Source organism: Camelus dromedarius, chromosome 5, assembly GCF_036321535.1.
Source record: "Camelus dromedarius isolate mCamDro1 chromosome 5, mCamDro1.pat, whole genome shotgun sequence".
NCBI lineage: Eukaryota > Metazoa > Chordata > Mammalia > Artiodactyla > Camelidae > Camelus > Camelus dromedarius.
In genome coordinates, this window is record NC_087440.1 from 56,729,915 (window position 1) to 56,802,003 (window position 72,089).

The window sequence follows — 72,089 nt, forward strand, 5'->3', positions numbered from 1 at the left end:
GGTGAATTTTTATGACTACCTCTTTGCTGTATGAATATATCTCAGTTTTCTAATACCTCAATTTCCTGAGAATCTGTATGTACATTTTTGTAAATAAAATAATTTACCATATACTAGAGGAAGGACCTGGCTTTTAAAGAAATTGTATAAAAGACATTTGTTACTGGATTTGTTACACAGTGAATCAGTTTGAAATTTCTTAAAAACAGCCTTTTCTGTTCCCCTTGACTGAGGGTTTTTGGTTTTTTGTTTCTTTGTTTTGTGTGTGTGTGTTTTTTTAAGTCAGCATATTCTTATTTAGTGAGATCTGTGTTCCAGGAAGTGTGTACCCTCATTTGTTCATTTACAACTGCAAAGATTTGTATGTCTCCTATGTTTTCCTTTCGTGCCAAAGAAACTCACCCTTTTAAAAAGTCAGCAGGTTGCACAAACTGAAAAAATGTTTGTCCCTTAAGTAAGCATTCTTAAGAATTTTTATTTCCTGGGATTTAAATATTTTCCAAAGAAAAATACCCTCAATTTTAAAGTTAAAGCTAGTAGTAAAAATGCATGTGTTTTTAGGAATGCACTAGTTCCATAGGAAACAATACTGACAATTTTAAGGAACTATGCTGCATTAAAATCCACAATTGCATGGAACTTTTTTAAAGCTGATATAAGATATAAAGTAACTGCTCAACTTTATGTATATTTGTGAGCTGCTCAGGGTTCAGTGGCCTGATTTATAGGGGATTGATCACTATCTGTAGGGCCAGATGTCCTGTGAATGTACATGTTCATTTTAAGGGAGCTGAAGCTGCTGCCTTAAAGCTAAACCTGCTGCCTTTAAACATTGCTACCTCCCTCCCTCCAATCGTGGCTGTAAACAGTGACTCTGAATAGTCAGGTAGCATTATACTTGATTTTATTGTGAATGCTAAAAAAATAAAATTTGTAAGTCCACCAAACATTGACTTAACTAGGTAAATGTAAGTTGTCTTTCGCCAAGTCTACTTGATAGCTTATATAATTTGAAATGAAGTACATCAATACGGATCTGAGCCTTGTGTTCCAGTTATTGTGAGATAATCATTTTCCTATTTGGAAATGATAATGAACATTCAGAGTATTTATTTCCGTTCTGATGATACTGAGCAAGTTTCTTAACCTCTGAGCCATTAGTGATAACTACTTGATAAGCTTAGTGTGAAGAATAAATAAGATAATTTATGTAAATTCACTTTAACAGTGCCTAGTAGCCTAGTACCTAGTGAAAAATAAATGACAGCTATGAGTAATATATATACCATTGTAGTACATAGTAATTTTGTTTTTTGTTATTGAGTTCTGTAACACCATTTAAAGTCATCTAAGTATTAGATCTTATGTGAGTAGCCTAAACTGCAGCAAGTGAAGAGAAAAATGTTTTGCCTTTTTATTGTGGAGAATATTAAAATAGGTGGACCAAAGAGTATAATGATCTCTCCATGTACTTATCAAGCAGTCCCAACACCCATGGTCATTCTGATCCCATCCATTCCCCACTGCCCCTTCTCATAGTTTTTTTCCAAAATAAATCCTAGAGATTATATTTTACCTATAAATATTTCAGTACTTATCTCAAATGATGAGGTCTCATTTTTAAAAACAAATCATGTTACCATTACACCTAAACATACACACAAATCCTTAATCATCATATAACTAATATTAATGCTCCAGTTTGTAGGAAATTGTTTTTAGTCGCAGTACTGAGATGCACGAGAAGTAAATATAATGAATACAGAGGAGGTTACTCTTAAAGATGAAAGATTTCTGTTACAAGGACAGTAGGCACCTAAGTAGACAAGTTTGGAGGTACAGACAAGCGATTAAAGGAAAGAAAGTAAGTGGAAAGGTAGAGGTAATGTTGAATGTAGGGGCTATGCTTTGCATATCCAGAATCTAGTGTTTTCCTATGGACATAGACACAAATGTTTACTGAGTAAAAAAATGGAGTAGATAAATATGTGCAGTTGCCAACAGCAACCAAGGAATGACTTAAGATAAAGGGTTGAGTTTTTGAAATACAATCAACAAAGCATGGGAGGAAACATAAGTGGGTGAGCAGGAAAGTGAAAATAGGTGGTAATATAGGCACAGAATTTAGAGATTATTAGGCAGGTGAAAAAAGGTTTTCTTCTTTTAGAAGAAAACAAGATAGGAAAGGATAAGGACAACCCTATATTCTAACACGCCAGTGTGATCAAGAGGGGATCAACAGAGAAATAATTTAGGATAAACTCATCACAGCCATTTATCTGAATTTATACAGAAACCTTAAACCACATGGCTGAATAGAATTCCCATAATGCATGATACAGAGTATGGGATACAGAACTGTGGTTCTTAAACTAGGGAGTCCAATTTTGCAGACACAGAGGAATACCTGGACATCTTTTTCCCAACCCACTGAACAGAGGATCACTGTAGTCTGGCCTGATAGCAGGATGCTTGCTACACTGGGATGTGGTCCCCTCTGCTTGGGGTGGAGAAACCTATGATTATTGTTCTTTCTTCATTGCCAGGAAGGCAGTAGAGTAATAATAATAAATAACATGCAGTGAGATCGCCTTCTTACAGTTTTTGAAGCAGTTTCACCTTCTTTGATCTTTAAAAAGATCTTTTGAAATGGAAAGATTAATACTCAAATTGATTAAATGACACTTCTGTCTAAGGTCACAGAGCAGTGATGAGACCTGAACCCAGCCCTGAGTCTTCTAGATCTAGTTTTTTCCCATCACATTCCATGCTTGATGAAACCCAAAGAGGATAGAGTCCAATATGTTTAATTATGTCAGATAAAATTAAAACTTTAATGAATCCTACTAAATTATTTAAATTCAGCTGTTTGATTCAGCATAAAATTTAAATGCTTGCTTAAAATGTTTAATAGGTCTAAGTTGTAAAATCCATTCAAGGATTTAGGATTAAGAGGTTTACTTAACATCTAATTGGTTTCTAATAATTAGGTCTATAACACTTTTCAAGGGGACTGAAATTGATTTCTTCTTTAAAAACATTAACTTTTTGGTGTATTGTCCTATGAAAGTTGAAATGAATCCTCTTGTTTATATAATTCATTTATGTTTAAAATTTTCTAAATATATTATGCACTAGCATGTAACTATGGCCATACTTCCGGTAAACTTTTACTTTGTCAAATTTCTAATAAGCCAGTGGAAATGCTTTTTCTAAGAGAAAGGAGTTCATAGAAAAAAAAAAAAAACTACCTTGATTATTAATCAAATTTGAGTCTAATTAAAATATGTAAAAATACTTTAAAGCACTGCACAATCAGGGCACATTACTATTCCTTTTATAGTGCTAAGCCTACAAAAATGCAAACATTAGGAAATTATTTTTGTGTATGTGTGTATTGTATGTATGTGCGTGTATGTATATATGTGTGTGTATGTATATGTGTGTGTGAGTGTATGTGTGTGTATATATAAAAGACCCTTTTCGGTAGTAAAACCTTGCCTTAGAGTATCAGCTGCTGATGATGTGATGTTAAATAACTGGGTTGGTCTATAAAGCTACCTACAAATAGAGGAGGATGCTAATATGCAAGACTCATGGCCACTTAAAACAGGGCAGGGCAGGATGGTCAGTCATACTATGAGAGCAAATCTTTGTTATTTCTTCCCATAAAAATGGGATTATAAATACCTGCCTTTCAGGTTAGTGATGTGGGTTCCCCTGGAGTGTAATTCCACAACAGTAGGGAATTTGTTCATGGCTGTATTTATTCACTGCCTAGTATATTGCCTGGAATATATTAGGCCTAAAATAAATCCTTATTACATAAATGCATTAATTGATGCAGAATGCTCTTTAACGTGCACAACAGAAAGTTTTCAGGCTTAAAATCATCAGCATATCAAATGTGTTAATTGTCACATAATCAATCTCTATGTATTTCCTTCCCTCCCTTCCTCTCTCCTTTCCTACATTTTTCATGAAAGTATAGATCCTCTGCTAATGTTTACCTTTATGTCATAAGGTCATAAGAGGTTAGTTTCTGCTATGAGGCAATAGCTCTATTCAATTATCCATTAAACAATTACTGAGGACCTGCTCTTAGGCATCGTGCTAGGCACTAGGAAGACAAAGCCAGGTGAATGGCTTTCGTGAGGCTCACAGACCTACCTGAAGCTCTTTGTGATATACAGAGCTGGTCACTGCATTACTTTTTGTGACGCCAGAGATGTTGACAAGGCAAAAACCCTGGAGAGTCAGAATGATCCTAAATATTTTTCTTTGTGTATCATTTCCCTGCATTTTTAAAAAAGAAACAAAGACCTACTGTATTCGTTGTAAATATAAAGTATTTTTTTTAAGTTCTTTAAAAAAATCTTTGTATTGAAGTATAGTCAGTTTAAATTGTGTCAATTTCTGGTGTAGAGCACAATGTTTCAGTCATATAGGAATATACATGTATTCATTTTCATATTCTTTTTCACCATAAGTTACTACAAGATATTGAATATGGTTCCCTGTGCTATACAGTATAAACTTGTTTATCTATTTTATATGTACTAGTTAGTATCTGCAAGGATTTTTTTATCATGTCAAACATTTAATTGCTCAGACACATAAATCCAAATACAGTTAACCCTGAATTATAAATTAGACCTAGGAATTTGAACAAGAAAATTTTATGGAAATTAAGATATCTAATTTAAATGTTTTATCCAAATGAAATTATTTTTTATAAACCTAATGCTGTTGGACACTTATTTTGTTTTAATGTTATTTTTACATACTCCCAGTTCTGAGGAATAACTTCAGTGCTTTATAACTAGCAGTGCTTTTAAAACATGCAGTGTACGTTTTGAAGTTTTTCTACTCTGTAACCTGAATTTTCCCATTCCTTGGCCACCTGATATGCCACTTCTGTCTTCCCCACCCACAGAAACTTGCCAGTTCAGCTATGAAGTCAATTTACTGGTAAAGCCAAGAACATGAACACACCTTTTCAGTAAAAGCAGCCTACTGACAGCAAGGAGAATCAAGGCCAGAAAATGGGGTCATGTTTATATATAGAGAAAAAGATGGAGGCAAAGGGGATTCTGCCAGGGACAAGAGTCTGGTTATTTAAACAGGTAGGAGGAGGGGAAAGAATATTAGCAGAGATTTTGTGGATTGAAATAGAGGCTTCTGAGTCTTAACCCAGATTGATTTTATTTTTACCAAAAATTTTAAAAATATTACAAGGATGTAATTTTTTTCCAAGTGCATTTTCAGCAAAAACTATCACATCTACTTTGAAAAACAGGTAGCTTTTTTGGCTGAATGTAGTTTGCCTTTACCAAGGAAAACAATGCTTGACTTTTGTGTATGTGTGAGTCACCATTTTTTTACTTGATTGCAAAGTACTGAATTCTCTTTTGCATGGTTACTTAACTATGTGTGAGCCTCACTCCCCCCGCCCAAATCTCAAGGGTTTAACTTGATTAACTACTAGCTTGTGTGTTTGGATACCTGTGTTGAGGGATGCTTGGGAAGTAATCTTAATCCTTTTGGTTCCAAGTTTGAGCATCGCTCCTGGAAGATGGACCTGTGTCTTGGATAGCCAGTGGGGAACCATGTGGAACGAACACTGAGAGAGCGGTGAAAGGTCACTAGTATCAGAAGAAATGTTTAAGTTCCCAACTCGAACACACCATTTAGTCATCTGAGCAATCTTCATTGAGCACCTACTAAGTGCCAGGCATTGTCCTGGGCACGATGGAAGATAACCTCTACTCCTTTAGCATCAAATGGCCTGTGAGGTCCAAGACAGCAGAAGTCTAAGGAAGGGAAGAGAAGCACTAATTGAAAACCTGTGGGTCCCCAAATTCTAATGGGAAGCTTAGGAACACTTAAATACGCATTCAGATATATAGTGAGTCAGAGCTATGGAAGGCACATTTTGAAAGATTAATTAGGAAGCAAGGGAGAGGCCCTCTTCCTCGTACGCAGTTTGAAAGTGGGCGATACAAGTAATGCTGGACCTTCTTAGCAGTCTAATTCTCTCTTTTCAGGCCACAATCAGCCTTTTGTAGCATCTGTCAATTCCTCCTCTTAAACGAAATCTAAAAGGAACTGGAGAGTGCCATGCATTTTACTTGTGTGCTGTGTGTGCGTGTTGGGAGAAGTAGCAAAAACGAAGATCCCTCTGAATTAATCCTGTCCTCCTTCAGGAACGAAGACCTCAACCTCCCCCAGTGCTGTGAGTGGTGCTGGCAAGCTCTCCTCAGCTGTCAGTCCCCTTCAGAAAGGACTTCAACCGAAAAGAGCTGCCTGGCCCAATGTTACACCCCTTCCCAAAACAGCCCATATTCAAAGCTTAATTGCTGTGGGCATGTAGAGGCCCAGGGATTGGCTGAGCCTTCACGGAGGCTGCATCTCGGCTTAGCGTCATTCTCTGCTCAACTCTGGTTCCAAGAGTACTGCATAATAAATTTCCTGCATGCTGATCTCCATCTCAGAGTCGGCTTCTGGAGGAACCCCACTTGCCACACAAGGCATGCCTGGAAGGGGCCAGAGACTCGTAGAGGTGCTTTTCCTCAATAGCTTCAATACTAGCCGTCTTTGCATTTCTCCCCAGTGGGGACTGATGGGATAGCAGGCGCTGTGGCAGGAAAAGCAGAGTGGCTGCAAAACCAGGGTCTAGGTTTAGGAGAAGGACAAAATAAGGGCTCAGCTCAATCAAAACTAAGTCTGAAGGTGTAATGCATTGCTTGGGAGTTAGATTTGGGTTCAAGTTTTGTCTGTGTTCGACTTTGGATGAGTTATTTAAATACCTTAGGCTTCAATTTTCTCATCCGGAAAATAGGAACAATAAAAGTTACTTCCTATGTTTGTGATTAGTAAATAGCACGTGCTATGACATGATGTACTTAAATTTATTATTATCATTACTACTATTATCATTTAATGCTAAAGTGTTCAGAGTCTATTGCACACAGGGGCACCAAGGACAGAGCTTGGAGGTGGCACTTGTGACATCAACCTGACCAGCTCTCTGGGTTCTGGGAATACAAGGCTAGAACCCAAATATAAGAATATGCAAGTTGTGGCTGCTACCTTGTCATGAGAAACTCATTTTCTGATCCCTTTGGACATTAACCCCTGTCCTGTCACCTCTGAATCAAATGTGCCTACTAGTCAGGTCATCAGTGCCTGGATGATAACATCCTACAACCGGAGGAGCCTTGTATGTGGCAATAACATGACAAATACTGCATGATTTCACTTATACGTGGAAATGAAAATAGTCAAACTCATAAAAGCAGAGAGAAGATGGTGGTTGCCAGAGGCTGGGGATAGGGGTGGGGAATGAGACGATACTGGTGGAGGGGTACAAAATTTGAGCTATGCAAGATGAATGAATTCTGGAGATCTAATATACAGCAGAGTGACTGTAGTTAACAATACTGTATCGTATGCTTGACGTTTGCTAAGAGGGTAGATCTTAAGTGCTCTCACAACATACACACAAAAAGAATGAAAATAGTAACTATATGAGGTGATGGAGATGTTAAATCTTTTGATTGCAGTGTTTACTTCAATGTATATGTATGTCAAAACATCAAGTTGTACAACTTAAGTGTATATAATTTTTATTTGTCAGTTTTACCTCAATGAAGCTATTATGTTAGAGAGAGAGATTCCAATCCCTGCTCTCCACATCCCAGTCCTTGCCATCTCTGTCTCCCCGCAGATGACGGAGAGGTCCAGACTTGAGAAGTATGAATTCTTGGGCTGGAGCAATTTTGAACAGACTTCTCTGCTTCTGCCATCGTTCTCTCAGATCTGCTATGGTAGGGATCTAGGTAAAATGAAATAATTGCCAAAGAAGAGGAGAAAAATGCAATAGCCCTAAAAGGAAGCAACATCACATTTAACCTAGATTATATACAAATAATATACATCATATCCATAGCTGTTTGTGACTTACTACTGATATGAGCTGGCACTTGAAAATTTACAAAAGGTATTCTTTTTCATACGTTAGAATCCATGGCTTCCCTATGATAGTCCCTTGAGCTCACTCGATTCTGATATCTTTTCTTGAATGAAAGAGAAATGGTAGGGTTTCAGTTGATCCTAGAGGAAATGTGCAAAGGGATGTGTCACACTTTGAAGATCATCTCTTGTGTATTGAAGCAGAAAACAGTTTGAGTGCTCCTAGGACTGAATTAGGAGTCAGGGGTCATAATTTTCTTCTAGTTTGGTCCTGGCTCTTTGATGCTCCCGTTTTATTTCAGTAGCTACTATTCGGGAGAAGCTATTTGACATATTTAACATTCAGCTGCGGAAGAAAGCGTGCCGACTGAGTCGAGTCCCTTGAAAAGAGAAATCAAAGAAAGAAAGAAAAGTTAATTAAAATTGGAGATGAGTATTTTTTCAGTGTCTTTTCTAAACAGCCTCTTCTTCCTGCCCTTGAACCAAAGCAACTAAAGCTAGTTCAATCTTTATCAGCTTGCCACAGCAGTGAGGCAACCAAAGGCATCAAGTACTATAATGTGAGTCATCTCTGACCTAGGGTAGCCCTTATTTGCAGAGCAGTGCCCCTCTCTTTCTTGGGTTTATATTGAGATGGTTACCTTAAATTTGTTTCCTTTTGGGCACCACAGAATTTTTTTTAACTGAGATAGTTTATCTATCACAGGATTTGACCCTAAGTTATTACTATAAGCTGAAGACTAGAGGGAACCACAGAATGTTGAGTCCTAACACAGCATCCTATATCGTGGTTAATTACATGGGCTTTGACATTAGAAAGCCTGGGTTCAAACTCCAGTGCAGCCACTTATCGGCTTTGTAATCCCGGAGAGTTGAATCACTCAGAGCCTCTGGTTTCTTTATCTGTAAAATGCAGAGAAGAATAATGGTCCATATTTCACAGGAAAAATAAAGATGATTAAATAAAACAATGCACATAACACATTGAGGAGAGGTTCTGACCCAGAGTAAGTCCTTAATACGTGTGAGTTGCTTGTGTTATTATTATTATTGGAAAATACAAGAACTTGCATTTTGTAAAACAGAAAAACCAGGACCTTTCATTTTAACGTGAAGATATGAACATTATGTTATTTTCTAAGATAAGAATTTAGGCAAGACAATCCAACTGTGGACACAAGGTCATCTTTGTAATGTTATAACTCAGAAAGCTGTCAGCAGACCCTTGCACCGAGTGGTTATCCTACACTCAGCCGGAGATCTGTTGTCTGACAGAAAGGGCTGCATTTCCTCCTGAAGGGCTCTGAGGATCCTGGATAACACCCTGTTCTACCTGGATTGAGTTACTAATGTTCCTTACAGGGCCCTCTTCCTCAAGGGTAGACACTTACTACTCTCCTATTTATGGAAAGTAAGATTTTCCTTCTACATTTAATCCATCATTCATATTTGGCACTTCTTTAATAAACAAATGGGCTGGCAATTTTTTAGAATTAAATTTCCAATTTGGGAGGATGGGGTGTACTTATCTTTAAAACTTTTTATTTTGAAATAATTTCAAATTTACAGAAAATTTGCAAGAAATAGTACAAAGAAGTCATATATCTTTCATCAAGTTTTCCCACTTGTCAATGAGGGGACTCACTCAGAATCCCAGAGTTGGTATAAAGATTATTCTAAGCTCGAGGCATTTGAGAATCAAAGATGCAGAAAGCTATCGTCTTGGAGCTTCCAATATCTAACTAAAAGCAGCAATGTCTGGGAAATAAGGCTGCCGTACATTCCTTCTTTGGGGTGCATCTACTCCGAGAAGGAAGAAAGCAAATAAAACCTACCCAAAATCTCTTCTTCAGAGGATTTTTATGGCTTTGAAGGAGACAGAAAGACCATTCATACCTGTATAGACAAACATTATCGCTAACTTTCTTCTCTCTTGATTGGCATCCTAAAAACCCATTTGTCTTTCCTAAAGAAACCCCTTTATTTTTCCCAGAAAAGCCTTTTCTCCCCTCTCCTTTTCCCCTACTAAGTTAGGTATATAAGTCTTTAACTTAAACCATTTAATGAGCCAGCTCCTTCTTTTGCTGGCTCCCTTGTGTCCATTAATAACCCTTTTTCTCCTGTTAAGCTGGCTTTTGTCAGGTGAATTTACAGACCTCAGGGAAAAGACATAAATAAATAGAGGACAAGTTTTTCCTCCCCTACATTAACATTTTACCACTTTTTCCTTATTATTCCTCCTTTCAATATTATTTTATTCATTTTTCTAAACTAATAAAATCTAGTTTTTCTAAACCATTTGAAAGCTTGACACCCCATCGTCCCTTATTATTTAAATGTCTATTTCCAGAAAAGAAAGACTCTCTCTTACACAGCAGCAGGAAATTAATGTTGAACAGTGTTATTATCTAATCCATAGACTCCACGAAAAATTTGCCAGTTATCCCAATAATGACCGCATCATCTCCTCTGTAAGTCTGGGGTCCAATCTAGGATCTGGGTTATAGTTAGTTGTCCTTTCTTTTACTCTCCCTCAGTCTGGAAGAGTTCCCTAGTCTTCCCTTACCTTTTATAACACTGACAGTTTTACTCCACAAAATGTTCCTCAGTTTGGCTTCGTCTGGTGTTTCCTCATGATTAGATTCAGAATACACATTTCTGGCAGGAACATTACAGAAGTGATGTGTTCCTCTCAGTGTGAAATATCAGGAGGCACATGACATTTAATTGTCCTATTATGGTTGATGTTCACTTTTATCACTTGGTTAAGATGGTATCTGTTCCTCTATTATAAAGTTAGTGATCATGATGTACTTATTTATTAATAAGCATTGAGTAAGTATTTTGTAAAGAGATACTTTGAGGCTCGTGTAAATATCGTGCTTCTCATCAAATTTTCACCTATTAGTTTTAGTATCCATTGATAATTCATGATTAAACCAATTAAACCAAATGGTGATTTTTCTAATTCCATTGTTTCCTTTATTATTTGGCATTTTCTTATAAGATAGAGCTTTTCATTTCCCCTCATTAGTTTATATATTCATTAATTTCTAGATATAAATGTGGACTCATAGACTTCTATTTTATACCAGGTGTTATTACCTATTATTATTATTATTTATTAGATTCCTCAAGCTGGCTCCTATGTCTTTTGGACATGGCCCCATCACTTTTTAAGCAATTCCTTACTTTCTGACACAATATTCTAGGCTCATCTGCTATTTCCTTGCCACAGCCTGGAATCAGTCATTTCTTTCGAGTCCTGGTTCCTTTAGGAGAGAATGTCGTTAAAATCATGATCTTAGTGCTCTTTGGTATTAGGGTGTCGTTCATTGCTTTTAGTTCTTCTTGGCCGACTGGGAAATATGTATGTACACACACATACATACATCTACCTGTAGCTATCACCTACCAATCTATCTGTCTGTCTATCTATCTGTCATCTATCTATCATTTATCTATGTTAAAAAAAACCCCATAAATTCACATTGATCACTCTAATTCCAATCCAGCACCACAGGGTTTATCCTTCCTTATTTTTTTTTTTTTCCCTTTAACCTATTTGTAATGCGCTTCAGCACTGAAACACCTGGGTCTCATTAGCTTCAATACATTTATTTAGTTGGTCAACTCCCCTACGTGAAACCAATGTTCTAACCGCACAGGCTGCCTCTTTGGCCCTAGCCCCACTAATCATGCTAGCTACATTAGCCAAATTCTTGGTCTCAACTAAAGGAAATTGAAGGGGAAGAGGTGGTATTTTTTTTTTCTTATAAACCCTGAAGTGGAAGGTCTACTACTCAGTGTAATGTAAAGTGTTTTACCTACTTAAATCCAATTCTAACTTCAAAATGGACATGTAAAAATTCAAAGTGAAGGTTTGCATTCAGTTGTCAAAGCTAGTGATTGACTTGTCAAGTGATTATCAGAGGCTGATGTAACACCCAATTGAAGCCATTAAAGCCAAATATTTTATTGCACATTGGACAGACCTGCCTTTTCAGTGCAACCAATGTGCTTGACTAATGTAGGCAAAATTCCTCAAATCAGATTTTCCATAAATTTATTCTTCTCAGATTGCACTCATTTAAAAAAATCATAACCAGTATTTTGGAGTTCAGCATTTTTAATATACTTAAACGTTGTTCTGGTTTGAAGTATTATCTATTCTATATAGTCCTTGAAGCCTTGCTAGTTTGAAGTTATCACCTTGAGTTTGCTTTACCAGTCTTCAAATTGTTATCCATCCTCCTGAGTCAGGCCCCAGCAAGGGTCTCTCTGCCCAATGTCACTCGCACTAACAGAACAAGACCAACTTCTTCAGTTTAGAGGCAAAGGAAAGCTTTACTCTTTGATCAGAGAAGGGAGAGGTGCGAGCTCCTGCCCTAGAGCACACCCTCTTTGGGGCAGGCTGTGGGCGGGGCTGCTCTGCAGGGATCTCGTGGGGTAGGGAGGGGCCAGAGTTCTCGCGTTCTCGCGAGATCCCACAGCAGCGCCACTGGGGCTCCAGTCGCAGTGCCGTGCGTGGGCATGGCGTCTCTGCCCACAGTTCCTACAGCAGAGCCATTTGGCACCAGGAACTCTGGTCCGAAGAGCTGGGTGCAAGGCTTCTGAACAAGGTGCCCTACAAGCAAGTGGAACTAAGGAACGCACGAATTACAAAGGAAAAAAAAGGTTAGACCTTATTTTATTACCCAAATTCTATTTTTATTTCCTTGGAATTGTTCGTGGGCTTTGTTGGTGACAAAACTTGAATAAGCATCCAGACTCGTGTGGTGCTGGTTAACTGCGGATCCCTGGGCCCACACCCAGATTCCTACTCGTAGCTCTGGGGAACGTCTGCGTTTTAGTGAGATCCCAATAGGTTCAGGAGCAGTGGCCCGGGGATCACACCTTGAGAAACACTGGGTTAGCATGTTTTTAACTCAAGGCCAGGAGAGTTCTAGTTTAGAAGCTGTGGTCAGTCTTTCCTGCTCATATGCAAGGTTGAATTGGTCATTAGGACTCACAAAGCTTTCATAATCGACAAGCAAATCGGTGTGTTGAAGATTGCCAACACCTGCAGTTACAGGACAGATGTGTCAGTTTGTTCATCGACTTCCGTGTGTCAAGGCTGTGCTAGTGTGTCTGAAAGGGGTGGCATCAAAGCCAGAGCCCTGGCTACCAGTTACAGAGCTGCAGTGAGCTGTCCCCCTTCGGGCCTTTGGGTTTGGCTGGTTGGCTGGCGTTCTTATTAATTAAGACTGAGAAGAGACTAGAGACAGATTGAGTACACATGCTCCACAATTCCTTGTTCAAGTTCGTTAACTTTCTTCAGCTTTCTTCATGGAGCGAGGAGAAATGACTAGAAAATGTATACTCTTCAGCAGGAAGAAAACAGGCTATCAGTCAGCAATTAGTTATGCAGAGTGCTTTCACAAAGAGTGTTGTGTTCAATCATGATAAATCACCTGGGGGGTAGGTGATTTATTACCACCGTTCCATAGATGAGGAAAGGGAGATGCAGAGTGTCTGAAGTTTGCACATGATCACACAGCTACTAAGTGGCCATGGAGAGTTGTAACCCTTGTCTTGTGTCTTTAAAGCCAGTGCTTTATGCAGTAAACACTATATGGACCAACCTGTTGTATTTTGACTTTGTTTTCCCTTTCCAAGGAGATACGGTTCAGGAAAACAGACCTTGTCATGGGTGAATCTAAGCCTAACAATAGGACTCATGTATATTGGAGCTTCCATACTAGCAGAGTTATTCTTTGCATGTTAAAGCAGAATATAGAAATAAGGGTCAATGGTGAAGACAATTTATGAGACAATTAACATCTCTGTGCTTAATTTACTGTAGTTAAAAAATGAGAGTAATTTGATTGGTTTGTTTCACCTGAGGGCAGGCATCTTTCGCAGGCAGTCTTTTAGAAGTGACCAGAATATGGTATTCCTCCTGTATTCCGGGTGTGGGATCTGGCTGATGCCCAGGTACTGGATTTATGGATCATTTACATGAGACACATATTTTGTTAAATGGTTTTACTCTTCTTTTATAATCTATCAAATGTAATGCCAAATATTCCTGAGGGTTTACCTGTATTGCTGCTAGGGTTTGGTCATGCAAATTTAAAGCAAAGACCCTCTTCTGAAATGGAAATATTTCATAGAGGTTCTTTTCTTTAAATTGTACAACAAAAAAAGACCATTTGGATGAATTTATAAGGAGAAAGGACCAGCCTGCCTTCAAAGGACTACTCATTGCCTCCAGATCTAAACTGCTTGACTTCTGATGCCTCTCACCACCACCAGCTCCCTCCCCTCAAGATTTCAGCCCAGGTGCCCTTAATAGGAGACAAGGGCTTCTTGGTCCATAGAACTCAATGGTTAACACTTGCGTTCAAGACCTAGAAGCTTGAATTGACTAATGTCTCTCAGCTGTGAGAGCCAGAACTGAAACTCAGACCAGATCTCCTGACTCAGGGGATTCCTCTTTCCTCAGAGCCTGGGCAGTGGGCATGAATGTATGTGAGTGCAGTGGGTGGGGGGACTGAGGCTACAGCAGCCCCAGTTCTCTCCTAATAGTCTCCCCAGGCTTAATGAATAATCATGGATCAGTCCTTTTTGAGATCAGGTCATGGTCCCCTTCCCTGGCATCCTACAGCTCAATTCATCAGTGCACTGGCATAGCCCCAAACTCAGTGCTTTAGGTGGATACCGGTTGGTTTGCAACCTTGGGAGCTTCCCATTGAAATCTGAAACTGGTCCCTATACCCAGAGGGCAAGGAGAGACCAGAATGAGGCAGACTGCTCCAGGTTGGTTGGTGGCAAGTTTAATAAGCAAGTGACCTCACACAGGAGGCTAGTTTTGGGTGGCCACAAGACAAGTAGATTTCTGCATCTGCCAGCCAGCATCTTAAGAGGCCTTAACTGGGTTCAGTCACATATTCAGTGCAGATGGTCTCAGTAACACCTTACTCTCTCAAGGCTATGTCTGTGAAATGGCTCCCACTGTGGGAACAGGGGGTGTGACATATATTCCAAGGACAGGGGAGGGGGTGAGAAGCCTCCAGTTACCCAGTTCCAGCTGGAGGGTCAACCAGTGGTCACATCTTCTGGATGACCTCACAGAAATAACACTAAGAATACAGTATGAAGCATCCACACTATCATCGTATCTAATTCTTTGCCCAGTCTGGTTAACTTCACTCCCCAGTATCTCTCGGATGGATCCACTTTTCTCCATCACCACCATTATCTCTAGCCGGACCACTTCAGGACTCTCTCAGTCTCTGCACTTTGTGTACTCTGGTGCCCCCTTCAATGCAGCCTCCTCTCTGCACCCCAAGGTCAAGGCCGTCTCTGTCGACTTTCTTAGAATAGCTCTCTCCAAGCCCTCATGCCTGTGTAACATCCACTCACGCTTCAGATCTCAGCACCAGCAAGGGTCACTTCTTCAGGAAATTTGTCTTTGCTTCTCAAGTTCTTGTGCTATTTGCTCTTATAGAAATTTCTCCTTTCAGTTTGTAGCATTTATCTCCGTTGGTAAACACTTCTGTGTGTGACTATTGGTTGAATGGCTGTCTCCTCTACTAGACTATAAAGCCCATGAAGGAAGAGGATGCATCTATATCAGTCTCCTCCTCCCTTCCCTTCTCTATTTCTCGTATTTCCCTTCCTCTCCTATCTCACTTTTTTTCCTAGAGGAACTCTATCTTCTCAATGAACAGAGGGTGTGGACTATTCCACATTGAAAAGGAAAAATGGAAGTGAATCTCTTTTGAAGAGCAGGCTTCAGAAGATCTGAGCTATTCCACTGAAGTCTAAGTTGAAGCAGCTCTGCCAGGGCCCCCTGCAATCTTTACATCTGTAATTAGTTTCTCTTACTTTTGTGGCATGGAGGGATGTTATTTTTTTCATTGTTCTACAGTTTTGCGTATTACATTTTAAAATAGAAAATTGCAACATTACATAGAAGAAAATAGTATTACAAACTTCCATGTACTGTCACCCAGCTTTAATAATTAATAACATTTTGCCGAGCTCATTTCCCTGGTCTTCCACTTTTGGTGGTGGTGGTGGTGAAATAATTTAAAGCAAATACTGACATATCATTTTATCCGTAAATAGTTCAGTAACCAACTCTAACACACAAGGATATTTAAAGACATGACCCTAATGCCATTATTATCCCTAACAATAATAATTCTTTCACATAATTTTAATACCTAATTCCCCACTCATGCTTACATCTATCTCATTGTCTAAAAATTGTCCTGCAATTGTTTTTTGTGGGTGAGGATCCAAACAAGATCCACACATTGCATTATTTTCTGTCTCTTTTAATCCATAATCATTCCTTCTCCTCCCACTTTTTAAAATTCCATTTATTTTTTGGAGAAACGGGGTCATTTATCACATACAGTTTCCTATCTTCTAGATTTGGCTGCTTGCCTCCTCATCCAGGCTTGTTCTTTGGTAGTTCTTTTATCCTCTGTATTTCCTCCAAGCTGGTAGCTAGAACTCTAGGCTCAATTAAATTCAGATACATCCTCGTTAGCAAAAATAACTCCTAGGTGGTGCTATGTACTTCTTATGAATCACATCAGAAACGATGTCTCATTTCTAGTTGCAGTAAGATTGCTTTACTGGTTAGACTGCTGGGAGACAAAGCTCCATTGGGGCTCTTGCATTTCTCTGTTTTTTTGCAAGAGGTTCCAGCTGCCCTTTGTCTGCACCATCTTTTTGAGGATGTTTTTATGGTGAATAGTCGTGGAAGAAAGAGATAGTGTCTTCCGCTGGAGCAAAGGACAGGCAAGCTTACTGTATAAGTGAAATATTAGAATTCCCTACTTCTTATTTTGTGGTTGGCTTTATTCCTTTGATAACTATTTAAGGTTAAAAAGCTAAAGTTCTAAACGTTCTTAGAAACAATGAACAGTACATATATATAAATTTAAAAATATGTGCAGTATATTGTATATATGTATTTACATGCAATATATTGTATATGTGCAGTCAAATTGTAACAATTCTACCTAATAAAACTGAAAAATGAAAAAAGTATTAGAATTCCCTAAGCTGGGGTTCCTTTCCTCTAATGCAATCTACTATATGTAAGGATTGTCTGACCCTTTTATTGTCACTCTGTTAGAATCAAGTCTCAGGGAACCCGTGTGAAAACGGTGATACTCTGGCTACTGCTATTGCTGTGAGCACTAGACTCTCCTTGGTTTCTGTATTAGCAGGGGTTCTCCAGATCTGACAAGACTGGCAGTCAGCAGGCTGGAGACCCAGGAGAACTAAATGTGTAAGTTCCAGTCCAAGTCTAAAGGCCTGAGAAACAGGAAAGCTGACAGTGTTGTGTTTTAGTCTGGGTCTAAATCTGAAGGTAGGAGGTCAATGTCCCAGCTCAAAGACAGAGTCCTTTTATTCTATTCAGGCCTTGGACACACTGGATGAAGCCCACCAACACTGGGGATGGCGATCTGCTTTACTTAGTCTGCTAATTCAAATGTTAATCTCATCTGGCCACACCTGCACAGACATACCCAGAAATAATGTTTAACCAAGTATCTGGGCAGCCCCTGGCCCAGGCAAGTTGACAGATCAAATTAACCATCTTAATCTCTGACTCAGTCTGTGTCTTCCATCAGCTGTCCATGAAATTGTGGCAGGTTAATTTCTTAGCTTGCAAATAGAATAAAATCTTAGACCCTTCACAGCTCTTAATACATACGTTAAAAAAATAGTTAAGATTCATCAGGAGGTTCATATGGTGGCAGCCTGATCTGATTACAAAATTCCCATCAGCTTTTCACCTAGATTTAGTATCCAGTGATGTTTATTGCTTAGATCTGTTCTTTTATTAGGGGATGCAGCATGGTGTCATCCTAATTCTGAGAGTCTGTTTGCATTTGTTAGTGGGTATGTTTCAATACAAAACATTTTTTTTCATCAACTGTTTGATGATGAAACCCAATTTGTATACGAAAGGCAGGATTCATTGCTAGTTCTTTCCTGTTATTTAAATTTAATTTTCCAATTTTAAGAATAATGAGATGGTGTGGCAGAGGTCTCCAGGGTGATCAGTATATTCATTTTTGGGTGTTATTATGAACTAATGAATTTATATATATGTCATTTTTAAATTTAAGAACTGTAATGTTCTTTTTTTTATGTTCAAATTGGCCAGGTGGCTACTGTAATCTTTAAACATAATATCAATGTATTTGATAATTTCCTTGCTTTCTTGCACAACAAAATGGTCCAGGATCATCTTGCACTCTCCTGATATTTACTGGAATCGGTCATTTCTCCAAGTAGCCCTGATTCTTTTCAGTAGGAGATGGTCTTTGGAGAACACAGTTTGGGTGGTGATGGTGCTCATAGCTGCTGGACTGTCATTGTTTCCAGGCCTTTTTAGTGACTAGAGCCAGGAAATACATATGTGTATCTTTTAAAGAAAAAAAAATCATGTGCTTATATTGAAACTTCCAATTCAAATTTTAGAGTTTAGAATTTTACTGAACTTCTTTGATTTTACATTTATCTGTCTTTTACACTGAAAATCTTGGTTTGTAATTATTTGTTTTATTCTGCCACATACATGTGATAGTTCTAAATCTTACCACTATCAGTAAGATAACTGATACAGTTGTTTTCTTCACGGTTCTTTTGTCCTTTTCATCTTATATCTCACTCAAGATTTGAAGTCAAAATGCTCTGTTTAACAGTTACTTGAAATCATTATTCTCTCTGTGGTTATGCCACCAATTTTATATACTTAGGTTCATTTGTTTCCAATATTTAGAGATCACTTTGTAATTTTTGATTTAATTTTATCTTTAATTAAGAAAAATGTTTATATAATTCCAAATCGTCTACCTGTTAAGCTGCTTCAAAACTTGAAGTGGTCTTCATACCACATATTCATTCATTCATTCAGTAGATATTTGCAAAGCATCTGTGTTGGGCTAGTGCTGGGTCTCCAGTATTCAACAAGCTGGACAAAAGTCTTTACCCTCATGGAGCTGGCATTTCAGTGTGATGTTTGGAGAAACAACTCTCTTGACAGTCTCTGCAGGTTTCCTTTGTGCCTTCTCTTCCTGGACCACTTCGCTCCTCTTCTCTTCTTCAGGGGTTCTGTGTGAAGTGGAAGTCATTCTTGGTCTTGAGTGGTTAAGGAGAAGGAAACCTTCTTCAGCTCTTTTTTCTTATTTCTCTACATCTACTTTATATTAGTCAAGTTATTATTTCTGAGACTGAGTTTACACACATGAAAAATAGGGAAAATTTTAAAGTGCAAAAATTGATTACTGGTAGCTCAGTTTAAAAATTAATAAAACTGATTACCACTTCATAGCGTTTTGAAGATAAATGACATGTGTCATTTTTATACATTTATACGCATGACATAATATTTTATGTAATATTATATAAAGATTCAAAAGCATGGGGAAACAGACCGAACATTCAGTGGAGAGAGTAACAGAGAATCTGTGGGCATAACAGCTCATCCTCTTGAATCCGGGTTAGGCCTCTGCCTGCTCTGACCAACCGAATGTGGCAAAAGTGACACTGTCAGTTTCAAGCCCAGTCCTTGAGAAGCTGGCAGTTTCTGTTTCCTTCCTGGAATCAGTTGCCACTGCCAGAAGGAAGCCCAAGCAGCCACGTGAAGAGATTCATGCTGAAGAGAAATGAAGTCTGGGGGTGACAGTTCCTGCTCACAGCCAACAACTTGCCAACCATGTGAGTGAGCCATCTTGGAATGGGTCCCCCAGGACAGTAGAAGGGCCCCACACTGATGTCATTTGGCACAGAGACCAGCTGTCCTACCAAGCCCTGGCCAGACTGCAAAATTTGAGCCAATAAATTATTTGAAACGACTAAATTTTGGAGTGGTTTGACGCGCAGCAGTAGAGAAGCAGCGTAATGGGTACTCGCTGAGAGGTGGTTCTAGGCTGGAATGCTTTACAGAGTGTTTGCAAAGCTTGGATTAAATTTAAATCTCTGACCAGAAACAGTGATTTTCTGCTCAGGGTTTGATGTAGCTATGTCTTACCAAGGATTTCTGGTAATGTCTTAACATTTAGATGAAGAAACTGTGACAGTGACTGTTACCCCAAATTCAGTGATTTCTGGCTCTGGTAATACTTTTTCTCACCTGTATCTGCTACAGTCTCCCTGGTCCTAGTCTTTGAATCTCCATGCTATTTTATTATCATCATATTTATTATTTATTATCATTATAATCATATCTCTTCAGAAGCCATAGTTCTTGTAGGCCAATTCCTATTAACTAGTTTTCATTTATCTTAAAAACAAAAACCTTTTAACTTCATTTATGTCTGTGTTAATAGTTTTTCTTTTTTTTTTTTTTTTTCTTTAAGTGGAGGTACTGAAGGTTGAACCCAGGACCTTATGAATGCTAAGCATGCATTCTACCACTGAGCTGTTTCTCTCCCCACTGTGTTAGTATGTTTTAAATCAGCTCTGCAGTGGATTGATTGATCACCATAGAATCAGATGACCTTAAGGGATTTCAAAAATCCTGTGGTCCAGCATCTTCCTACCCATAAACAAATAAACAGATACTTTATTTTTCAGTATTCACAAGGACGGTCCTAGCATGCAGGGTAACAGAAAGGGATGCAGAGTAGCCCAGCAGATTCTGAAGAGAAAACAGGGATGGGGAGAAATTAAAAATGGGAGCGGGGAAGGGAGAATAAACAGTGGGACAGACTCTGTCTGCCCTCAGAATTTGGTGGGTGATGCATCTTGTCCTGACACGTTCACAGCCTGGTCTGCAGGGGATCACTGCATAACTGGGGGTGGTGTAATGTCTGCTTCTATGAGCTTTTAGCCTGTTAGTAATTAGATAGTATTTTAAAGCCTTGGTATGTCCTTTCTAGCCTATTTTTAGGACCATGTCTGAAACACTAAGCCAGGAAAGAAGGCAAAAGTTAGATAACAGGAACTTTGCAAAGAATAATGGAAAATCTAAAGCCAGCTCTGAGCAAGACAGAAGGTCAGGGCCAGATCTTTTGACCTGTTTTCCAGAAACGGATAATAAGGAATTCCTGGCAGCTGACTCAAACTCTGGTGAGGAAAGTGGGCATTAAAAGGAAAGGCTGGAGTTGGGTGAGAGGACTGGAAGTGGGAATGTTAGGGAAAAAATACGCATTGTTCCCCAGCTTTTGTGATTAATTTTACTTGTTTGTTTGCTAAGTTAAGGAGTACATGTAATGAGAATGGCCAGCAGAGGGCCTTCATAACACGAACACTTCAATGTTCAAATGGGATCTTTGAACTTTGGTTCTTTTGGCTATTGGATTTTTTTTTTAAAGGAAATAAAAAAAAAGACTATTCACATTTTAAAAGGAAATAGTTATAAAATGCTGCAGTTTCAGTTCATGTCGCTGGCATCGCTGTTAGCAATCTCCATTTCATGCAGGGCAAGGCACTTCAGCGAAGGGTCAGTAGGTGGCAAACTTCTACAACCCGTAGACTTGAAGAAGGCCTGTAATGGGTGGATCCCCTTTGAGAGAAATATTTGGGAGTTCGTGTTTTTTTGGAGGGATGGGTGTTTTACAATGTAATTGTGTGTGTTACATTGTAAAGCACACTGAATGAAAAATGTCTCTTTTCAAATAGTTATGAAAATATTTACCAATTAAGCTAAATCAGTGTGTATCAAAATCAGTTGATCAACCAGTCTGTCCCAAAGGTCATCTATGAGTGAGGTGGTTATCTCAGTCCCTGTGGGAGAGAGTGTGGCTTAGAAGGTCCCTAAATTCCCCTTCAGTTCCAGTAATCTGTGGTTTAAGGTGCTCCACCTTGATCCCAAGTCTTACCTGCTCTCAATAAGTTTCCCCATGTTTCGTGATCTGGAAACAGATGTAGAGAGTTCCCAACTTTACGCAGTAGGGTAAGACTTGGATTATATTTTGGAGGAAATTTTGGGGGGAATCATGGAAGAAATGGAAGGATAACAGGAATATTTGAGTAAATCCATTGATTACAAAATATCAGATATTCTAAAATCACCTTCTGTTTACTTATGAAATTTGAATTCAATGTTAACATCTTTTTTCACTCCTGAGATTCTCCACATTTTGAGTGTATGCTGATAAATTCTGGGGAAAAATTATTTCTTCATTCTCTTGGAGCCATTTCATGGTAAAAAGTAATGCAGCAGTCCCCTCTTATCCATGGTTTTGCTTTCTATGGTTTCATTACCTACGAACAACTGTGGTCTGAAAATATTAAACGGAAAATTCCAGAAACAAACAATGTGTAATTTTAAAATTGTGTGCCATTTTGAATAGTGTGATGAAATCTCGCATCATTCTTCTCCTTCCTGTCCAGGATGTGAATCATCCCTTTGTCCAGCAAATTCTACCTTTTAGCTGACTTGATTGACTGTTGAGGTATTCAGTTCTTGTGTTCATGTAACCCTTATTTTACTTGATAATGGCCCCAAACCACAAGAGTTGTAATGCTGGCAGTTCGATATGCCAAAGTGAATCCGTGAAGTGCTTCCTTTACGTGAAAAGCGGAAAGTGCTCAACTTAATAGGAAAAAAATCGTATGCTGAGATTGCTGAGATCAATGGTAAGAACAAATTTTCTATCCCTGAGATTGTAAGACAAAAAAATTTGTGCTAGTTTTGCTGTCATGCCTCAAATATGTATGTATAGGGAAAAACATAGTATATATACAGGGTGTGATAGTATCCACAATTTCAGGCATCCACTGGGGGCCTTGGAACTGTCGCACATGGACTAATAAGCACCTGAAACCTCCTCTCAGTCTCCTCAAGTTGTTCTTGGGTAGGACCATGCTACTGCAGAGCTGTTCACCTGTGTGATATGTATGGAAAATAGCCAGTCCCTAAGCGTCTATTTGTAGTACACATCTGCTGCTTTTTTTCAGTGTCTTTGAGTCTTTTTAGGAAACTACCCATCCCAATTTCATGGGACTCTGTGAGGCTCTCAATACCTGGCCTGCTTTCCCAAAGGGTGGGGTTGTGATTCAGCACAGTTATCAGGTTCCTTGTGGGAATTTGAGTTTCATGCTGGAGGGAAGGGTGAAGGGATTCAATGTGATCTTTTCTTTCTGTTCTTGCTAAACTGGATGAATATGTAACTTTGGTGGCTGATGGTGATGATTCTTGCTATGTGTTATGAAGTCTACTGTGTTGAACACTAATTGGCTTCTCCAGCTTTCTTTTGATTAATGTTGGCATGGTATGCCTTGTTCCGTCCTTTTACTTTTAACCTATCTCTGTCTTTATATTTAAGTTTGGTTTCTTAACGATAACACAGAGTTGATACTTGCTCTCATGTGAAATCTGACCATCTTTGCATTTAAATTGTGTTGTTGACCATTTACATTTAATATGATTATTGATATAGCTGGGTTTAAATACGCCACCTTGGTTTTGGATATAGGTTTTTTATCTCCTCTTTTGTCCATCTTTTCCTATCTTTTTTTCCCCTCTCATGGCATATTTGCCTGCCTGCCTTCCTCCCCCCTCCCTCTTTCTTTCTTTCTTTCTCTTTCTTTTTTCCTTTGCCATAGTATACATATCATAGACTTCATTATATATCGCAGTCTACCCTCTAGTAATATTAAGCCACTAATTTATAGTAAAAAAGCCTAACAACAGTATACTTCCATTTCCTCTTTTCTGGCCTTTATGCTATTGTTGTCAACACATGTCAATACACACATTTTATGTATATAAATATAACATAATATGTAATATTATTATAATGTATAATATACAATATATATTTTATATATAAATAAACCCCATAATACATTGTACTTATTTTTCTTTAAATTGTCAATTAACTTCTACAGAGATTTGAAAAATAAAGTACTTTATATTTGCCCACATATATTTACCATTTCTAGCGCTGTTCATGCCTTTGGATCCATATGTCCTTTTGATAGCATTTCCCTTCGGCTGAAAGAATTTCCTTTGACATTTTTTTCAGTGCTGATCAGCTAATGATGAATTCTTTTAGCTTTTGAATGTCTAAAACAGTCTTCACTTTGCCTTTGTTTATGAAATATATTTTCTCTGGGTATAAAATTCTAGGTTGACAGGTTTTTTTTTTTCTTTTAGTACTTTAAAGTTGTTATTGTCTTCTGGCTTGCATAGTTTTTGATGTAAAGCCTACTGCCACTTGTGTTCTTCTGTATGTCCTGTCGTTTTTCTAAGAAAGGGGAATTATTAAATCCATTATTCATGGTTTACCCCTTTTACATTCTTGGAGGTTTTTTTGGACGAATTTTTTAGCTCACTGAGTAATTCTTCAGTGTCAGTTATGCAATTCAGCTCATTTATTGAGCAGCTGTTTTTTAAATTGTATTTTAATTTTCAAGATTTTGAATTGTCTTTTTCATCTGTTTATATTTATAAACACTTGCTTTTGTCAGCCTATTATCTCTGAAATTACTTAATATATTGAAAGTTTTTTGCTTTTGTAATGCTGCACTGAATGTCTTTGTATTCAAATCACTGTTCACATATTTATATCCTAAGGAATTTGTCCTATAAATAGAATGCTGGGTCAAAGAGAATAAATAATTTTGAAGACTTTCTTGGGAGCTTCTAATTTGCTCCTGGGAAAAGTAAAATTATTCCCACAATCATTTATCTATCCCTTAGTTCAAAATAATAGTAATTGAGTGTATATGTTATATCTGGCATATGGCAGGAATGTCTGTCTTACTGCACCTTGCAATGACTCAAACTATGTAAACTATATAAATTGTACCGGCTCATCTCCTCATCCTACTCTGTAGCATATACAGTTGCTCCTCCAGATCCCTTTGAATACCTCTTGCCTTTTGGTGTGCCCTTTCTTTGGGGCAACTTGCTTTCACTCTCAGTGACCCTCATGTGGGACTCATCTTCAGCAGACTACCTTCGGGCTATTGGAGATCCTTGCCTCCATGAGCAGAGGGCTGGAAGTGTCAGGCAGGCCCACCCCATTAGAGCTTCCCTAGCCGATGGCTGGAGGTTATAGGGTTATGAATACTCAGCTTCCTGGTGTCAGTCCCAATGACTCTGAGGTCTCGATTATAGTCCAGAGTCTCCTGTGAGATGTTACCTTCTGCAGAACTTTGCCTGAAATTGTACCTTTATTTGGGTACTTCCTCTTCCTTATCCTGCACTCAGATCACCTTAGGGTCTGCTTCTGGGGAACCTGACCTAAGATATGCTCCAATCCTACCCTACAATAAATACTGTTAATTTGGAGTGTTTTGTCTTTTTCTTTTGCTTCTACATGTATAAACATGAAAAAAGTTATAACCTGTATATTTTATCCTATAGTTTGCCTTTTTATCATTTAGTAATATATCATGGGTGTCTAAGACAATCTATAAAAAATTCTCTAATTAAATAATGTTAAATTGATTTTATTGAGGTTCCATACTATAATTTTGCAATTAACACTGTAGATTGACATTACTTCAAAGTTTATGTTGCTACAATAACCTTGCAATCCTGGTTTTCAATAACAAAAGTCAGGTTCTTGAGAGAGAAGAGACTTTTGCATTTTAAAAAGTTCCCTTTAAATGTTAAAGGCCATGTCCCAGAAGTCTGGGAACATAGACCATAAGGCGTTTGTCTTCTGGACATGGGATAAGAGGTTGTAAGGTGATTACTCAGTAACAGATTTCCAACCACATAAAGAAAAATAAAATCCCTTCCTGGCTTGGAGGCAACTATTTTGGAAGAAACTGAGGAAAGAAAGCCAAAGAGCTTAGAAGCTCGTGTGGGGCCTTCTCCCTGGCCTCTCCTTTGGCGTGAAAGCCCGAGGGGTGGGATGACCTAGGATCCAGGCAGATTCTCATTCAGTGAGTCCTGTTTAGAGGACCATGCGGAGCTGTTCTGATTGGTTGCTGCCTGTTCTCTGAGCGTGGTTAAATATTCTGACCATCACTCCTGCCCTCAGGAAGATTTGGAAGCAGAAAAGCTACATCTCAGTCTGCAGGGTGGGTAGAAATATTTTCTGGAGGGGAGGGTGCAGGAGATCCTCTATGAAAAATAATAAAAATTATGAACCTTCCTTAAAGCAACATGGGGGGGAGCTGCAGCAGAGTAACAATATATGTTTCGATAGGAAGGGCCTGCACCCCGAAGCCTTGACTCCTGCAGGTAATGGAAGGAATATGTGAAAAATTTCCAAGGGCTCCAAAGAAGGATGGGAGGGAGCTAAGAATTGGGAGCCTTCAGGGATCCTTTGCACAGTCTGTGGGACGGACAGCCCACCCCAGGGACTGTACAGAAAATATAGCTGATTTTTGGAGGAAGAGTAAGCACCCTTCAAACTGAGATGGGGCCCAAGTCAGCAGGAAAAAAACCACAGAGCTTTTTTGTAAGCAATCACTATCTAAGGTCAGGCCAAGAGTATGGTGGGAAGTAACAAAGTGGGGGGCTTAGGGTGCATGCTGAGGAGAGGGAGATCGATGCCCAAGATCATTGAGATGAGTATCTTCCAGTCAAGGCCAGAGAGGACAGAGGACAGCACTGAGGAGCAGTTCCCCACACCCCACAGGAACAGGGCCATAAGCAAGGCCTGTACTTCCCTCAAGCTTGGACCCTGGCTGGGGAGAGAAAAAGGGGAGTGGAGGAGTATCTTAAGAGAATGCACTGTAAGCCAGAAGTGACTGAAGTACTCTGAACTGGTGAGAGGACAGTTTTGACCAGTCATGGAAACAGGAGCTGGAGAGCTAGAGTTACAGAGAGAGAAACAGCATTCCAAGACAGCATACCCTGAGACATTTCCCATATGTCTAGGGAACCCACCCTTTGTCCTTGAACATTTGTCTTTGCATACTGATGTTTTTTATCTCTGTTGGCTAAACTCTCAGAAATGGTTGGCAAAAGCTGTTGATTTTCGAATTTATCTATTATCCAGACCCCCATTTTTAATTCCATTATTCATTCTATAAGTTTTTCAGCTGTTTCCTTTGGGTAGTCTAGGCATATAACCACATCATCTGTGAAACATGGTAAATCCGTTTTTCCTAATTCCATAGTTACGTCTTTCTGGCTTTTGTTCCATGTCTTGTTGAACAGACCAGACTTGGAGAACCACAAAATAATTTTTTTCTCTTGTTTTATTCCTAATTTCAGGAGGAATAAAGCTGCTAGTTAACTGACAAGTATAGTGCAGTTATAATGCGTCAGGCACTGTTCTAAGCACTTCACATGTTTGATCTTGTTTGCGTCACAGCAGCACTGTGAGGTGGGCACTATCATCTCTCCGCCTACAGTGAGGAAACCAGAGAGGTTGAGTCACTTACCTGAGACAGGAAGCAGCAGAGCTGGGATGTGAATTCTGGCTCCACAGCCCACTGGTCTTTACCTCTAGACAAGTATGCTGGTAAATGTTTAACATCCAGCTCTCTGGAAAAAAAACCCTGATGTGTAACATTTGCCAATTTTTGTGGTATAACTACTCCCACCACGGCGGATGTGGCATCACTGAATATGAATTTGGGAAGAGAGCCTGACAGTTCCTCTTGGGAACCAGGGCTGGCTACACTTGGCAACTCCCACAGCCTTCAGGCTTCCACCAAGGAGGTGGTTGCTGTGTGAGACCACCCGGCAGACATCTGCTGGTTGAGATTCTTCGGCTTTCAGACATAGAAATCAGGTCAAGTTGGCCTGAGCAGAAGGTGAATTTACTCTAAGTTTATAGTCTCAGAAGGCAGGACCTTCGCGGGGCTGGCCATGAGGGACAGGTGTGCTGTGGGGTCTCAGTGGATCCCTTGTCTCTGATTCTGTTTACCGCACGTCTCTTTTCTTGTTGCACCTCTGGCCCACGGGGCAGAATGCTACTGCCCGTCAGTCCTGAATGTACTCACTGAGGCTCTTGGCATCAGCAGGGACTGACGTCCTTTCTGACTGGCTCAGTTGAGTCAAAGGTCAGCCCCAGGTCAGTCAGCTGTGGCCGTATGACGTTAATGTTTGCCATAGGCTGTTTGCCTCGGTTCACGATCATATTGGAGATGTCAGTCTAGACTAGAACCAGTCCCTTCTGTCTCTGAAATTCTGTTCCACTTAAAACCTATTGTCACACCGTGGTCCTCTGGGCTTCTCACCATCCGTGTCTTGATCACCTTTCCGACGTCGTCCCTGTCAGTCTCCCCTATGCTCACTTTGTCATCTGGCCTTCTTGTGGGTCCTCAACTAGTACGAGCTCATCTTACCTCAGGGCATTTGCATTTGCACTCATGGGGCTTCCTGTGGCTTTCACACACTTCATTCCAGTCTCTTCCCCAGAGAGGCTAAACCTGTGGGTCAAATCCATCTCACCTGCCTTCACTAATCAAGATCGCTTTAATCGTTGCTACAGAAGACTTGAATGTTCTCCAAGTGGCTCGTAGCCCACATTGTTGTCCAGGAACTTGGAGTCAGCTTTGTCTAGTTCTAGTTGAGCCGGTTAAGACTGGGTAGGACCACTGACCCTCCAACTGGGCCTGCGCAAGTGTCCTTTCTGCTGTCAGAGGGCTGAGAGCTCCACCCTCAGACGCTGCTAAGCGCCTACTGATTTGAACATGCTGAGCCCTGGGTCTTGGTTACACCTGCACAGAATGACCATCACAGGACCTTTCTCTAGTCCCCTTTCCCTACAATCCCCATGCCTCAGACCCCCCTGCTCCTTTATTCTTTATCCCATAAATCCCCGAGCCCCCTGCCTTCAGGGAGGCAGATTTGAAACTTGTTCTCCTGTCTCCGCTGCCTTGAGAATAAACCTGCTCTTTTGCTGCCAACCTGGTCCTCTCTGCATTTTGGTTTCTTGTGTGTTGGGCAAAACAAACCTGCTTCCGTTACAAGCCCCTCTGTGAGCCTCCTGCCTCAAACAGTCCACTCTCATGTGCTCGTTCTTACCTGCTCTTTTTGCTACATCATACTTGGTATTACCTGAAGTTGTATCATGTATTTGACTCTCTGCTCAAGATCTCCCTACTGAAGAGTAACCTATGGCTTGAGGGACTTTGTCTCGTTTATGGCTGTATTTTCAGTGTCTGGAACAGTGCTTAGCAGTTGGAGACACACAAAACCTATTTGTTGAATGCTTGATTAAGTGACTGAATGAATGAGTTGCAAACTTATTATGAAGTACCACATTTAAAATTAAACCTTAACTATTGGCTTCATTTTCAAATGTGTTTTTGTTTATTTGGTAGTTGAATGTAATAGCATTTCTTTAAAAAGGAGATGTAATTCAGGTTTTTAATGGTCTAACCTTCCCTAATCTCCCTCCTTAGAATATTTCCTCCCAACCCCTCTAAATTAGTGAGGTTTTGCAGTAATATGTGGAAAGAGGCTTTTGTTGTTCATTTGAGGCAGGAAATGGTTGATATTAATTATGATTTGATAATCAGTATGTTTTCCCGGTAAGAAAGGAAGTGACATAAAGAGCTGGTGTTTTGTTTTCTATTTTTAAAGGCTCTATGAGGGGGGAGGGTACAGCTCAGAGGTAGGGTGTGTGCTTAGCATGCACAAGGTCCGGGGTTCAATCCCCAGTACCTCTATTAAAAAAAAAAGGCTCTGTGCAAGCAGAAAACATTATCCACTTGTTTACAAAACTATTTCATAGGTGACTCCTGCAAGAGTCCTCTTCAGTTAACTCCCAGTACAGTAGCTCAGAATTATCGTCAAAATAGGTAGATGAAGAATGGCCCTCAGCTTAAAAAAAATAATTGAGAAACTATATTTCCAAAAGTATGGTCCAAAAAAGACTTCTCTTCCTTATGAAAAATTCAGAGCAAGAAGAAAAATGTTATTTTCGCAAGTGAAAGCGTGTATTTGGCCATAGACAAGCTCCCCCCGCCACCACCCAACCACCACCAAAGCTGAGGAGATTCTTAGTTGGAGAAAATTGACAACTTTGCCTCAAGGCTTAATTTTAGAGTTTTTACCAGCAGCAACAGCAGCTGTGTTTACTGACAGCCCAGAACAAATTCAAGATTAAGTGAAGGACTGGTGTTCTCAGACAATCACCAGCGCAACGAACATTCTCTTCCTGTGCGTGGAGCTCCAGGCCTCATGTCTTTACTTTTTAAAAAATTACCTCAGAAGTTGTTGCTTTTAAAGATAGAAGTTAGTATATCTGCTCCCTAAATAGAATGTTTGTGCCCCCGAAGCTGTGGTTTTCACTTCAGCTGCACATTAGGTGCACCTGGGAGCTTGAGAGGAAAACACCAACCTGGTGCTAGAACTCTACCCCAGGACAGCACCAAGTGGGCTTACAAGTCCCGATTGTCACTGGGTTTGTGGCCACTTGCCAGGTGAGTCCAACCGGGGGCTGGTTCCAGGACTGCCACCCTCCGCCTGCGCCACCCTGTGCACCTGAGCTCCATCCTGGCTGGGGCTCAGCTCCCAGGCCAAACTGTGAAGATAGTTAAGTTTGCCGTTACCCTCTCACCCGTCCTTCTGCACCCCTCGCCCCACTCCTGGAAACTTCCCCTCCAGACATGTTTCTCAAGTCCTCTTACCCTGCTCTGTGCCCACAGTTACGCTCTCTGGTTCCAAGACAGTTCTTTCTTGCTAAAATAAAGCTCTCACCCTTTCCAGTGTAGTATTATCCCTCTCCAGAAAAAAATGAAAAAACAGAAGAGAAATGTGAAATGCTACAGAATGCGACTGGGCAGTTTGAGGTAAAACTAGGGAGAGGAGGGAAGTGGTCCTGGCTCCTGTCAGATCCCTTCTGGTAAGCAACAGTCTGCTCAGAAACACCCAGTTCTGCTCTGTGCCTCAGTTTCTTCATCTATAAAGTGAGGATAACCCATAAAATTGTTGCAAGGATTAAATATGTAAAGCATCTGAAAAGTGCTTGACACACCATAAGCAGTCAGTGCACATTAGCAGTTACCACCATTATTGTGATTATTATTTCAAATTCTTGAATTTAAAAATGGGTGAGGGAGAGTTCCACGTGGAGCAGGTAAATAAACAGAGAAGGCATTCTGATTGATTTTCTTTTGCAGCTAACACTCTGACTGAATTTCAGGAAATAGTCTGAGCTTCCTCACTGGCACACATATGTGTCTAGCCTGTATCCCAAAACAATGTCTAACTTATGTCACTCATTTAGATGGATAAATTCCAAGATCTTTGGAAAATTTTTCCTTTTTTTTTTTTTTAACTGTATAATCAACCTTATACATCTAAGACTCTTGGGAAATGGTGAAGATGAGAGTAAGCAACTGCGTAGCTGGAGAGAAACAAGTCCTTTTCTAATTGACTAGTTAATATATGAATTCCACAATGAATTCCACAAACATTTAATAATAAACTCTGTGCCAGACATAGAAAACAAACTATGGTTACCAGAGGGGGAAGGGCTGGGGAGAAGGATAAATCAGGAGTTTGGGATTAACACATACACATTACTATATATAAAACAGATAAACAACAAGGTCCTACTGTATAGCACAGGGAACTATATTCAATATCTTGAAGTAACCTATAATGGAATAGAATGTGAAAAAGAATATATATAAATGTATGACTGAATCACTTGGCTATACACCTGAAACTAACACAATATGGTCAATCAACTGTATTTCAGTAAACAATTAAATAAATAGACTGTGCCAGATGTTGTGCCAGGAAGCAAGGGGCTGGGGGGAGAGGTGGATACCACAGGGAGAAGGCAGGAGCCGTGCCCTCATGTAGCCCACAGTCCAGTGAGTGTCTAGAAGGAGGTGTCATCCAATTTCAAGTCACAGACCAGAGCAATGAAGACACGCTTCTGTCCTGCTATCTTCAGTGTTGGGAGATGCCCATCCCACTTTGTTTCAAACCTTCCAGGTCAACCATAATATGAGGATATTATAAATAGGTTGAATTCATTTCTCCTCTCAAGGATCTTAACTTTTTCAAGAAGGCTGGTTGCTCAATCTATGCATTCTTTTGCAGGAAATCTGCTTGTAGCCTACCACAGAAAAGTAAGAATACTGCTTGCATAGAACTGGGTGTAAAAGTGCCCAGGATGACCTAATTAATTGCCTTCCCTCCTTGGAAGAAACATGAATGTTCATCCCCTGACACACCAGTCTTTTTATCTTCTTAGTGACTGATCTGAATGTGCTGAATGTCGAGTTCAGGGAGTGTATCTCTCTCCTGCTTTTTTTTTGAAGTTTCCTAGACAAGTCTTAAAAGGGTGTTTTTGTCTTACTTTGTTTTGAAGTTTGCTAAATTCTTAGAAACCTCTGGATGGCTTAAAAATATTTTTAGGTTATGCTAAAAGTAGAGTCTAATTTTATGCAAAAGAAGCTCTTAGAATTGCCTGAAAACCTAATTTTTGTGAATAGAGTAACTTTTGGATTGAACATTCCTAAGTTTCCTTTCAGTTTTAAAGAGCTCTAAGATCTATGTCATAATCTAAGAGATCTTCATTCAGTTTTGAGCTTTAACTCACAATGATCTTCCACACGTGACATTATTTTACTTCTTTCCTTGTAGCCTTTCTGTTCTGAGATAACAAACTTCTAACTCACCAGAGAGTGACTTAAGCTTAGTGTCTAATGTGGCATTGCTGTGACTTTTCTTTAAAAAGTCATTTTTATTTCTATCAAGTCTACTCTCTCATCTGTTTGTTCTATAAATTCTAATTTGCTGTAAGAAAGTACAGGGGGGTGGCGTGTCTCAAAGATGGACTCCAGGAGACCACACTTGGGAATGCAGGCCCTATGTAGCCTATTTTTTATTGCCTGTGACCTGGCCTATGACTTGCAGTAACCGGCAGAGTGTGGAGGCAGTGATTTGGGGCTGTTCTGTGGTCTAGACTTTAGAGGATTGGCAGCTTCCTCTTCCTCCTCTGGGAACATTTGCTTTTGGGGGACCTGGGCTGACATGAGAGCAAATTCATGCCCTGCAGGAGAAAGCACATGGGGAATCCATGTGAAGAGGCTCTGGGATGGAGAGGGGTGAGGTTCAGCCGTCTCAGTGTCCTGGTTGAGTCTCTTGATGACTCCAGTCTGACCTGCCATCTGACTTCAGCTACGTGAGAGACTTAAAAAGAGACCAGCAGAAGAACCACCCAACCAAGCCCAGCAACCCACTGAAAAATGGGACCAGAATTGGCTGTATTTAAGCCCCTAAGTTTTGAGGCAGTTAGTTATGCAATGTAATTTACAATGTGCCTCACACCTTTAATCTTAGGGCTCCAAACGAAAAGAAAGGGAACTGGTGTCCTCCAAATACTTCATACACTAGCCTGAAGACCTCTTACAGGAGAGCAGGCTTTCAGTGCGCTTGGCATCTGCATTAGTGAATAGCAGTATTATTCTCGATCAAAAAACTCATCAAAGAGTGGGATTCTCTCTGTCCTGGTCCTCACCAATGCTCGTGGTTTCTTCTCGGCTTTCCCCAACTCATCTGAGTCAGAGCTGGAACTGTCCCAGGGAAGCTGTCTCCGAGCCTCTTGTTCACAGAGCCAGGTTTCCATTTTGCCAATTTTCCGGGGACCATAGTCACTCCTTGATTGATGTTCCAAAAATTCTTCATTCTGTGAATTTCCTGCAAAGAATTAAAAGTTCATTTAATTTATTTTTCCCTGGCAATGATCTATTTTTTTAAATCCTTAGGTTTTTATAAACACAGAATAATTTGCTTGGTGTTATTTCAAATATATATATATATATATATATTTATACATACATACATATAAAGGATTCCAACCGGTGTCTCTGTAAGATTTAAAATAATTTTTCTTGTTATTTAAAAAGTCTTTTTCTGATCTTCTGAAAGTTGCAAGAATGGTACAGTACATACCTGTGTACCCCAGCCTATCAACAACATTTTGTCACAATTTTGCTTCACACACACACACATATACACACACATACTTTTCAGCTGAATCATTTGAGAATTAGTTGCAGAGTCACTTCTCCCCAAAACACATCACCACAAATCTCTAAGAACAAGGGCAATTTTTCCTATGTAACCACAAGACAATTATTACACTTAGGATATTTAACATCGATACAATACTGTTTTCTAATATATGGTCCATATCAGATGTCCATGGTGACCCCAATAATGCCACTTTGTTTGCCTGTTTGTGTTTCATTTTTTAGATCCAGGACCCAACTATGATCATGTGTTGCATTTTATTTTCTTGTCTTTTAGTGACCTTTAATTCATGAACATTCCTCTATCCTTTTTGTCTTTCTTTTCTCTTTCCTTCCTCCCTTCCTCCCTCCCTCTCTCCCTTCCTTCTTTCCCCTCCTTCCTCCTCCTCCTCTCTCTCTTTTCCCCTCTCATCCTCCAGCTCAGATGGAGTCATCTGGAGGTTCAGGAAACTTTCATCCTCCTCCTCCACCTTCATTATCTTCTTTTTTTCCTGAGACTGACATTTTAAAGAATCCTCCTCCTCCACCTTCATTATCTTCTTTTTTTCCTGAGACTGACATTTTAAAGAATCCAGGCCAATTGTTTGGCAGAGTGACCCTAAATTGGGGCTCTGATTGTTTCTTTGTGATTAAATCCGTTAAACATTTTTGGCAAGAATGTTGCACAAGTGGTGATGCCTAGTGCCATTTATTGAACATTTACTATGTTCTAGGCACACTGTGTACACTTTTCCTAACCCTCCCATCAGCTCTGACTTTTGTATCAGAATCACCTATGGAGCCTTCTAGAAACACAGATTCCTGGGTCGCACCCCAGACCTACAAAACTAGAGAGCTCAAATGGTCAGGGGCTTTTTTTTTATGTTCTATTTTTGGGGAAGAGATTTAATGTATTTTTTGGTGTGGAGTTTTATGCATGTATGTCTTTATTTCAGCTTTTTATTTAAGCAGTACCCAGAGCCCTCTTAGAATGCGCTACAGAACAACATGGCTTTATTCCAGGAAGGTGGCCTTAAGAAAACAAAATCTTAACGATCACTTCCAAGCTTGGAAAATCATCCTGGATGAAACATCCAGGTTTATCCCCCAGTCTGACGGAATCAATCAATCACAACTTTCTGAATGTTGTCTTAGCGACAATTGTTGATCAAATCTTATGGCATATTTTATTTAAGCCCAGGACATCTGAAGTTGTATATTGATATAAAAGAAAAATCAAGCATTTCAATATGAGGATTCATGCCTTGGGATTCAAGAGATTCCTTTCAGCCTCCCTGAAGGGCAACCTTGTTCTCCCTTTGAATATCACTGTACGTACTAGATTGTCTATTTACATAGCGCTGAAAGTGAACGATAGTGCATTTATGCCCTGAGCCCTAATCTGTCTCCTGAGCTTTGATACACTTTTTTATACAACTGGACACCTCCTCTTTGATGTCTCCTGGCAATATGTCAGCTGCACTATCTCTTTCTGTCACAAACCTGCCTCTTCTCCCAGTTACCCTAGTCCTGCAAATGGTCCTTCCTTTGCCCCATCATTTGTCTAGTTCTTCAGGAGAACCCATGAATCCTCTTGGCCTTCTCATTGTCTCCACACACCTACATCTAATTTATCACCAGATTCTGCCAGTTCTCTCTCCTAAATATCTTGTGTCTGGCTCCTCTCCCTCCCCATTGTCACCCTTCTCCCCTGGTCCAGACACCAGCTCTCACTCGCACTGCTGCTACGTACTAACAGCCTGTCTCCCCGCATTCTCTTGTGTCCCTTTTCCATCCATCCTCTGCAGTGCAAACAGAGTGATATTTAGAATACAAACCTGATAGTTCACTCCCCTGCCCCTTCAAAAGCTTCCCATTGATTTTAAGATGGAGTTCAAAGTCCTTATAGGACGTGATTTATAAGACCCTGTGTGCACTGGGCCCTGACTATGTCTCCACAGTCATCTCAAGTCAATTCTGTCTGCATCTCTCTTCTCCATCCAGTGTCTAGCATCCGTCAGGCTCCCTCCCACTCGAAGGCTTTTGCACCTGCTGTTATTAATCACAGTTTTGAATGTCCCAGCACCCTGGTCCTTACACTCATGTGCTCACCTGCCCCCTTCCTTCAGCTGCTTCCTGTCTCAGCTTAAATATCACTTCTTCCCAGAAACCTTCCATCTCCTCAGATCATTAGATCTCCCAGTTAGATTCTCACTGGACTTTCCTTTGTTTGTTCTCTGTACTGTTGTGTAAGTACCACATCTACCCAGTTCAGCAAGTATCTGTTGAATGAGTAAATGAATAAATGAATGAACCAATGAGCCGTCAGAGAATTTTGAAAGGCAGGAAGTATTGGTAATTGGGACCTGGGAAAGGCTTCATTCATTGGGGCCAGGGGGTGTCAATTATCTCTGCTCTACAAATGAGCCCAGAGCTACTAAAAGCACCACTCAGACTGGGAACAGGGATTTTCTGCCGACTAGAGGCAGGAGCTTTGAAACAGGAAAAGAATGTTTGTTAATGGTGGGGTCTAATGTAATATTAACAATAGTATGAGTCTCGCAATACTCTTGGTGTTATGATAATTCTGATCAAAAGTTAGTGGGTGAAGCAAAAGTCACATGTTCAGTTTTATCCTTGAAAATCCCGTAAGCCACTCATAAAACATAATATACAAAGTTTTATATACAAAACATTAAAGTTTGAGAACTTCCGAGCTAGATATCTTATTACTTGTTACATTTGGATAAATCTCCATTTGATTCTTTATGGTTGCTAGCTTTTAAAAAAAAAAGAAAAGAAAAATATAACCTTTAAAACCTAAGTGGTTTTTGGGTGAGCAAAGTAGAGGAAAGTGTATTCAAAATTAATTTGGGGAGAGAGGAAGGAAACAGAGGCCTATTGGGGAAAACAGGAAGTGACTGTAGGATCATACAAAGCATTAAAAAGATTTGATGGTTTTGTATTTTATAACATGGGTTTTAAAAAAATGTATTACCACTATATCAAACCCATAATTCCACAGTTAATTCACAGACAAGACTAAATGTTAAAAATAAAACAAGATACCTTAAAGGAAAATACTAAGTAAGTAATAGTATAAGTGACCAGAATTCTGAAGGTGACATTCAAATGATGTATGTAGAGTGACACCTCCCCTGAAACAGTTATTTTCACTATCAGACATCAGTTCCATCTTTCTTCAGTTTGGTCCATAGTCATATGGTACTTTACATTTTATATATACTTTCACACATTATTTAAATTTTACATAAACTCTACATAATGGACATAATGCATTATTCCCATTTTACAGATGTGGAAACAGATTCATGGAGGTCAGACGACTGAGAGTTAGCTATAATCTTTCTCTGTGTAGAATAAATCTATATGGACAAATAGAGCTAATACTTATTGAGAGGCTACTGTGTACCTCCTATCTACAGTAGGAACAAGAAAAGATTATAGCTCCCATGGAACTTAAATTTAGTAAATGTACTGTCAGGGCTCAAATAAAGGACTCTGATTCTAAGTTCAGTGCTTTTCTCCTCACTAGACTCATATCATGGCTTCTAGAAAGGGTAGGGGCCATGTAAACATGTTAAAGCTCATAGAGTTGTATGCCTAGAAGAGTGATGTTCCCTTTGTGTAAGTTGTACACATTGTATATGACACAGATGTATGCAATTTATTATATAAGTATATGTAGAATATATGTAAAGCATGTGTGATTTCATTTTAAGGAGGCAGCAGAAAACGGAGACTGATTTTTTTACCTCACAAAAGACCTGAAACTCTCTACCTTCCAAAAGAGGGAACAAGAATATAGCCTTGACAATATATAGGACAAATATAGCTTTAAATAAAAGGAGCTGGGTACAGAGGAAACTTAATTACTAAAACTTCACTAGCAGAATGCTCAGGGAAGTCTATGATCTTGGCTACACTCCACTTTGAGGAGAAAGCAAAGTGAACTGCTTTTAGAAGACAGAGAAAGAAGTCAAAGATCCCACTTGGAGATAAGTCACAAGGAATTTTTCAAGTACATGCCTACCAAGTGGTGAGGTCTGTAGGCATTGCAAAAGGAAGCCTTCTCTTGAGAGATAAGTTGGAAGAGTCACCATCTCTACGTTTACAGACTTTCCCAAGATTGTCCTGACAGAGCTCTGGGCCCCTGGCTCCTGATGAGGCTCTACGAGGGGGTGGGTGGGGTTGCACATGTTGGAGTCACAAAGACCCGGCCTTGAATCCTGACTATGTCACATGGGGGCTAATAGTAACTCCTACGTTATAGGCTGTGTGAGGCTTAAATGTGATAATTCACGTTAAGGGTGAAGCACAGTGCTTGGCTTAGAGTAAGCATTCGATAAACCTTAGCTGGAACAAAATAAAGCAGCTTTAATTTTTTTAATTTTGTTTTATTTTATTAAAAATTTTTTTGAGGGAGGGAGGTAATTAAGTTTGTTTGTTTGTTTATTAAAGGAGGTACTGGGGGTTGAACCCAGGACCCCATGTATGCTAAGCACACACTCTACCACTGAGCTATACCCTCCCCTCAAAGCAGCTTTTAAAAGTATCAGGAGAGCAGAGGAAAACCCCTTCTCCACGTGCCACTGCCTCCCCTGGTCCCTCCAGACCTGGGGCATCTTCCAAAGGCTTCACCAATGCTGGCTTTTTTGGCCTAATCTCAAGCAATGACCCTTAGGTACCTAACTTCAGCGGAGGCGCTTTTCTCATTATTTTGCCCGTATTTTTTACATGGCAAACACGGTTTATCTGTGTGACTACACAGCGTATCTCATTCTGGAACTTGGGAGTGTGGGTTCAATAGATGCCCCAAGTAGATTTTCCATTCTTCAGCTTTTTCTTACTTAATTAACTCATTGATGAAGCATCTTGCTCCTTGAGCAGGGGCAGTGTCTCAGCTGGCGACTTGGCCTCTTAGAAGCTCAAGACCTCCAGAGACGCGGCCAGTATTTCCGTAGATCCACCAGTGGTCGGTCTCACTGGCGGGGGACTTGGCCCGCAGCACAGCAAGCTGTGTGTGTGAGCAGTATCAGACATTTGCTAGCGGTGGGTTTGCTCTGAGGGGACACAGACAGGGAAAATTTAATGAGACTCTAATTGGTGGGGCAGCACAGCGCAGAGTTTATGAAAGCAAATGTCTGTTAGAAATCACAGAGCAGTCTGAGGCCACTGAGCAACCTGGCCTGGCTGAAGGGTTAGCGCATCGGGGTTAGGAGTTTAGACTATGTCCTCAGGCTGATGGAGACTCACTGAAGGATTTTTTTTTTTTAAGCAGGAGAGTGATATGGTCACATCTACATTTCATAAGATTATTCTATATTGCAGTGCTTCTAGACCCGTATTGTGCTTGAGAATCGCCTTAGGATTTTGATAAATGTAGGTCCTGATGTAGGAAGTCTGGGGTGGGGCCTGAAATTCTGTCTTTCTGACAAATCCCCAGAGATGCTGCTGGTCTGTGGACAACACCTGGATGACCAAGTGGAGCAGTGGTTCTTAAACTATCAGGGCATGAGAACCATGGGGGCGAGGGGCTGTTAAACTTGGATGGCTGGGCACCCCCCTGCAATCACTCCAGCTGGAGCCGTGGCTAGTTCCCACGTGAGGCTGGTGCTGGTGGTCCGGGGCCTGCACTGAGGACCACCGAGGTGGACGGTTGATGGACAGAGGGTAGGACCTGAGGGAGGAGTGCAGTCAGGAGGCTGCATCAATAGCCCTAGTGTGCATCACGACCTAAGGGTGGCACAGGGAACAGGGAAAGAGGGGAGGTTTCAGCACCAGGCAACATCAACATGACTTTGTGGCTGACTCTCTGCAAGGAGAGGGAGCAGAACGGCTGCAAAGGCGCACTGTCTCTGGCTGAGTGACAACAGCGCTTGGAGGCCACGCCCACTGAGACAGCGGGAGGCAGCATGAACAAGCCTGGAGAGGGCAGTGATGCTGGATTCAGTTTTAGACGTTCTCTAAAAGGGAAAGGGTGGGTGGGGAGAGTGTCTGCACACAGCACCAACCTGGCTGATACCAATTTGCTGTTTACTGTATCTCCCCATGTTTCATTCTCTTTACCCACGAGATGAGGCTCTTTTGCCTTTTCTCCTCCAAGGGATGGTGCAGGGATTGCAGTCGTGCATGTACAGTACAGTGTTTTTCTAAAAAGAGACACCTCACCACAGCGCTTAAGCTGCTGCCTTTTCCTCCCGGCCATCCAAAGTTAATGACAACGTGCCCATTATACCCCAGGGAGCAGAAAAGCAGCGGGAACCCAAGGATACCTATTTGCTGTCCTTCCCTACTCCACCTCAGAAGTTTATTTGATAAAGTTTTAAAAACACTTGAAATATATTTTTTTAACTAATAATATTACATGACTCACCTGGACTTCTGTTCAAGGTTTCATCAGGCAACAAGGTGAAAAAGTCACCGCTGTCATTTCTTGGGATGCTTTGAAGGATTTTCTTGGCTTTATGGTCCCTCTGTTTTTGCTTATTAGTTCTTGCATCCCTGTGAAGACTTTTCTTCAACTCCACCTGGGCCTGAAAATGATCCACTATAATCAGTTAGTGTCCTCCCCTAGAGCAGAACAGGTCAACAGATCAGCCACTTTGCAGACTGTGTGCTTATCTGTAGACATCTGTGGTCCCTTCAACAGAACACAGTTCTGTGTTCCTCTTAGATGGTGTGGACACTTTCTTCATGTGCAGGTTTGTTAGGAGAAAGGGGAGCATGCTTACAGTCTCAAAGAGGTGAGGACCTTTGTAAGAAACATTTCTCCGTTGGCTAGCGGATATATTCAGAATTGCAGAAGACAGTGACCTCAGGCTCATTCAGTAGGGTGAGGAATTTTGAATATGGCATTTACAAGAGACATTACTGTAAAAGGGTTTGTTCTCAGAGATTTTTCTGTAAGATGAGTCTATGGCATAAATTGTAGAAAGATGCCTCGTTATCAAAATAAAGATCAACTCACCCCCCACCTCCTTTTTACTAAAACAAAAAAAATTAACCCCATTTTCCTGCTGAAGCCAGAATGTCATAGAAGCAACACATTTAAAGGGGGGCCTTGAGACATAGATACATCCTTGAGCTGACTGAACACAGAGAAAAGACTCAGCAGGGCTGGTAGCAGGAGGGACCTTGCTGTCTCTTCTCAACTCCAGCAGGTGAACCTTTGGCTCCAATGACTAAATTGAAAATGCTGGGTAAAGACTGGAGATGGATGCTGAACTATACTAGGTACCAGGGCAGTGATTATGCAGAGTAAATTTGATAAATATGACACTCTTCTCCTCGTATTTACCTCTTGTCTTTTACGGTTCATTTCCAGCATCTGCATCTTGTGTAAATACTGCCTTTTCCCAGAAGGATGCATTGGCATTTGCATCTTCTTTTCCAGTTCCTGCTATGAAAGATGACACACTCATTAGCATGGGGTAATTATTTACTGACTCTGCAATCCACGATTTGAAATCCGTTTTGGAACAGAGGGAGATCTTAATCAATCATTAGTCAAAATCCATAGAGATCTCTTGTGCTGTCAAAGGTGGACAATTGCAGCTCCCTGACGAGTCCTTAGTGCAGCTTAGTCAGTAAATGAAGTCACAATTTGCTGTGTGTATAATGTAGTTTTTAAGGTTCCTATAGAGTTTTGCAAACCTTGAATGGAAATATCTTCCCGTATCTCACTTTGGCAAGATATCACTTCCTATCAACAGATGCTTTTACTGTCATCCTACAGTTGTGTTCTGGTTGGATGAGACCTGCTTCTCTCTCCCTGCCTCTTCTGCCACTGAATAGTTACCTGGCTATGAAATTAGAGGGGAGCCACTGCATGGTTAAATGGAACCTATTTCTGTAGGGTGTACCCCCATATTCCAGTATAAGCGCCGGTACACTGAAGTTTAGGAAGGATCTAAAATTGATTATTTGTGACTTGGGTGACCTCCCCCAGTGCATCATAAATTCCAGAGGCACAGTGTGGACAGTTATTGAGGGCAGCTGGGGTGAATATACCCTCATTCATCACTTGCTGTGGCCATGAAAGGGAAGGGACGTAGTAGCCAAATGGTCCAGTGATACTTCTCATGTTGCCCTGTGGACAGTGATCGTGTTGGCTGATATGAGCCTCAGGGAGGGGCCCGTCTCCGAGGGTGCTGTCAGTATCACAAACATGGCCTTGAGGATCTAAAAATAGCTGGACATCTTTTATCAAATCAGCCAGCCACATGGCAGCATCTAGATGACTCCAAAATGAAATCAGGAGAGGAAAGTGTTGAAAATCTACTCCTACCTCACAGTCCTTATTTCCACGTGAGGGGAGTTTTCTCAGCAGAGTGTGGCAAGTGTATAAAAGGAAACAGCTCTACAGAAGACCCTTTCCAGGGTTACTTTTTGGTGAGGTTGTGGTCTATAAGCCAGGACCCACTCATAGATAGGATTTCCCCTGGAAGCTGAGAACAAAGAGCAAGTTTTAAACCGAGAGGAAGAATGAAAGGGGATAGTTATGCTGGATTTTTCACAAAAATCACTTGTAGAATCACCAGTGTCCAAACAAAATTCTTCTCTCATCTACATCTCCCTGTTTGCACCAGGCAGCAGAGAAAGGCTCAGAGTTCATCAGAGAGGCAAGAGTAATTGCCAGTTGGAGGTAGGCCCAGGAGAGAATGGATAGCTTTGGAAAATTCTACCTCTGAATGACTTAACGGCTAGCTTTGCCTTTGAAGTCTTCTGTGCAGGGAGTGTGGGGAAAGCAAGGCCCGCCCCCCAGTTCCTTGCCCCCTCCGGGTTCTGCTGCTGCTCACCTTTGCTCTGTGACTCCTCCCGGCTTCTTGCTGGCTCAGGAGCCTTTCAGAAGTAATTACTTGTGGCAGGTCAATGGGTTCAAGCTTCTAGAAGTCCAACATTTAGAGCACTCAGCATTCCTCATGCCATGAGATGATGAGACATAAAAGCCAGACATTAAACTATCTTAACACCCTGTATGTGTCCCCGAGAGCACACATGGGAGGCGATTCCCACACGATTACCATCATGTCTGTGCAAAAGGCTCTTCAGCCTATCTGGGTTCTTTAGTGTCTGTTGCACTCCTGCCAGTGACTCATTGATCCAAATGTTGGTCGGAGAGTCAGAGGACTAAGAATCCTTTTCTGTCTGCACTGAGGGACCACATCCACGGTTACCAAATAGGGGTCTTCGAATTTTAGAGACAAAAGAGGCACTGGGAAGTTACGTTACTTTATTCATCCCTTAACTACCCAGGTAAACTGTTCTGGTCCTTAGGAAAGTGACCTGTTTTTAAGATCTCCAGAGAAGCTCCCTCAGCCTCCTCAGTGATAATTCCTGGTGCTTATGAGGCACATTGAAAATGAAAGTGCAATGTGCTAACGAGCCTTAGTCGTGGATTTTTCTAGCAGAGGCTTGGCTTTATGGGGGAGGTGGTACTAGAGTTTCACGAGGTCACTAAGACTAGGCAGCAGCTGATGAACTAGTAGATCTGCCTCCAGCCCCACTTGTCTCAGACGACTCAATGCTGGAGTGCTGGGAAGTGGCTGTGGAGGCTTGGGACACCAAGGCTGGTCTCTTCGCATTGACATGCAGTCAGGGACCTAGAGGGTCACAGAGTTTGTTCACTAAGTACTTTTTGAACGACTGCTACTTGCCAGGCATTGGGGTACAGTGGTTCATAAAAATGGGCATGGTCTCTCACGGAGCTTACGATCTATGGGGAAACATACACTTTTGCTTGTGTGATTATTTGATTAATTACAAACTGTGTGATTAGTGCTTTGGAAAAATCTACCATGATAATATATAACTAGAGGGCTCCATATTGGAAATGGGGGTGTTATGAGTTAAACTGTGTTCCTCTCAAATGCATATGTTGAAGTTCTAACCCCCCACCCCCATCCCACACCCCTTGCCGGCCGCCCAGTACCTCATAGTGTGACCGTATTGGGAAAGAGAGATCTGGCGGATAAAATTAGTTAAGATGAGTTCATACTGGAATACAGTGGGCTCTCAGTCCAGTATGTCTGGTGTCTTCATTAAAAGGGGAAATCTGGACTAGACACGCACACAGGGAGAACCCCAAGTGAAGATGAAGGCAGAAACTAGGATGATGCCCAGGAATGCCAGGTGGTCAACAAGCCACCAAAAGCTGGGACAGAGGCATGGAACAGATTCTTACACATGGCCCTTAGAAGGAACCAATCTTGCCAACACCTTAATTTTGAACTTTAACTTCTAGAACTGTGAGACAATACATTTCTATCGTTTTAAGCCATACAATTTGTTATACTCTATTATTGCAGCCCTAGAAAATGAACTCAGGGGAGAGAGGGGCTGAGGAGGTAGTCCAAGAAAGTTTCCTGAGGGAGTAATTTTTCAGCAGAAGTTGGAAGGTTGGGAATTTTTAGGGGACTGAGGTGTTCCAGGCAGAGGGAACAACGTGAACAATAGCCCTGAGGCAGGAGAGAGCATGATCTTTTGAAGCAAGTGCAAGAAGTCAGTTGGCTGCAGTTGAGAGTGAGAGGAAGAGTGGCTCAGGCGGGACTGGGCAGGTAGACAGGGGCCGATCCACGCACGGCTGGACGGGGCATTCCTAAGACATTGCCTTCTTAAATGCTGCGGGCAGCCATTGACATGTGTTAAGCAAAGTAGTGACACGATTACATTTGCTTCTAAAAAATGGTCACTCTAGCTGCCTAGGAACTAGACTGAGGAAGAGCAATTACGGATGTGGGTGAGCAGTTAGGAGGACAAAGGTGATGGGCTGGAGGCTCATTGGGGGAAATGGATGGGCGTTACAAATATTTAAAACTGACCAGGCAAGATTCATGATGGTTACTGAGGAGAATGAAGTGCCCAAATGACGTCCAGACACAAGGGACGGGTGGCGCTGTCATTCGCTGAGACGAGGAATCCCACAAGAGGGCCAAGTTTGGGTGGAACAGAGAGGAGAGGTCTGTGCTGGAGATGCACGTTTGGGAACCATCCCTGGGGAGAGAATGACTGAAACCGTAGGATAAGTGAGGTCAGGAGTGAGAAGAGCAGAGCCAAGGACTGTAGACTTGAGGAGCTCCAGCACTGAGAGGCTGGTGGATGGGGATGAGTTGGCCAGGGAGACTGAGAAGCTATGGCTTGAGAAGCAGGAGGAAAACCAGGAGGATATGATGTAGCAGCAAACAGTGCGAGTACTGCTCCCACCTTAGTCTGATACTAGAGGCAAATCCTAATATATTTGGAAATTATTGTTCATTGTAGTCTGACTTGTTGCATTGGCTAGGGATAGGCCTGGCAGTCAGCTTGGCTTTCAAGGTGACCAGGGTGAAAAGAGAGGGAGAGACCATGGAAAATGGATGCTGAGGGTCCAGCATTCATAATGGGGAGCACGAATGGTGCCTTGTGCTCCATACAGAACAATTTCCTGGTCCCTGGGCGGGGCCTGAGCTGCTGGAGGGAGAACAGCCAGCAGTCCTTTCTGGCGGAGCAGCCACAGGGTGACCGGGCAAGGAAGGGAGAAGCGCCAAGGATGCGGAGGCAGGAGGAGAGACGAAGGGGGAAGAAGTCATCTTTATGTTACATATGTGCCAGGTCTTTACACTTGTGGAAGGACGAGGCTTGGAAGTGGTTTGTTTGTTTGTTTGTTTTTTTTAAACAAAATAGCCAAGAGGTAATCAGTACTAGTTAGAAAGAGGATTATTGTTGTCCTGGCTCTCAACTCTGCAGAGCACGAAGATGCAGGGCACATGAGACCTGCTGGCACAGGAAGCAGCCGCTGATCAAGTCAGCACCCTGAAGGAATGGAGAAGAAAAGGAAGGCGGAGGGAGGCTAGGGGGAGGGATCTCCAGGGAGGGAGACTCAGTAATGACCGAGGTGGGGTTTCAGGGTTAAGGAGAGAACAAGGAAGTGTTTGTGCCATGCATCCCCTGGACTTGGTTCAAGATTCGGTTCTCCCTGGTGATTGAGCCCATACACCTTTGCAGACACTGCCGCCCATCATGTCATGCTCACAATGTGTCATTCAATCCTCCCGTGAACCCTGTGGATAATTATGATGATTCTCCATTTCAGAAAGGTTAATGGCTTGTGCAAGTCTGCATAGTTAGAAAGGGCCAACTCCAGGATTCAAACTCAGGTCTGCCCAATTCCAAATCCCATGCTCCTTTCTCCATACTTGTTTCTAAACTTGGTTTATCATCAGAATCTCCTGGAATTGAAAAAAAAACAAAACAAAACTTCCTGGGCTATTCACTGGGGATTGAGATTCAACAGGTCTGGGACATGTCCTGGGAGGATGGAATATATATATTTATATTTATGTAGATATATTTGTATATATTTACATGTATATATATTTAATAAAATTTATATTTTAGAGAGATTTAGGTTCACAGCAAAACTGAGTAGAAAAGTATAGAGTTCCCATATACCCCCCACACACAACCTCCCCACTATCAATATCCCTCACCAGCGTGCTACATTTGTCACTGTCAATGAGCCTACATTGACACCTCATTATCACCCAAAGTCCACAGCTTACATTAGGGCTCACGCTTGGTGTTGTACATTCTCCGAATTTGGACAAATGTATAATGACAGGTATTCACCATTATAATATCATACAGGGAGGAGTTTACCTCTCCCCCAAATTCTCTGTGCTCTGCCTGTTCATCCCTCTCTCCCTCCAACCCCTGGCAACCACTAATATTTTTATCAACTCCACAGCTTTACATTTTCCATAATGTCATATAGTTGGAATCATACAGGGTATGTAGTCTTTTCAGATTGGTTTCTTTCACCTAGCAATATCTGTTTAATTTTCCTCCATGTCTTTTCATGGCTTGATAGTTGGTTTCTTTTTGATGCTGAATAATATTCCATTGTCTGGATGTATCAGTTTATTTACCCATTCACCTATTGAAGAACATATTAGTTGCTTCCAAGTTTTGACATTATGATTAAAGCTGCTATAAACATCTGTGTGTAGATTTTTGCATAGATGTGAGTTTTCAATTCATTTGAAAAGTATTGGCTGCTAGATTGTATGGTAAGAGTATGTTTAGTTTTGTAAGAAACTGCACCCTGTCTTCTACCACTTTGCATTCCTACCAGCAATATATGAGGGTTTTTGATGCTTTGTACCCTGGTCAGCATTTGGTGTTGTCAGTGTTCTGGACTTTGGCCATTCTAATAGGTGGGTAGTAGTATTTCATTGTTGTTTTAATTTTCTATGTCCTAGTGACATAAGATGTTGAACGTCTCTTTGTTTGCTTGGTTGCCATCTGTATATCTTCCTATCGTCTCATTTTGTTGACATTGTCTTTCACAGAATAGAAGTTCTTAATTTTAATGAAGTTCAGCTTATCAATTGTTTCTTTGACATATATATTTTTCAAAACTCTCCAGAAGGTTCTGAAGATTTCCTATGGTAGGTTCCACTGGCCTCCATACTGCCTTGACTCCAAAAAGGAATTACATCAAAATAAATCATGGAGGATTTGCTTGTGGAGCATTATTGAAAAGCTGAGTCTGAAAAAGCCAGCTATTTAAATACTCTCAGCTATTTAAGTTAGGCTATCCATAAATTCTAGGGCCAGGTTTTTCTTTGAAAGCATGAATATATATTATTCTACTTTCAGCCTCATTTTATTTGGATTCACAGTTCTGATGAAGGTTAATGAGTAGGTATCTTTAAGTACTCTCTCCAAGCAATTACTTTCTTCCTGGCCTTTGAAAAGAATCTAAAGAACACTATACTTCCACAAAGGGCACTAGATGGCAGCAACTAACATTGCAAAAAGAATCCCTCTGTTACATCATTTGCATTTGGCCTGAGAAGCACTGCAGGAAAGAAGTGTTGGAAAATTGGCTTCTCCAAACCAGTCAAATGAAATTGCCTTGGAATTCTGGGTTCATATCAATGTTCCTTTTCCCTCCCAGGGAAACAAGATGCCTCACTTTATCATCTTAAGAGAGAATACAATAGGAGGAAATACAGGAGAATTGGCAGAATGACACCTTTTAAAATTTCATGATATAAACAAATAATTACTTGTCTAAAGATTTCTGGATTATTTGGCTTCTCAAGCAAAACAAATGGTCAGGATAATCAGTTGGAGTGTCAGCTAGGAGTTTCAGGAAAGGAGATTAAATCAAGCATAAGTCACAGATCTTGGTGACAAGCATTAATCTGAGATGATTGCTTCTGTTTACTAGCAGGAAGAGAAAGGTGGGCAGGAGCAACTCAAAGACACTGTAAAGTTTATTTGGCATCATGACTTAAGAATATGTCCTTAAAGTTTCTGGGGAATAAGGTCAAGGTGTCCAAGTCAGATTAGAGCAAGGAATCTTAAGGCCAAGGAGGAATTTCTGATCAAGGCATTGCAATGAGTTCTTATTTCAATAACACTATTTGCTTCAAATATCTAGCAATGAAAAATAAAACATAAAACCAGGGACTAAGTTAAACTTAAAAGCTTTTGCACAGCAAAGAAAATCATAAACAAAACAAAGTAATAACCAGACTGGGAGAAAATATTTGCAAGTGATGTGACCAACAGGGCTTAATTTCCCAAACATACAGATAGCTCATATAATTCAGTAACAACAAAACAAACAACCCAATCAAAAAAATCAGCAGAAAATCTAAATAGACATTTCTCAAAGAAGACATACAGATGGTCAACATCACTAATTATCAAAGAAATGCAAATCAAAACCACGATGAGTGTCACCTGACACCAGTCGGAATGGCCATAATCAAAAAGACTGCAAATAACAAATGCTGGAGAGGGTGTAGAGAAGAGGGAACCTTCCTACACTGTTGGTGGGAATATAAATAGGTGCAGCCACTATGGAAAACAGTATGGAGATTCCTTTAAAAACAAAAATAGTTACCATACAATCCAGCAATCCCAGTCCTAAGCATGTATCTGGAAAAGACAAAAACTAATTCAAAAAGATAAGTGCACCCCAATGTTCATAGCAGCACTATTTACAATAACAAGACACAGAAAGAACCTAAGTGTCCATCAACAAATGAATGGGTAAAGAAGATGTATGTATGTATGTATGTATGTATGTATGTATGTATGTGTACACACACACACAGTGGAATATTACTCAGCCATAAAAAGAATGATATATTGCCATTTGCAGCCACATGGATAGACCTAGAGATTATTTCATGCTAAGTGAAATAAATCAGAGAAAAACAAGTATCATATATATGTGAAATCTAAAAAATAGTACAAATGAACTTATTTACAGAATAGAAACAGACTCACAGCCATAGAAAACAAACTTGTGGTTACCAAAGGGGAAAGACGGGGGAGGGATAAATTAGGAGTATGGGATTAACAGATACACACACACACACACAAACACACACACAAAACACACACAACACCATGAAACCAAAAGAGGTGGTCGGGCTTTAATACAAGATAAATATCTCTATGGGCTAGAAAACAGAACAGAAAACTTGAGGGGAAACTGACCCACAAGGCATTTAGGGCTCCTGATAGTTGTGAGTTATTACTGTCAGCTAAAGGAGACTTTTAAAATGCTCCATATGAGAACGGAAGCTAGAGCCAGGCTGAGTTGTTCTCATCTCTTTAGCCAGTACAAAAGCTGCATCAAAATGTAAGCTGAAAGATTTGTTTTACAGGCATTATCAAAAAGTTGAATATGAAGAAGCTAAGACTTTATAACAATAAATTCAAATCATAGATAAATGAATAGTTTTCTGAGAAGTATAAATGAGCGAAATTGAATCAGGAAGAAGTAAGATACCTATATGATGCGGGAATCAACTGAGGACCATAAAAGAAATTAAGTTAGTAGGAAAATTTCTCACTCCCCCCAAAAGTCCAAGTGGCCAAAGATGATTTCATAGGCCTGTTTTACTAAATTTTAAGGAACAGATAACAAATATTTTAGAGAACAGAAAAGAGGGAAAGGTAATCAAACTCATTTTACAAAACTAGTACAATCCTGAGAACAAAGAGAAAAAGACAGCGTAGGGAAATTGTACAACAACTCCACTTATGAAAATATATGCAAAAAACTTAAGCATATACAATTGAGCAATGTATTTCTCATGACCAAATAGGATTTATACCAGGAATGCAAGCACGGTTCACATCATAAAATCTATTAGTGTACTATATTGTATCAGCTAGTTAAATCCATGAGATTTAATCTGTAAGATTATTTTAATAGATTATTTAATAGATGGAGAAAAAGAATCAATAAAATTTAACACTCTTAGCATACTAGGAATAAAAGAAATGTCAATAATTTAGTAAATGGCATTGTGCCAGGTATCTTCCACTTATTTCTCTGGATCCATTTGCCACATGTCCCTACCCTGTTCTCTGCCTGTAAGGACTAAGCACTTTCTCCTGCCTTCTGGCTTCTCATTGACTTCATCCACGGAAGAGCCCTGGTGGGAAATCTGAGAGAAGAAAGAGAATGAGGTCAGGCTATTTCTTCCTCTGTTTCCCTCCCTGCAAGGCCATATTGGGTCAGCTGTGTCCCACTGTTCCTCTCAAAGCATCTTCTTCTACCTCAGTCTCCCTTTCTGGGTTCGAGGAGTCCCTTGGTCTAGATGTAGTTACTTCTCAGCTGCTACCAGTGGTTACTGCAATATCTCCTGTGGTTCCCCTTATCCAAACCTCCATAAAGTTTTAAAGAAAACTTCCTTGAATTATCCTAGTTTGAATGTGCCATCTGTTTTGGGACTCTGACCAGCATCTATCAAAATCCTGTTGCAAATGTATTTTGTTTTAAAAATCAGTCTTATTAATGTTGTAGGTAAGACAAGGATGCCTGTTACTACTGTTTATGTTCCACATTGCAAAGGAAGTCTTAGTCAATGCAAAAGTCAATAAAATCAGTACAAGGGACAAGAATCGGAAAGAAAGAGAAAAAAAAATTCTTGTTTATAGAAGATATTGTCTATGTAGTCTAGAAGAATCTATAGACAATTAGAATTACCAGTATATTTCAATCAAGTGTGGAACACAAAAATTAACACACAAAAATCATTAGCTTTCTTATTAACCAATAATAATCACTTAGAAAATTAAATGGGAAAAATACCTCATTCATAAGAGAGTGAAAAAACATGTTTTGTGTCAACTTGGCTCGGCCACAGTCTCCAGTTATACAAATACTAATCTAGGTGTTGCTGTGAAATTCTTTGTAGATGTCATTAAGGTCCATAATCAGTTGACTTTAAGTAAGGAAGATTATTTTAGATAATCTGAGCGGGCTTGATTCAATCAGGTGAAAGGCCTTTAGAACAAAGCTGAGGTTTTCCTGAAGGAGAGAATATATTTCTGGACAGCAGCTTCAACTCATGCCCTACAGTTCTAGTCTGCCCTTCCTTAAGGCCTGCCCTGTGATTTCAAAGTTGACTTGCCAGCCTCCACGATCATGTAAGCCAATTCCTTGCAATAAAGTCTCTTAATATATATCTATTTCTATAGGTTCTGTTTCTCTGATTGAACCCTGACTGATACAGGTCCTGAGAAACAAACATAAAAATATCTCACACAAGGCTGTGTGAGATTTCTCTCACTGTGGAGAAATCATGAAACATTATTGAAAGATGTAAAAGAAAATGTGAGTAAATGGAGATTTATGCCACGTTCATGGTTTAAAAGACTCAATGTTGTTAATGTGGTTAATTTTCCCCAAATGAATCTATGAATACATTCCAATCAGAATACTGACAAAGTTTTTTTGTGGAACTTGACGAGAAGATCCAAACTTCACATGGAAGAACAAAGGACTATAAATAGCAAAGACAATTCTGAAGAAGAATAAGGTGAGGGACTGACCATATTAGATATTAAGACTTAGTTAAAGGTACATAATTAGGACAGGGTAGAATTCCTGTGGATACACAAATAGACCAATGCAACAGAAGAGAGAGCCCAGAAACAGACTCATGAAGCTCTGGATATTGGATATATGGCAGAAGTAACATTTCAAATCAATGGTCAAAGAGTGGATGATTCCATAAAGAATGTTGGGGCAATAGATTAATCAAATGGAAAAAAACCCATAAAATTAGATTCCAACTTCACAACTGCTTACAAGTGATTTTCAGATGGATTAAGACCTAAATGTGAGAAGTTAAAGATTATAAACTTTAGAAATAAGAATGTCTTTAAGAGCTTGGAGATAAAAATTTCTTAGACAAAATATGAGATATAAAACATAAAGTTCAGGTTGAGAACTTTGACAACGCTAAACACTTTGTGTATACACAAACACACACATACACACAAACAAAATGAAAAGGCAAACTATAGATAGGAGATACTTGCAACACATATAACTAACAAAGGACTAGATCTAAAATATATAAAGAACTCTCACAAATCACAAAGAAAAAAAGATAACAGAAAATGGGCAGGATTAGAAAAGGTAAGGAAAGGGAGTAAGTTTGTGACAAACTGTCTTAAGACCAAAAACAGTATCATGAAACCATCCAGGTCAGAATCACTCTCCTTAACTCTCACTAGCTGTCCTTATGCTCAATTTTCTCTCCTCTCCATTCATTCATTCAACATTGATTAATACAATCTGACTAATCACCTGTTGTGTGCCAGCTACTGTTCTAGGCATTTGGGTCTATTAGTGAAGACAACAGACAAAAGTCCCTGCTTCTGTGAAGTTTATATTCTACCATTGGGGTGGGATGTGGTGGGGAGGTGGTTAAAAAAAAAATCAAAAACACAATGAACATAATAGACAAGCAAATTTCTTGGTGTGTTAAATAGAAATAAGTGCTCCAGAGAAAAGAAAAGATAGTGAAGGGTCAGGGAAATCTGGAGTCCCAGGGTAAAAACTGCAATTATCAATAGGTTGTCATATAAGTCTCACAGGGAAGGTGAGATTTAAGCAAATCTTTGGAGATGCCGGAGTCATCCAAGGAGATCACCTGAGAAAACTCTATGGGGTAGGAGCAGGCACAGGGCACCATCTCCACCTTAGGCTGGACCTGACGTGGTTGGATGAGAAGGTGCATCAGGCCAGAAGGAACAGTGATGATCAACTTTTCAACATGGGGCAGGTACCTTTGATTCAGGGTGCCTGGCCGAGCTTCTCACATCTTAGCAGTGCCAACTGGAGAACCTTAGTTCACGACCTGCTCCTTACTTGAGGAGTAGATGTTCAGGAAGTGGAGAGTGCCAAATATGAAACTCAAATTATTTAGGATGCAATTAGATTTGGTTTAATAATTTAAAATACTTTTATAATTTTCTTTGGCAGAGGTTGGACTATTAATTAGCATGTTATGGGAACCCAGCATTTATTATTCTCTCAAAAAACCCATTTGTGGTGGAAAATGTGCTGAGCTTCATTTGTGAAGATAATTATAGTTGAGATCTTTGGGAGCGTCTGCCAAGTTCCCAGTGATTTCCCTCTTTTCTGGGAGCTGCCTGTAGAATCTACAGTGAGTGACGGTTGGTGGGGGAGTTCCCCTGCCCACATTTCTACTGTGTGAGCATGTTCCCTTGTCATAGCTCACTGGAACAGAGCAGGAATCATGAGCAAAGCTGAGCCAATAATATCTTTTCTCCCAGGAATTTGGAATTGGAGCCAAGAGGGCCAGGCTAGTCTATCTGTTTGGAACTGTAAGATGCAAATTCAGAGTGGCCATATTTCATCAAGTGGTGCTGAGGATCAGGGAAAGTTGATCTGCAAGGAGAGATTAAAGCAAATGCACATAGAGAGTTCTGCCTTTTAGGTTCTGAGGCACAGCTCGACACTGAAGTCTAGGTGCCTCCCAGCTCTTGAGCTCAATAAAATACTCCTATATCCTTGAAATTTATCTCATTGGTTGCTTTGACTAGCCACTTCGACTTCCAATACAGTGATGCTACAGGTCTGAAGTAGCAGGGAGTGGACTTTCATTAATTTTTTTCCCCACCAGGGATAACGAGTCCCATTCATCCCTCTGTTCATTCATTCATTTATTCATAAACTCTCGTGGGATACATATAGTTAGTAACTGATGATATAAACTGAATGAGACATAGTTTTTATGCTCAAATAATTCATTTGTCTTGATTCTTAATTTTTAAGATGGCTGGTTAGGATGTGGGCGTGCAGTCTGTGACTCTGAAATACTAAATTTCTCTTTCTAAGTTTGATTGACTTGAGAGCATCAAAGCCTAACGTTAGCTTATTTAGAGTTGGCAAATATAAAAAGTACTTTGTGAACTATAGACTGCTACACAAATATTTTTCACTGGTTACAGGAATATCTTCTGTCTGAGTTATTGAGCTTAGAGGCTCTGCAGGAAGATATATTAAATGAGCTCCTTTGAAAGGATACTTTTGGTTTAGGAATAAAATACGAGTTTTAAAATTGTCCACTTTCGAGATATGCTCAAAAATTTAAAAATTAGATATCATTTTCATAGAATTACACTTTATTTTCCATTAACTAAACAATATTTTGAGGTTTCTAATATTTTGGGAAAAGTTGCTTTTTTTTGTGACCAAAAAATATAATCACTTCAAATAATGACTGTGAGCTTCTGGAGGAGACAAGTAAATAAAAACCAACTGAAACAGAAATAATCCCCAGCAAATGAGCTCAAATACCCTTGGGATTGTTCCAGACATCTGAGTGAGTTCTGCAGCAGGTGGGGTTTGGCTCCAAGTCCCTTTTTCAAATGTCAGTGATAGACCCTGCTCACAAGAGAGCCCCAAACCCTCCTTTAGCTGATGCTCATTTTTAAGGATCCACGCAGATCTCTTTCCCCTTCTAGGATGAGTGCTCTTAAAATTTATAGTCCTCTACAGGGAATTCATTAAATATTTATTAAGGTGAATGCATTTAAAGCTCTTGCTTTGCTGCCTTGGAATCCAATGTCCTCAATTTCAACACTCAGTTAGCATTTGGAATGATGAAAGAAAGGTTAGGGATAGCAGGGCTGTAGAGATCACTATACTGATGGTTAAGAGCACAGGCTTCGGAGGCCTGGTTGATAAGTGGCCTCTGTTGTCCTTGGGTAGGTTACTTGACTCCCTGAAGCACACGTATAAAACAAAGATAATACCTCCTTTCTCACAGAAGAGTATGAGAATTAAATGGATGACATAGATCAAGTGGCCTAGAGTGTATCAGACTTGTAGCAGGTGGTCATTAAATAGCAGTAGTGGTTGTTGTAATTATTTATTACAGTGACTTCCCTACAGTCACCCAACTAATCAGTGCAAGATTCAGGCCCATCATGCCTATGTCTTTGGTACTATACTCCCTTCTTTTGGTGGTAGTCTTAAAAGTGAAATCATTACAGAAGGAAATCCTAAAGAAATATGGTCTTGCATTGACAACACTGTCATTCTCGTTAGCTTAGTCATTGTCAGTATCCCTCTTTTATGCTTATAGTTGAAAAGGGATGTTACCATTAAATCCAAGAAATTCTTTATGAAGCCTTTTAAATTCATCTTACTTGAAGTCTTCTTGGTGGATGCCTTTTAATAATACTTGTTTCCCTCTGTTCCAGTGGGATGTCAAAATACATGGCCCCAGGCACTTGAAGGATTGGGGAGAAACAAAAACAAACCATTAGAAACAATTTACTCTTAAGTTAGACTGATCATTAGTTATTAGAAGTTGTTAACACAATCTTGTATCTTTTCAGTTCTGTATGTCTAACCAATAGGTGGAATGTGGAGTTGAAACATGTAAAGCAGGGGCCCTATGTAAATAATAAAATATTCGCTTAGACCCAGGATTTGATTTCTGATTTCCTCATTTCTTCCCCAGATTAATATCCAGAGGACGGGCTGAACATTTAACAGTGTATTGACTGCAAATATTATTCAAACATAGAATTTGGCCTGGAATATAGAAACGTAGTATTGATTTGTTTTAATTTCATGAAATTGCCCCCAAATAATATAGGAAATCAGAGAAAAATATAGCTCTAAGAAATGAAGGTAAGTTCTCTTTTCAGGTGGAATAGATAAATAGATGGATAGGTATTAGGTAGAGAGGTGATAAAGAAATGGAGCTTTAATGTATCATAGGAGTATCTAATGCTTAGTGTTGTATGTTCCCAATTAAATAGTCCCCCTAACTAAGGAAATGAATTCCCACAATTGTTCCTATAATACAACATACCAGTAATCTTCCCTGATAAAACAATCCAGGGCTACAGAGTTAAGCCTCATTAGGAAACAGGATCAAGAGATCCATGTGGACTTCATTTTTCAGCTTGGTTATCCTGGGTCCTTGAGACGACTACCAGGACCAGTGCTGCATGAATGATGGTCTTGTCCTTTTCTCTTAACAATCTGGAAGCATTCTGATTTCTAGATTGTTATGTAGACTATCCTAGAGTCCCCCTTTGCATTTTAAAAGGCAAAATCCTTGGGTAATTATGTGTTTCTATCCTTAAGACATTAGCATGATCACCTTAAGGGCTTCTCTGTGTCCTTATTTTCTTTCAAGACCACTGAGCAAGTTGGGTAAGGCAAAAAAGTTGGATTTAAAAGTGTAAATTTTTTCAGCAGAATTTTTTCCAGCAGTCTGACAACTCCTTAATTTTGTGCCATGATTTGAGTAATATCACTCCATTAGTTAATTTGATTCTCCTGAAATGGCATAGGCTGTGTTATTTTTACCCCTGATTTATCAGTAAAGAAAATCGATGAAGTAACTTGCCTAAAGACATACCATTTGGTATTTGTTGGAGCTGGGGTTAGAATATGGGCCCCTTGAAAATAGTGGTCAGAATGCACATTATTTTTAATGTGATTTTGCAGTTTCAAAAATGAGAACATTTCCCAGTTCGGACCTTAGAGTCAGCTTTTACCATTCAGTACCAAAATCTTAAAACTCCAGATGGAAGATTTGGATAAAAAAGGAGTTCTTTGATGAAACTAAGAGGAATATTCCTACTCACATGCTTAGGAAGTTGAAGAACATAAAAATATAGGCCATAGAGAACCAGTCAAAGGTTGTCAGTTCTACAGCAAGTAGCCATGAAAATCATTCTAGGTAAGATCTACTAGGTACCAAAAGAGAATATAGCTTCCTGGTCAATAATGGGAGCTTATTTGTGTTAATGATCCAGAATGTGACGAAAAGAGAAATTAACATGCACGTATACATGTGTATACATCATATATGTATATGTCTCTTCCCAAGTTAGAATGTCTGTTTAAGTATCATCATCATCATGGCTGTCATAAAACATGTTATATCTTGTAAAGTATTCCAGGAGAATTTATAGTCACTTCTGCCTCAGGGCTGCCAATCATAAAGGGAAAAAAATTCTCCTAGTTCTGCAGATGACCATGCAGAATATGGGGTTAGGGAGAGGATGTCACATCTGCTCATCTGTACTGCGATAAATCAATCCAGTTTGGGGTGGTTTCCAAATTCACATTAGAATGGATTCACTGCTAAAGCACTGCATTCAACACAGTAAAGCCTGATGCATCAAATGATACTGGAGAGGATGATTTAAATTTAGAATCTAATTGCAACATACGATTGTCAAAATTTATCACATCTTTATCTATAGAATTTTAATTGTCTGGCAGAGCTATGTACAGACATCAAAAGCACTATACACCAAGCTGACACAAAATGGTTTCCTTCTCATGTGGAATGGTGAAAAGCCCTTAGTACAGTTTACACACCCATCCTAATGTAGCCAGAATACTTTCAGTTGACAAACATTGTCTCCCCTCAAAAGATGGCCCCTTATATTTTAGTAATTTAGAAACTTTCTGAAATTATAGAGCTAGTCAGGAAAATCTATCAGTAGCTCTCCTTGGCCCAAATCCATTAATTCATGCTGGATTTTACATTTACCTGCAGAGTATCTCCCATACCCGGTCTCTCGTAGAGGTGGCAGCTGCCGTTCCAAAGCTTTATTCCGGTCCTGCAGTCTTGCGAATGAATATGAACTCTTTTCTTCCAGATTCTGAGTGAATGCAAAGTCCACAGGGCTGGCCGAGGGAGTCTCTTCCTCTTTGTTCTGCAAAGGTGCTACCTTGGTCACCCTTGGGTGAGCCTTAGCGTGGCTCAGGCCCATTTCACATTAAAGATACTCAAGGTAAAACCATGTGTGTGTAGTGGTTTGGGGCCTTTAATGTAGCTTATTTTAATCAAGGTATTTCCAAAGTTAACCCAGCTCTACAAAGCAGTCGTTTCCTTCATGACATTTCTGTAGCTTTATTTCAACACACTCTAACCCTCTGGCCACTTCCTGGGAGGCTGGTTTCCATGGAGACTTCCCGTCAACTGCTGCTTTGCCATTTCAGACCCAAAGAATCCAGTTAAACATTGACTTGGTTACGCTAATTTCTGAAAGACTTAGTGGTAGGAAGAGAAACCGCTATTGATCATTAAACAAATCTCTAACACCAGGAGGGCCATTAACAGAGATGGAGAGCAGAGGTTCAGAGAAGTCTTAAACTTGACCCTTTCATTGTACATACCTTTAAAAACCATCTGTAAGAACTACCAACAGGGAGGTCACCTTTGGAAATGAAGGGAGCTAATCATCCAAGGCTTTGTTAATCTTTCATTTTAATTGAAGAATTCATCTTCCAAATAGGAAAAGAAACAGCTGACTAGCTAAAATAATTTTATTTTTCTGTCAATAATTTGAATTCTCTTTGAAGAAAATGAATACATTACAAGAGGGCAGGGGACAGTAGGACTTTTCCCCTGGGGATGAGGGGACCCACTTCTTAAATGGTTCAAGTAACCTTGAGTTTTCAAAGATAGCCCACTTACTATGTTTTAAAAAAATAGAAAAAAAAAGAGTGAAAAGAAATGTGTTGAAATGTTGAGTAGTGATTTTTGAATGGTGGGATTATGGGTAATTTTTATTTTATTTTTTATACTTAGAACTCACTTTCAAGTTCTAATTATTCCTGACCACAGATTATTTATGTTTTCATCATATCACTACAGAGATACAGAGAAGCTCAAAGAAATCTATTTTTCATTTTTGCAAAATTCATTTGCTAAGAGGCTAATATGGGTTTGGAAATTCTAGTAAGCCAATACAGTTCATCTAAAAAGAAGTCTGAGTTTAATTTTCTCCTACTTACTCCCTTTGCATTTTACGCAAAATTTTCTCTGTGGCAGAAAGACTTGTAAGAAAGATTCATATATTAATAGTCTTTGCAAACAAAATTACCTCTGGTAACTAGAGACTGGTTTAATTATAAAGATTAAAATGCTTGAATAGTATCTAGTCAGATTTATTTTTGGATGCAATTAGTTTAAGCATTTCTAAGGGCAAGGGAAAGTTTTACAAACTAACAAATGAACTAGAAATTGCACTGAAAACCATGAACTTCATGGATCTGGAAGAGTGAGAAAGATTCAACTCTGATTTTTTTCTTTATTATTTAACTTTGAAAGAGATATCTGTGGAGAATATGAGTCTTTGTAGAGGAATTTTGTTAGTTGTTGAGGAAATGATTAAAGGAATGGAGATTTGTATCACATTTGTTCCTCTTTATTCTTAGCCACTTCCAAGCTTTGTTAACTCATGCAGATTACTTAATCAGTCCATGCCTGAATTTTCTCATCTGTAAAATGGGGATAAGGAATGCATCAACTGATTCCATTTATAGCTTTTAGAATAGTACCTGACATATAGCTAGCTTGATATAAACATTAGCTAGTATTCTTCTCCTCCTGAGGAAGTATTGCTACATGTCTGCATGTAATAGGATGGTGCTCATTACCCATTGGTCAGAATCCACTAACATAGACATATTCCTGTTTAAAAGAGTTTATGCCTAAGCAAAGAAAAGACCAATGAAGGAAGGGCCTTTTAAAAATAAATTAAGTTAATTGGACCTTTCTAACTAGGAAAACAAATGTGCTTAATGTCTATTATTTTAAGTCTTCATGTGCTAAAGGGATTTCATTAGAATGATTGTGAAAAATAATTTCAATTTCATTAAAAGAGGAAAAGGAGAATTTTATTTCACCTGTAGAGTTACATATAAAATATAATTTCTTAAACACAAGAGTTGGAAAACATTAAAAAGCTCTTATTCATAAAGTCTTGCCAACTCCTCAGACTCTCAGTGATACTTTATAATGATCCTTCCCCAGTTCAAGAAGGGTTATGAATATGCATTATAGTGTATAAAGATGATAAAATACGTTGTTTGTAATAGTCAGAATTCATGAATATGAAATGCGAATCTAAGTTTATAAATATATTAAGATGAGGTGGAGAAGGGATTAGTTAAACTTTCTAGAGCTGAAGATACTGCCCAGAGAAAACTTTATTAAGACAGAGAGCACAGAGAAAAGAGAAGGTGATGAAGCACTGAAAGAGATGGGGAGAAGCAGGCACCAATAGCCGGGTGGGCCATTTCCACATGTAATGGATAGAAGCCCCAACTTGGAGCAGCTCCACAGGCAAACTGACCGTGGAGTTCCCAAGGAACATCCTTGCGCAAGCGCCAAGTGAGAGCTCAGATCTTTCTCAGAACACCATCCTTTAAGGCACAGAGTAAGCCAAGTACCTGTGAACCCCATTCCTAACCTCCTCTTCAGCCTTTAGATCCAAAGGCAGGAAGGAGAGGAAAACAAATGTTACGAGGCTGCTTTTGCAGCAAGAAATCTCTGCTTTTGTTCTTGGTTCACTCTTATCTTGGGTAAAACCATTAAGGAATCTTTAGTGGATTTAAATTCTATAGAAATTCAGTGAACATTCATAAGCGATATGTGGATTTTCCTGTTCTCTAATAAGAGAAAATTTTGCATTTGAATGACGGAGGGCTGAATTTGGTAACAGAGAGCATGTCAGGTGCTCTCTAAGTTTCCTTGCAACCTTTTATAGTCCAGTTTATACTACAGTATCTCACCAGAACAAGCAAGATTACAACTTTTTTTTTCTTGGGTGGGAATGTTACTAGAGAGTAGATTCTTGTCTCATCACAGAAAGAATTCAAAGATGAGATATGGAGGTCAAGATAGTAAGGCAAAGATTTATTATTAGGTGCTAATACACTCTCAAGGAAAGAGCAGAGGGACTTGGGTGAGTAGCTGTGCTGAGTTTCTTTGGCAAACTTCTTATTAGGGTATAAAAATGAATGAGTGAAATATTATTGGGGAGGGAGGCGTTTGGGGTCATATTTCCTGATTTTCATCCTATCTCCACCTTCCTGAAGGAAGGAGGGATTTTTGTCCTTATTTAGTCTTGATCAGAAGTGTCATAGCATAGGTGCATGATCGGTACTTCTAATCTGCAAGGCTACTTTCATTGTAATGAGGGCATAATAAGCAAAAGGTTACATTTGGATGCCAGAGATGGCTGCCTTTTCCCACCTTTCTTTATCTGCCTCCAGGACACTCGTCAACCCAAAATGTGTGGCTTCTCATTGGTCCAGAGGTTCCTGCTTTTCTTTGCCCAAGGACCCCCGTTGTTCACCAGATGTATGGTTTCCTGCCATTTGATCCATGCCCCCCTTTCCCTGCTCATATTTAGCTATCTGCCTGCTTTAACAGAAACATTGCCTACCTTTGTTCATAGAATTGTGATTTGATAGCTCTTGCCATAGTTTTGACGGACTTCCTACACTCTCTTGGCCCCCACCTTGTTAAAATGGCTCTTGGAGATCAGGGGTTGCCATGAAGAAAGGCAGATTTTTCTGAAGGTAACTCACCAGGTACTGTGTGAATCTAGTAGAAAATGGTGACTGCAGCAGCAATAGGCTTTAAGCAGCTACAAACAGAAAGCCATACAAATGCTCAATGGCTGAGGATACTAATGAGTAGTAAAATTTAAAATGTAAACATCCTAATATTGGACAAACAAATTTATTTTTTAATGGGCTATGGGTTTATCCATTTGGATATTTTATATTAAACAGATGATGAACACTAAGGTGATATTCCTTAGAATAGGATGGTGGTGGTCTGGAGTCAGATTGATTCAACTGCCCTTTTTGTGTATATATATATATATGTTTTTATTGAAGTATAATTAGTTTACAATATTGTGTCAATTTCTGGTATACAACACAATGCTTCAGTCATACATAAACATACATATATTCGTTTTCATATTCTTTTTCACCATAACTTACTACAAGCTATTTGAACCTTCTGCATAGTATTTTCTTGGAAAACCTTCAGACAGGATTAAAAACAACATGTTTATAAATATTCCTTAGGGTTGGATTTAATTTCACACACGGGTTAATTACTATGCCTTGGCCATTTAGTAAGTGGGGTTTAAATCCTAAATGTTTACAGGATTCCTAAATTATGCATTTAATAAAGGCATAGCCTTTTCTGCAATTGATCTGTAATGGATAAGCAATCACGGGATGCTTTTCAGCCATGTGAATTATGTGTTTGGATGCCAACTAAGCAGCGTTGATGTATGACCCAAACCTTAGTTTTCCTCCCAGTGATTATTTCTTTCTTTATTTATCCATACTTCGGGTGTGAGGGTGACAGTGGAACCAGACCTGCTTGGTTTGGAAGTGCTGAAGCAAAGCAAATGGAAAAAAATGTGAATTGAAGCTTCTCGTATAAACTATTAAATGAGATCAACTGAATAAAATTTATATCTCTGCCTTTTAAATATAATCTGCAAGTGCATCACTGAATTAAATGCTAAAACCAAACCATCACATACCTGCTACTCTGAAGAGAGCCAGTGTGTGAGTTTCTTAAAATGCATTGCTAAAAGATTTAACTTAGGTCAAAGAATTTTTGTCTATTTTATCTCTCACTGGGAAAATACCAACTTTTGGTTATAAACATAATCCTTTTTAAGACATCTTTAGAAAATCATCTTCTTTCTCCCCTTCCTTCCTTCCAACAAGATTTCATCTTAACTGTTTAGTCCATAGATGTTTATCTCAAGAATTCACACTGAAATGTAACTTTTAATACATGGTCTCTATCTGGTCTAAATAGTCACTCAGGATATTGGCCTAAATCCAATAATACGCATTTTTCTTTTCCTGAGGCTCTTACAGATGTCTGCTAAAAACAAATTATAGAGTTCCTCTTTTTTTTTTTTTTTTTGAGAACTTTAAGTCGTGAACCCAGAGATGAAGATGTGAGCTTCTAGCGTTCAAGGCAGCATAAGAACTGGGTGGAGGGGAGCATGGTGAACCAGGTGTCCTAAAGTTCAGGGTGGGCCCAGGTGGCCTCAAGTGAAGCCTGAGCTGGTGTCACTGAACTAAATGCTACCTGGCCAGTGCTAGTGCCCCTGCTCAGGAATCTCAGTTGTCAGCCATGTGTTTTAAGGTCCATCTGCTCTGGGGTCTGCCCAAATCAGGGATGTCTCCCTCTCCGGGGACAGTCTATACTTTGCTTCTTTAAAGATTGTACTGAAATGAAATTTAGAGGATACCAATTAAAGAGACTTTGCTCAAAGATTTCCCTCTCCCTCATTCCCTCCTTTATTACCTTTACTTCCCATCAAATATGATACCCAGCAATACTGAGATGCACCCTCACTGCTCTGTCCCTCTACCTGACAGACTCTTCACCTGTCCAGGTCGCCCAGGAACCCTGATCCAGCTTAGATCCTGTTACCGGAGGCTAAGCTCCTGCCAATGCAGTCGGGTGACCACGCTGGCCTCATTTATTACTTTCCTTGGGGCAGAAATTATGTGGCCATGATGATACCCAGTCTTAACTATGAGTTCTGTGAGGATCTTTACAGGGCACGTTGCTGCTTTTCTTTTTTTTTCCTTCTTTTTAAAAATACAAACAGAAAGCACATTAGTGGAATTGCTAAATAAAAGGATAGAGGCAAAGGATTTCTCAATCATAAATTTATTTACTTGCTACCAGTTTGTAGCCTAGATATAAATCTTGGAGTATCTTGTTTTACAACAATAGACTAATAGAACAATAAGCTCAGTCTGTTTAATCCATCTGCTCCTCATGAGGAGGGAAAAAAAATATTACCCAGAAGTGCTGTGGGGATGATCTCAGGTTCTACTGGAAAGATCTTCCCAAGGATCTTCCATCATAACACCCACCTGGACCTATACACTTTCTGAAGTAGTTCCAAGAGCAGTATGCCAAGCCTTGGCGCTGCGCTGGCCAGCAGCCTGGTCTCACTGCTTATGGCTTGATCTGGTCTCCTCAGCATGCTCACGGGCGCTGCCCCCGAAGCAGGACAGGGGGCTTAGGATTCCCTTTGTTAGAGCAGCGCAGCTTCCCACAGCTCTTTCCCTGGGCTCGCTCATTTATCCCGGGGAAGGCAGGTCCCCTGGCACTAGACCCGCAGGTAGCCGGATGCTTCCTTAGATCTTCAGCCTTTTAGAAGTTTCTTGCTATAAGTGGCATGATGTCCTCTGCAGGACTTTACACGTAAACTTCAGACATCTCGAAGTGGAAAGCAGCAGTAAATTTCTATGTAATTGTCTGCAGCTAAGGTGGCTACAGTGCACAGGCTCTGTGTGGCAAGGCCTCTGGGGTTACTCCAGCCTCCGTACCAGTTACTTCTGTTGGGAAGCAGGGTGGAGAGTCTGCTGTGAAGGAGAAGCTGGAGGCAGTCCACTGTGACAGGCACTCCATGGGCAGTATCTGACGTTAGTGAGACACCATACTAATTACTCTTACTGAATTCAGAGTCTAGCACTGATGGTGGAAAGTCCGGGACTGGGTTTGGATTTCTAGAATGATACAAATATTTGCAGTTTAACTAGTATTTCAATAGCTTCCTGCTGCCTTAGGGTAAAATCCAAACTCATTTATGTGGTGTCTTAATTTGGGTTCCTTTGAACAAAGCTTCCAGTGCAAAGTGGTTTATTTGGGAGATGATCCTAGAACACACAGGTGGTGGGTGGGGAGGTAATTCAGGGAAGGGAAGAAAGTTAACGGGGGAGGGTGTTATCTAGTTTGTTTCAATGTGTCTGAGTAGAACTTAATCCTGCCATGGATTTCTGGGGAACACTGTAGAACACATACCTCATAGATATCCCAGCAGAGGGGTGAGGGAGCTGGGATATCTATACCCCAACTGTGTGGGGTCACTAGGGGAGAACTGCAAGGGGGTGTTAATTCCCTGACATTTCCAGCTGGCCACACTCCTGAGGTCAGAGCAGGCTCTAGAAGTCCGAGAAAGCCCTGGGACAGTGTGATGAGTGCTGGTGGCATGCCCTGCAATGGTAAAGGCCCAGGAGACAGGGTGAGGTACCGACAGTGTCTGTTCAACACGTTCTTCATATTTCTGCACTAGTAGGCCTCTGGTGCCTTTTCTGGCCTCAACTCAGGAAAAGGTAGTATATGAAGGGGTGATATATGGGAGTAGTATACGGGAGGCGATATTGCCAACAGGGTGGGTTAGGCATCATTATGTGGGGAATCTGGTAAGTGGTAAGCAGGGAGGCCCGGTAGCATCAGGCTGCAGGGTGCTCCATAGGAAAGCTCAGTTAATAAGCAGCTCCCTAGGATGATGCTGATAGCTGCTGTGTTTGAGTGCACAGTATGCCCAGGCCCTGTGCTAAAGGCTTCATGCGTTTTCTCAATTAATCTTTACAGCAGCTCTGTGACTAGAATGCAGTATTCCCTTTTTGCAGGGAAGGAAATAGGGCTCCAAGAAGTTCAGTGAATTTTCTAGGGCTACATGCCTATAAGTGGTAAAGACCAAACGTAAGTAAGCCCTGCCTGTCCAAATCCACAGCCCTTTGCTTTGTTCTTTTTTTTTTTTTTTCTTTTTCCTGGTTGGTATATCTCTAAAATGTCAAATCTTGTCATCCAAAGCAATCCCCCCCATCTTTTACATGCCGCTCCCTTGCAGAAAAAGAATCAGCTGTCCCATGGTATGCGTCATATTCTGGTTCAGATTGTTTCCCCCTGGTTTCATTTAACACGTCCCTCCAGACCCTGGGTTTTGTGTAACTGGGAGTTAGCTCAAAAGGCTCATTAGATGCAGGTTCAATCCTTTAGTGACATGGATGCTAGCTGGCCCCATGCACAGCATGCTGTATCCACGGGGAGGCTGGATGCCAAGGTTGATTGGTGGGCTCAGGACATGACAGCGGATTCCTCCATGCCAAGCTGCTTTTCCACCCTTGCAATCAGCGAGTAATCCAGGCAGTGATACTTTCAATGCCTGTGCTCTTAACCGTAATATAATGGAGCCCCCTCAGCCTGCACGTTGCTAATTAGATGTGGCCATGATAAATCTGACCACACCAGGGTCTTGAGCCTGAACTGACAGAGAAATCTCAGACTTCAGACAGCCCTTCATTTAAAAAGAAATGGACTTTATATATGTATATAACTGAATCATGATAATGTACACCAAAAATTAACACAACACTGTAAACTGACTATACTTCATTAAAATAAATAAATAAAATCAAATCAAATAAAAAGAAAGAAAGAAAAGAAATGGAGAAGTGGCAGGCTGTGCCCTCTTAGCTCTTCCGTAGACCTGATCTGTTCAGGTTCAGGATGGAGATAACAATTGGACTCTTGAGGGCTGAAGAGGCATCAGGAGGTCAGGACAGGAGATGGTGTGGGGCCCACGGCACTGGCGCGGCTCCCACCTTCACGTGGTAGGGGCAGCCCCTCCTTTCCGGCACTTTCCCAGATTGATTCGAGATGATTCTGGGCCCCTCTGTCTCGCGTACCAGCCACCACAGATTCCAAACAAGCAAAGAAACTGCCAGCTTCCACTTCCAATTATGTCAAATGGGCCTATTATGCAATCAGATCTGGTCTAGCCCCAGAATAGACCCCAAAGCACCGAGTGATTGGATGACATTCCCACGTACTCTGCTCTCATTAGCACCCTGCCGGGCCTGGTGAGCTGCCCTACAGCAACCAGATGTGTCCTGAAGCTGGAGCCTTGCGGGAAGCACCCAAGGCTGAACTGCTGGGCTGCTCCCCTGGGAGCCCTGAGGCAGTCCCCTCTGGCAGTGCCTGTCATCGCCCCTCCCTTGACATCCGGATCCAGGGGAAAAGTTCATGGCCCTGTCCATTCTGAAAAAGGGATAATGTGCTGTGCCCTAAAGGGCAAGCACAGGGGCTTGAAGCATGTGAATGCTGGGCTACCCCACCTAGAAGGGACTCCTAATAAACTCCCCCCACCTCTCAATCTTGCAAGGTCATCAGAGGACACACGGAAATATCCTAAGAGAGGAAAGTAGTTGCCCAGACTTCTGGTCACATTTCTGTTATTACTGTGTTCCTGGAGGGCAGGAAAAGAATCTGCATGAAACAAGCATTTTTTTTTTTTCTTAAGAAGAAAAGATTTTAAGGCTAAATGAGGATGCAGTGTGAACAGTGGGTAACTGGCATAGGCAGCCCTGTGGTCGGGGAAGCAGGGACGTTGTTTAGAAGATTAAGATCCAGGAAAACTGCTTTTGCATTCAGAAGGACATGACCCTAGAAAGCAAGGCTACGAAGTCAGATCCGGAGCTGAGGGTGGCTAGCTCCAGGACACATTGGGGTTAGGACAGGTAGCAATCTAGAGACTTCAGGTAGCACTGAAGAGAGAAGTATCCTTATTTGCAGAGAGCTTATAGCTTTCATTCTTGTCAAACGTTTTCTGCAACTTCAAATCTTACAGGGGACCAAACCTCTCCAAAGTACATTCCTATTCAGAACACTGCATTTTATCTTTATGAATACCATGATTAATGTGATTCTTACCTGCTTTGAGTTATTTACAATAGTAACTAACATGTAATGAGTTCCAGTTAGGTACTGGAGACTTACACGAAAGTTCTTAAATGCAGTATTTCATTTCTTACAACAACATGATGATGACAGCCTATCACTGTCTGCATTTTACCAGCGAGGAAGCGGAAGCTTGGAGAGACTAAGTCACTCACCAGAGTCACAAAGCGTGGATTCACTGGGCTATGAATTCAAGCTCTGTGACTGGGCTAGAGTCCTAGCTCTGTCTCCTACTGTGTAGTGAATCATAAGTTCATGAAGAGGAGCGACTATTCCCTACCCTCGTCTTTGTACCAACTCTCATGCCCACCCCCTGCATAATCCAGAACCTTCTGTGTAACAGGCCCCTGTAAGTGTTTATTGGAAGAACGAGTTACCTTTCTGGACTGCCCCTCTCTTCTGTCCCAGGCTCTGGGGAAAGAACTCTGGGTTTTTAATCAGAGCTAGATCTTTGGAATAACATAAAGAAAAAAAAATCCTGAAATTCTCATTAAGCTCCTAATGAGTTTTATTACAGGCACAAAGAAGAAAGCCATGACCATTTTGGGGCTTGCAGCTGTAGGTCTGTAATTGTCTCTAGTGTCACGTACATTGTGAAGACTCCAGTGAAGCATTTTGAGTCCTCCCATTTGAGGAGAATCTTGGATACAGAAGCTGCTTTTTATTTATAAAAGTTTTAAGGGAGATACTGGGAATAGAACCCAGGACCTCGTGCATGCTAAGCACGTGCTCTACCACTGAGCTGTACACTCCCAGCTGCTTTTTGAAAGACCAAATGCGTGTTGGCGAGAATGTACCATGAGGACCGTGGCCTGTCCCCTACCCAGAAAGCTGCAGGACCACTCCCCTCCCGTGGTTGGTCTGTGCTGCACCTACCCCAGCTGCTCAGCTGCAACCTTTACTCCATCTCTGGCCCTTTCACCAAGACCCCTGAGGGGACATCTGTTTTGTCCAGGTGGAGACTTTGTCACTTAGAAGGAGAAGGAGTGCTCCAGTACACTTCACTGCCTTTAAATCGAGATGATTTTCAGCTGCCGCTGAGCTGGGTGGGCCAGCCTGTCGGAAAGCCAGCATCATTTAGAGCTACTCTGTCCTGTGTTTGAACACTCAGGATGAGGTACCAGAATGGAAGATAGAAAAATCAGTTGTGTTGCAACTATCAAACTGAGTGAAGAATCTCCACATAACCAGAAAGATTACCAAATGGTGAATCATGATCCCCCTGTATTAAGCAATACTTGACTCAGCCGGATTCCAGTAGAACGAAAGAGGTTGGAATACACCCTTGAAATGGGGTTTGACCTGTGGGCCATGAGGCCCCTATGCTTGGAAAGTTCTGAGTTTTCTGTCATTCTGAGACATTTGGGGCTTGATTTCCTCTGTGGGGACAGTGGCTGTTTCTTTTTGTCACTTTTCCTCCTCCAGGGTGGTTCCGAACAAGATGACCAATGCGGTGTCATGTAAAGGAGTGATCCTGCGTGCCGAGCAGTGCTAGCTCTGTCTCTAGCCAGCAGTTACGGTTACTGTTCTGTTCACCTCTTCCCACATGCAAGGCGTTGTATCGGGCACTTCACATAACCTGATTTAGCGGCAGTAGCGAAATAATTAAGAGCTTGGACGCAGAAGCCAGCCTGTCTGCTTCAAATCCTGGTCCTATCACTTTCTACCTGTGTGACTTAATGTCTCTCTGTGCCTCAGTTCTGCATTGTAAAAAGGGAACACAAATGCTTACCTCATAGGATTATTATGAAGATTAATGAGTTAATATGTGTGAAGCAGAAGAGGGCCAGGCATGGTAGGTGTTTATAAGTGTTTATCAACATCATAGGGGTGGAAGTCAAGCCTCACAACTCTATGAAACAGGCAGGTTTTTTTTTTTTTTTTTTAATGTTTCACAGATGAGGAACTGGTGGCTCAAAGCAGTTACTAAGTTACTAAGAGTTGGAGTCTGGATTCTAAACCATGATCTTACCCACCACACTGCCCTAGGCCTCGGTTTCCTCAACTGTAAAATAAGGGGGGCGGGTGGCTCTGAGGTTCCTCTCAGACCCTAACATTCAGCAAACCCACTGCCCTCTGGCTCTGTGCTCTCTTCAGCATCTGCATTTTCTCTCTTTCCAAGGGCTTTTCCCTTCCAACTGCAAGTATGCCTGGATCGCCCTTAGTCTAAAAATCCTTCATGGTACCTTTCTGTCTATGCCAGCCTCAGCATTCCTCCCCTGTCTGTGAAGTTCGAAGGCAGAGAGACCACTCCCACTGCTCTCTCAACATCTCCCTTTCTCTGCAATCTTTTTCTCACCTCTGCTGCTCAGCTGGTAGTGCTCTCATGAAGGTCGGTGATGACTTCCTTCTACCCAAATCCATTCACCTTTTCTTACTTCTTCCCTGACTTGGCATCTTTGCAGTACAGAAATTGTCAAGACGTAATGCTCTGGAATGACAGGTTTCTTCCCTGCAGAACCCTCTACATTTGGCAGACCTCTTTCTCTCTCTTGCTTTCTCTCTCTCAAAGACATAAACAGTTTCACATAGTTTATAATATTATGCCACTCCCCCCACCACCAAAACTCAACAATATGTACTGAGATCGTCCCATGTCAGTCACTAGGAACTACATTGTTATTTCTGGTTGCTGTGCATTATTTCAGTATGGCTACACATACTCAGTTATTCCTTTATTGATGGACGTGTTCTTTGATTGCCAACAATGCTTTAATGAGCATCCTTGAATATGCTTCTTTGGACACAGGTGTGAGTATTTTTCTATAGTAAACCCCAAGATGGACTCGTTGGATTATAGTATATTAAATGTTAATAGATTAGTTGTCCTTACTTTAGCTGTCATCTTTTAGCTCAGCCCAGCTCAAATCCAGGATTAAAGCATGTTCCCACAGGGAGGCTCTTCAGAGATCCTACTTCAGACCCTGTGATTCACCTGACTAAGCTGGTTCTGCCGCGGTGCCACCTCTGACCATGGTAACTCATCGTCTGAGCTCCTGCTCTTGTGTTTCCTTCTTTCGCTCAGGGACTTGCCCTGATTTCCCCCGTGTCTGGGTCTCTGAACCCTGTACTTGTATCTCTGAGACATTCAGTACCTACCTGTCAGAATCTCCACCAGTCACTGCTCTTCTCTCTTCCCTGCACACTGGCCTGGATGGAGTCACCAGGTCTCGGCCTCTGCTCTGACCTTGACTTGTAGGATTCTGATCTCACCTGTCCTTTTCCCTTAGTCTAGTGTACTAGTGTCACAGGCCGCATTAGAGTCCATATTCTTCAGCTTAATTATGATATTAATACTGTAAAATGGCCCTTTTTTAGGCCTCCTGCTCTGTGCTGAAATTCTGTCTGGTCTCAGCCATTTCCTGGCCTGGTGGCTGCCCAAGCTTACACACTGTCACCGGGTCTCTCAGTACTGCACGAGACTGGTTATTTTCCATTTCTAACCATATCTCTGGTTTTTTTCCCCAGTGAAAAAGCTTCCTTTCTTTGCCCTTTTGTTTGATAGTCTTCAAGACTAGGTCTTTGGTCTGCTATCTTTTTTTAAACATGCTATTTATTATTTTTAAAAATTTTTTTGGAAGGACAGTAATTAGGTTGGTTGGTTGGTTGGTTTAATGGAGGAACTGGAGATTGAACCCAGGACCTCGTGCATGCTAAGCATGTACGCGACCACTGAGCTATACCCTCCCTCCTCGTCCTGCTATTCTTTCTAAGCACCTGCTTCTTCAATATTTTCCTGTTCTCACTTACCTTAATAGACTAACATACAGTTTATTCCCAAATCTACATGTGCAGCCTTTACCCTTCCCTACACTCCATTACTGCATTTCCAATTGTCTACATAACATCTCCATTTGAATGTTTCCCATCGCATCAATTTCAATATGTCTAAACCCAACAGAACCATCTGCTACCATCTCACCCCATCTGTTCCCTTTCCAGTTTTCTCTGTCTCTCTACATGACATCACATTTTCTTGATCACCCAGACTAGAAATCTTGAAATTATACCTGATTTCTTTCTTTCTTCACCTCTTATAGACAACCCGTCACTGAATCCTGCTGAACTTTTCTCCTTTGAAAATAACTTTGTGAATGATTTCTGGATGAAAAGTGGATTGCGTATATGCATTTATCTCTCTACTCTTTCTGAAATGTCACTAAAATGGCAGTCAGGGTATGTTTTAAAAAGCAAAACCGCATTCAAGACAGGAAAAGGAGAAAGCCACAAATTGGACAGTACCTGGTGAGTGATAACTTATTTGGCACACCCCTGAGAAAGCTAAACCGTAAGCCAAAAGCCAAAAAGATCCTGAGCATCCCATTTTTTTCCTCTTTGAGCAACTCAGTGACTCAGAAAGTTGGAGGTACAAGGTACATTGAGAAGTGGCGGTGAGGGCAGGGCGAAAGAGCAGGAAAGCTTCTGAGTCTTTTCAAGGCAGTTAGAAACCTAGTTGCCCTTCCTCGGTCTTCCCCACTCCCAGAAAAAGACTAGAAACTTATTCTTCAGAATAATGGGGACACCAGTAACTGTTGTAGGTTA

General features: G+C 40.6%; 2 protein-coding genes across 5 annotated transcripts in view; one reads left to right on the plus strand and one right to left on the minus strand.

The window, feature by feature from the left end:
- Positions 1-116, plus strand: part of NAA30 (N-alpha-acetyltransferase 30, NatC catalytic subunit) — a 21,708-nt gene extending 21,592 nt beyond the window's left edge. For all 3 annotated transcript variants that reach the window (XM_064485979.1, XM_064485980.1, XM_064485981.1), the window contains exon 5: positions 1-116. This exon is cut by the window's left edge and continues 5,354 nt beyond it. The gene's annotated coding sequence lies outside the window, so the exon portion shown is untranslated.
- Positions 117-31,265: 31,149 nt separating this feature from the next.
- Positions 31,266-58,127, minus strand: CCDC198 (coiled-coil domain containing 198). Of its 2 annotated transcripts, none has more exons than XM_010982969.3 (6): positions 57,717-58,127; positions 55,342-55,424; positions 42,657-42,743; positions 41,156-41,254; positions 40,232-40,391; positions 31,266-33,520 (listed from the first exon to the last, which is right to left on the minus strand). In XM_010982969.3, exons 1-6 carry the CDS (start codon positions 57,937-57,939, stop codon positions 33,285-33,287), a joined length of 888 nt encoding a protein of 295 aa, XP_010981271.2. In that variant the 5' UTR covers positions 57,940-58,127; the 3' UTR covers positions 31,266-33,284. The 2 variants fall into 2 exon arrangements, with proteins under 2 accessions (XP_010981271.2, XP_010981270.2); XM_010982968.3 differs by having other exon boundaries at positions 41,156-41,257.
- Between the last annotated feature and the right edge of the window lie 13,962 nt (positions 58,128-72,089).

Bases quoted from the DNA above. Each gene is read 5' to 3' on its own strand.
- CCDC198 (XM_010982968.3), bottom strand. From the start codon at position 57,939: ATGGGCCTGAGCCACGCTAAGGCTCACCCAAGGGTGACCAAGGTAGCA. The intron at 41,258-42,656 runs GTGAGCAGCAGC...CATCTTTCATAG, and splicing joins GGAGGAGTCACAGAGCAAAG to CAGGAACTGGAAAAGAAGAT. The intron at 33,521-40,231 runs GTGAGTCATGTA...AATTCTTTGCAG, and splicing joins AACCTTGAACAGAAGTCCAG to GAAATTCACAGAATGAAGAA.